We start from the raw sequence: 72,089 nt of genomic DNA, 5'->3' as shown, positions 1-72,089 counted from the left end.
TCTCTCACTAGTTGGAGGTTTTAGAGAGAGAAAGAGAGATTTTTCACATTTGTTTGGAAGCTATTGGAAGAGAATTCAACTACAAAGAAACCCTAAGGTGAGTAATAAACTAGGCTTGGTTTTAAGTTGTTGATAATGGCTAGTAATTGGGATTATGAGCTATTTTATTGTTGAGTTGTTTACTCATTTTTAGTGTGATTAGAGTAGTGCAAGGAATAGCCATTTGATATAGTTGGAAGCCAATTAGGAATGTCTAGTAGAATTTGAATTAAAAACTAGCTTTTGGAGTGATATTAATGTAAATTGGATTGGTTGTGATGTTGTGTGTGTATAGGTTCCAACAAGGCCTCACATGTCCATTTGGAGTATTAGTTGATGTTAGAGTCAAGCAAAAGAAACAATAAGACTAGTGAGTGAACTTGCATTTCAAAGTATTTTTGGGAATGTGAATGTGTTTGCACAAGACATTAAATGATTTTATCAAACTTTTCTTAAGAATGGGTGCTTTGGGAACAAGCCCTTGATAAATTATCTTTATGTTGTGATATGTGGCTATTATGGATTCATATACTGCTACACTATGTTGATATATATATACGTATGAATATATTGTTGTGTAATGATATTGACTCGGCTATGTGCGAGTAGGGAGTGCGCATAAGTCGATAATGACCCGGTTATGTGGGAGTAGGGAGTGCGCATAAACTGGTGATGACCCAGCCATGTGCGAGTAAGGAGTGCACATGAGTTGATGGTGATGGGATGGTGTGCATGATGATGATGGGTATATATATATATATACATATGTAAATATGTGTGTTATAGGAAGTTTATGAGTAATGGTATATAGTTGTAATGCATGTGAAATTTGGCATGATGAATCTTGAGAAATTCCCATTTTCTTGCAAATTGATCTTTATTAAAGCACCAAATGGATATTTTGTGCAAAGGAGGCCCCTTTTTCACTTAGGTGCCCTGCTTCTCACTGCAGCAAGAAACATTATGTTTTGGCAGCAGAAAACTCGTTGCAGTTAGAAATTCTCGGGTTCTAGTGCAGTATGTTCATTTCAATGAAGATTTTGACCCATCTTCATGTCCGAACGAGGAAAATTTGTAAACATAAAAGTTGTATCCCTGCCTCTTAGCTTTCTAATGGTCCAAAAATCAGGTCAATTGGACTTCTGTAATGAGAGATATTCTAGAAAAACTGAAACACATGCAAACTGGTACTGTTTCTCGCTGCAGCGAAAATGAACTTTGCTGCAGCGAGAAACATTCTGTCCTACATGCTACCCTATTCGGTTTTTGACATATTTTTCACCCATTTAACTTCATGGATTGATCATGGGTTGTTGCAACACTATGAGGTTTTTAATCAAAGTTTGAAATGAGGGGTTTTTAGTAAGAAATTAAATCAATTGCACTGTTTTTAAAACAAGTGCATCATGATTTCCAAATTCTTCCTATTGATTACTTGTTCCCTTCTTGTGTTCACTCACTAAGTTTTATACTCACGTTTTTAAAATTCATGTTTTCAGATTTGGAGGCAGTTGGGACTTAGATTGAGTTGCACACATATGCTCCCTTTCTTGGTAGGTACTATGCCATCTCAGTAGCCGCATCTTCATTGTGGTCACTCCACTGGAAGTCAAGAGTCATTTTGTTTTATGAGTACATTCATGTGATGTAAAATACTAAGATACGTGTCTTAGATGAAATATGTATATTTTAACTGTTAATGCCACCATGAGTTGAAATGTTCACATCATTTTGGATTTATATTAATGAAATTCTTGATTGCTATAGCCATTATTAAAGTGATTATAAGTTGGAATTATGAAAGGTGACTTGAGAATAGTTGATGGGATTTTAAGCAAGATTACATAATAAGCTTGCTTGGACTTGGTGGGCTATGCCCATTGGGCCCATGCGCCGATCATGGCTTGGAAATTTGGGCTGTGATAGTTAAAACTCTATTTATGCAATTATAAGTATCGCAAGGATAGTATAATGGCAAATAGAGTATCAATCCCACAAAGAATTATTCGAAAACTTTTACCAAGTATTAAAATTAATACAATTTAATTTTATCTAAATAATCAAAAAATAAATAATTATTTAAACAAAAATTAATAAAACTAATTATCAAGAATAAAAATCAAATTAGAAATAAAATCTGATAAAAATCAATAGAATAAAGCCGAGGATTACAATATCCCTCACACTTCATCTAAATTTTACCTCTCTTCCTTAACTTATTTTAATGGGTTGAATTGCTAACCTAAAGTCCTTAATTATATAAAAAGGTCTCCCGACTTGACTTATAAAAATCTCTATTTTAATTAAAACACTACATCCTATGTGAATTGAAATTAAAACAGATTCATTAAGTTCAAGCTCTAATTCTGGCTACACATGGCATGTAAGTATATCCCTATCCTATACACAAATCGATTAATATGATCATATGCTATTCCAGTTTTAATTTACACTAAACTCCATTTTCCAAGTTTGTTTAGGTTCCTAGATCAATTAAAAGCTTCAATAGCAAATAGAAATAAACAATCCAAATCCCATTGAAAGTAAGAAAGAAAGAAATTAAAAATTCAGATTACATGTGAGTTTAATTGCAATCCTAGAAAAATAAAATTAGCTAATCATAATTGCAAAGATAATTAAATATTTATGAAATTTAACTACTAAGAGTAACAAGAAAAATAAAAGCTAAGGAAGAAGACAAGACAAAATATTTGCGGCCTTGCTCTCTAAGCTTTAGCCTCAACTTCTGATTTCTTGAATCTATTGAAGTTGTATTTTTTTTTCTCTAACTTCTACCAAAACATTCTTTTAAATACTAAAAATTCTAACCTAAAATTCCCTAAGCTAAACATAGTGGAACCCAATGACTCAATTTGTGGGCTGAAAAGTGTTATGAGGCCTAAACATCAAATATCATCCTTAAAATTACCATTCTCATAGCATTATGCCTAGTCATCTTTTGAAGAATTTTGTAGCTCTACCTCTTAGCTTTCTAATGGTGCAAGAATCGCATCATTTGGACATCTGGAGTGCAAGTTATGATCAAAACATTGAAGCATGTACAAACAAAATTTTGGGTCCCTTAAACACTTTCTTTCTAAAATTAAGCCCTATTCCCTTAAATCCTACAAAAACATAAAACCTAATAAATAATAGCCAAATTAAAGTAAATAAAATTAAAATTAAAATAACTCAATAACAATGAACTATTTAAAAACAACTAAAATAAAATAACTAAATTCTAATTAAAAATTAACGACTTAGCTAACATGTAATAACAAATTGAGATGAAATAATTCTATGAAATAGAATTATCAAACCGCCAAACTTAAAATTTTGCTAGTCCTCGAGCAAAAGAAAAAAAAACAAAGAAAATTAAACATTTAAAAATAAAAATACTTTTATGAGAGATAAAAGTACCAAATCATGATTTCTCAATTGTTCCCTCAGAAATTATCCCCAATTTCCACTTAAGGTAAAACACAAATAATCTTTAAATTCATGCATCAATTCAAGTGAAAACTTATTTTTGGATAGACTTCCTATTTTTGTGAATAATCTCTTGCAAAGAATATCATGCAATTCAAATTAGTTTATGCCAAGTCTAAGCATAGATTAGTACTTGAATCTCATAGATTTGTTTTTCATTTTTCTCTCCACTAATGTAGACTAATACTTATTCAAGGATCAGTAGTTCTTTATCAAGCTTCTAATGTAAGGTTAGGGTCAAGGTATGGTAAAGGATATTTTTAGGCACAAATTCACCCTAAGCACTTAATTAATCCAAGACCTATAACGAGCTCTAAATTAATTTTTTTTGGCACCCCCAAACTTAGAGTAGGCCTTCCTTTGTACACACTTTTTTTCTTTTTTTCTTTTTTTTTTACAACCCCTAAACTTATTTTTGACAATTTTGATCAAAGGGTAGATTTCTAGCGCCTTTGACCTTTTTTTTTCAATCTTTTTTTTTATAATTCACCTTTCTCCCTTATTTCATCTTTAAGCTCAAAATATTTCCTAGAAAAATCAAAATACTTCAAGGTTAAAGGTTCAAAATTGGAAATAAATAAAAAAGGCTTACACTAATATGTGGTTACAAAGAAATGGAAAAATAGGCTCAAAAGGGGTTAATAGGGATAAATATAAATCAAGGTAGGCTTGAAAAGACTCAAACGGTCCAACAATGGTCTAAATCATCTCCTACCCTAAGTGTTATCTAAGATTTCGCTTCAAGAGAAAAGCAAACAAATTCTAGAATCCTTGACTTCACTATACTTTTATTAACATAAACATTCTCGAAATTACATAACAATTCTAGGTAAAAGAATATAGTACTCAAATTATTGGAAGTCACATTCTAAAATAAAGCTAACACAAGAATATCACATAAAATTAAATCATGACCATTATTTCCCAAAAGCTAAGAATCACAAGATAACCAAATTATCATCCTAGGATTGGGAAAATCATGTGTAAGGTGCAAACTATCTCAAAAATTTTTTAACACAAATAAAGCATGCAAAAATAACTTTAAAAACAAACATAAAAGCAAAAATAGCAAATAAAAATAAATAAACATAAACTTAAAGAAAGGCACAAACTAAGTAAATTCTAAAAGAACTTCCCCAAACTTGGAACAAAACATTGTCCTCAATGTGATAAAAAAAATAGTAAAGTAAAGAATACTCCCCTAATGCTGTAGCTGCAGTCTACTAGTCATCGTCATATTCTAAACCAAAATCATCATCAAAGTTTGAATCCGTAGGCAATAAAGGAAAAGTAGATATATCCATCCCAATATGTTCTGTATAAGCTCTCGTCATTTGTTCAATTGCTTAATTTTGTCTCTCGTGACTGTCCAGATGACGGTTAGTGCGTGCCCTCCATTAAACAACACTACATGTGGGAATAGATTATGAAGGTGGTGGAGCAGCTTGAAAGCAACTACCAACTACATATGCAAACTCTTCCAATCACATCATAATGTCCATGGTTACTAGGATTTTAGGTTATTCCAGCTCTTCTTTATCACTCCAATGCACACCAGCTTTTGCACACAATGTAGTTATTAAAGAAGGAAATCCAATATCATCTCGTTTAGTTCTGCTCGTATGTAAGATGGCATAAGAGATAACCTTACCAATGTCAATAGATTTATGCATCAAAATGGCATAAATAAGAACTATGCAATCCTTTGTTACATCGCTGATGCGAGTTGAAGGAAGCAATCTTGCTGCCATAAAATGTAACCAAACTTTCAGCTCTTTCTTCATTGCACAGAGTTAAAAGATACAGGCTCTTTAAGAAATGTTTTCCATTGGGCTCCCTCAACACAACACTTCGAGATGATTGTGTCAAAATCTTGATGGTCCCCCAAATATTGCACATATTCATCAATGTCATTATTTGGAGCCCCAAAAAAATTGTTGATGGCTCGATTGTGGAAAAGGACCTGTTTGCCATGTATAAAAGCAACACCATCAACATGCTTAAAAACATTTGCATAGAATTCCATTACCACAAGCACAATCATAGCTTCAGGTGGATCACAAAAGCATTGCCAATGTTGTTCTTCAATCATCTATTGTATCTCTTCATAATGAATTAGAGGAATATTTAATCCTTGTTCAGGAATAGGCACTTTGTTGATCAACAAAGTATGATATCATGCTGAGGCATCAGCTGAGATGAACTTTGATTGATCAAAAGCACCACTTGAGCTTGGTTTGGATCGCTTTAGTGCCATTCTTGCAAAAGAAACTCAATCAATCAAAAAAAAATCGAAAGGGCTAATGTGCAATCAGTGTAAGCTTACAAAATTCAACAAAAAATAGTAACAAAAATAGTAAAATTTCAAATGCACTAAGCCATTAATTTGTGTCCAATGCACTAACCACTATCATCAAGAATTTCTATATACCCAACTACAATCACCCAACATTCTATTCATGCACACCATACTTAGTAACAATCTCAATATACTCAACAGTAAACAAATAAAATTCTAGTAACCCACACAAAATTACACTTACCAAAATTATCATGAATGTCAACATGCATCAGCATACACTAAACATTTGTCCACTTAACCAACCAAAAGTGCAAAAAGGTTCACATACTCATCATCTGCCAAACTATAACTTTTTTTTACTTCAACCAACCATCGCACAATTTATAAATAGGCATCATCTTCGAGAGTTTCCACTATCCCATATCACCATTGGCAAAAATTGCTACAACAATTACACCACATACTTTGGACTCACACTATTTGCATTACAGATCTCACATATCCATCATTCATCAAATAAAGTTCTATTTATTCAAACAAAATAACTATTATCAAAAACACTAAAATTTCCAATAGTAGCAAACACATAAAATTTTATGAACCTAAACCATAATTACGAAGAATGTTGGCATACACATCATAATCAAAGAAAAACTACCCATTTATGCTAAAAATCCATAAAATAAAATTATTGATGGGTATTCTCAACAGAATCAAAATAAAAATCTAAGAAACTCTCAAAAACTAAGGAAGAATGACAAAAAAAATCCTTACTTGAGATAATATGTGGAGTGTATGGTGAATGATGAGTGCGAATACAACCTTTGAGGACCCAAGAGAATAAGTTTTGGAGTGGGGAGAGGTCAAAAAATATGAAAGAGGAAGATGAAGAGAGAGAAAGTTGGTTGGAGAATGGGGGAAGAGGGTAGAAAAAGAAAAATTTAAGTCCAAAAGTAAGGTAGGGCCCAACCAATGCCTTGACCCTCATTTAGAGGGTCATGGCTCTCACCTGCTTCTTTAGGTTTTAGCACCATGATGCTCAAAGTTTATGTTTTGAGATTTTATTTTCTTTTCTTCCAATGTCGTAACTCTCTCTTTAATGGCCGTAAAACTCAAACATTTTCTTTTTTGGTTTATTTGGTTCCTTCCAATGCTACAACTATCGTTTTGAGGGTTGTGGCACTCAAACATTCTATTTAAGTGTCTTGTTTTCTCAAACATTCAAGGCCGCAGCTTTGATTCATTTTTTAGAATTTTTTTTAATTTTTTGAGACCTGCAAAATGAAACATAAAAAATCAAATGACAGGCAAAAGAAATAAATTGTAAATAGAATTAACAAAAATAAATACTAAGAAAGTGAAGTTTAGAACCTTCATTTAAAGTCTCTCAATAAGCGCTTCATTTATAGTTTTGAGTTGGACTGACTTGGACTTTAGGCAGTATCAATCAAGTATACGGAGGACTTTTGGCAAACAATTTCACCTCCCCAATAATGCTTCAATCTTTGTCCATTAACTTTGAATTTTTGTCAATCTATCCCCTTAACTTCAATTGCTCCATGTCAAAATACCTCGATGAGAATGAAATGCCTAGACCATTTTGATTTAAGCTTCCCCGAAAATAATTTCAAGAAAGAATTATAAATCAACATTGATTGTCCCAGCTCAAAGTTAAGTTCCACTAGCTCCTTATCATAACATTGGTTTGTCTTCTCTTTGTAAAGGTTGGCATTCTTATAGGCTTGAAGGCGAAATTCATCAAGTTCATTTAATTACAATAGGCTCACCCGCTGCTTGTAGGTCAAAGTTAATATCTTCATAGCCTAATAAGTGTGATGCCCATGTTTGACTAATAGGTGACAAGCTTTGCCAAAGACTAACTTGTATGGAAACATGCCAATTAGGGTCTTGTAAGCAATCTGATATGCCTACAGTGCACCATCCAATCTTCTTGCTCGATCTTTACTTGTGGGGCAAACCATTTTCTCTAAAATCCTCTTGATTTCTCGATTGAACACTTCTATTTGGCCACTAGTTTGAGGGTGGTAAGTAGTTGCAACCTTGCATTTAACACCATATTTTGCAAGAAATGCATCAAAATATTTATTGCAAAAATGATTTCCCTTGTCGCTAATAATTACCCTTGAAGTACCAAATCGAGTGAAAATATTCTTCTTGATGAAATTCATTACGACCTTCGAGTCATTATAAGGAAAGGTTGTTGTTTCAACCTACTTAGAGACATAATCGACAACAAGAAAGATTTATTTATTATCGTATGAAGATATGAATTGAACCATGAAGTCAATAGCCCACACATAAAAAATTTCTATCTCAAGGATGTTGTTAAGAGGCATCTTATGTCACCTTGATACATTAACCACTCTTTGGCATCTATTATAATGCATAACAAAATTGTGAGCATCTTTAAGTAATGTAGGCCAATAAAAACCTGATTTGAGGACTTTAACGCCAGTTCTTGTTCCTCTTAAATGTCCTCCATAATTTAAAGAATGACAATGTTGAAGCACGCTTTGGATTTCTTCTTCTGGGACATATTTTCTAAATATCTGGTCTTTACAATGCTTAACAAGAAAGGGTCATCCCAAAAAAAATTTAACATCATGCAAAAATTTCTTTTTCTGATGGAAATTTAAATATAGGGGAATAATATTGCTTACCAAGTAATTCACATAATCAGCATACCAAGGAAGTGATTTCTTACCCACTTGAAGGATTTCTTCATCAACGAAAGTCTCCTTGATAAAGGTTGAATCTTCACTTTTGAGATCATTCTCTAATCTTGAAAAGTGGTCTACCACTTAGTTTCCTATTCCTTTTTTGTCATGAATCTGTAGATCCAATTCTTGCAGCAAAAGAATCCACTTTATCAATCTTGGCTTAGCAACCTTCTTGGCAATCAAATATTTGATAGCTGAATGTTCAATGTACACAATCACCTTTGTCCCAACAAGATAGAAGCTAAATTTGTCAAAAGCAAAAACCATAGCCAAAAGTTCCTTTTCTATTATGGTATAATTTTTCTATAACTCATTCAAAGTCTTGGTAGCATAATAGATGGAATGAAAGACTTTATCTTTCCTTTGTCCCAAAATAGCTTCCACCGCATAATCACTTGCATCACACAATAGTTCAAATGGGAAAGTCCAATCGAGACTAATTATGATAGGTGTAGAAATTAATTTTTTCTTCAATTCATCAAAAGTAACAAGACAATCATTATCAAATTTAAATGTCACATCTTTTTCCAATAAATTGCAAAGTGGTTTAGAAATTTTTGAGATGTCCTTAATAAATCTTTGATCAAAACCAACATGACTAAGAAACTTCTAATAGCATTGACATTTATTAAAGACGGTAGCTTCTCAATTGTTTCAATCTTCGCTTTGTCTACCTCAATGCCGTTACCAGAGATCTTGTGCCCAAGAACAATACTTTCTTGCACCACAAAGTGACATTTTTCCCAATTGAGCCCTAAATTTGTTTCTTCACATCTCTTGAGTACCCTAGCAAGATATATAAGACAATCATCAAAATTATTTCCAAAGACAAAAAAGTCATCCATAAATACATCCAAACATTGTTCCACCATGTTTGTGAATATGGCCATCATACATCTCTGAATAGTGACAAGTGCATTGCATAACACATTTGGCATTCTTCTAAAAGCAAAAGCGCCATAAGGACAAGTAAAGATAGTTTTTTCTTGATCTTCAGGGGCAATAACAATTTGGTTATAACCAGATTCACCGTCCAAAAAATAATAATATTCCTTACCAGCCAATCTGTCCAGCATTTGATCAATGAATGGAAGAAAGAAGTGATCTTTTCTTGTAACTTTGTTGAGCTCACGGTAATCCATGTAAACTCTCAATCCAGTCACAGTTTTTTCTTGGAAATAGCTTATTATTGTCATTAGAGACCACAATCATCCCCCCTTTCTTAGTAACACATTGGAGTGGACTTACCCATGAGCTATCAATAGTAGGATAAATTATTCTAGTATTCAACCACTTGATGATTTCTTTCTTGACCACTTCTTTCATGATGGGATTTAATCTTCTTTGCTATTCAATTGTGGCTTTGTGATTTTCCTCAAGAAAAATTTTGTGCAAGTAAATAGAAGGGCTAACTCCCTTAATATATACTATGGTCCACTCTATTACTTTCTTGAATTCTCTAAGTGTCCTTAATAACTTGTCCTCTTGCATGTTAGTAAGAGAAGTAGAAATAATAGCTATAAAAGTAGAGGATTTTCCAAGAAAAGGATACCTCAAGTGTGTGGACAAAAGTTTGAGTTCCCAAGTAGGTGGTTCTTTAATGGAAAGCTTCGAAGTTAGCATCAAAGAAATTGAAACATCTAAAGATTCAAATTGATGATTAGTTCTAAGTCTTGAGTGAGCATTTAACAAATTTGAGTATTCAATGAATTCAACATCATCCCTAACAAAATTAGCAACTAAACATGCTTCAAGAGGATCATTAGGATATTCTTCTAAGAAGACATCATTTGTTAGACTATTTATCACACTCACAAAAAAGCAGAATTCAGATTGCGTAGGTAATTTTAAAGCTTTGAAAATATTAAATGTTACTTGTTGGTCTTGAACTCTCAAAGTGAGCTCACCCTTTTCAACATCAATTAAGGCTCTAGAAGTGGCCAAGAATGGCCTTCCAAGGATGATTGGAATTTGCCTATCTTCTTCCATGTCAAGGATTATAAAATCAACTGAAAAATAAATTTATCTACCTTGACAAGAACATCTTCAATAATTGCCCTTAGGTAGACATAAAAGCAGTCAGCCAATTGAAAATAATAGAAGTAGGTTTGCATTCCCCTAAACTAAGTTTCTCAAAAATTGACAAAGGGATTAAATTTATACTTGCACCTAAATCACTTAAAGCTTTCGTAAAAATAAATTACGAATAGTGCAAGGGTTTGTGAAACTATCTGCATCTCTGAGTTTTGGTGGTAGTTTATTTGGAGAATTGCACTACATTCTTCTGCAAGGGAGATAGTTTCAAACTCACCTAATTTTCTCTTTTTGGAGAGGATTTCTTTCAAGAACTTGACATAGCTTGGCATTTGTTCCAAAGCTTCTGTAAAAGGAATATTTATGTGCAATTTCTTAAAGACATTAAGGAATTTCAAAAACTGCTTGTTAAGTTTTTGCATTTGGAGCCTTTGGGGAAAAGGTGTTAGAGGATGGTAGACTAGAAAAGTCCCTTGATTTTTAGCTTTTTCATCCTCTTTTTGTTCTACTTCAATTACTTTTTCTCACATTACTTCCTTCTGATCAACATGTTCTTTCAAAGGTTTAATTGCTTTTTCATTCACCATTTCAGTTTCTTTTCCGCTTCTTAAAGTAATTTCTTTACATTGTTCCTTACCTTTGGGATTGACTTATGTGTCACTTGGCAAAGCACCTTGGGGTCTACCATTAATGGAATTTGTAAGCTATCCCATTTGGGTCTCCAAAATTTCTCAAGGAGGCTCATTGGCTTTGAATTATAGCATCCATCTTTGATATGCGTTGCATGAGAAGCTCTTCCAATTGGGGCTTCTTTTCAAGAATTCGTGGTCTAGCTTGTTATTGAAAACCAAGGGGCATGATAGGTTTTGGATTTGAAGGCCCTGAGTTGTTAATCCAAGAAACACTTAGGTGGTTTCTCCAACCAAGATTATATGTATTAGAGTATGGATTTTTTTGTTGCCTGTTGAAGTTTCCCACCAATTGAACTAATTCAAAATTGTATGGACATTGATCACTTGAATGGCCATTTCGACACATGTCACAAAATGCAAATGAATTATGGATAGCGTGAACTCCCAACGTGTCAAACTTCTTGGATAGTGCAACCACTTATGCAATCAAGGCTCTAAGTCCATCAATCTCATAGGCTCTAATAGCTTTTCTAGGGCTAGACCTTTCTGAGGACCATTGGTAATTATTTAAGGCCATATCTTCCAACAAATTATAAGCATTTGCAACATTCCTCCCCATTAATGTCTCATTAGTAGTAACATCAATTATAGTTATTATTGAACCTACCAGCCCATTGTAGAATGTCTGAACTTGCAACGAATAAGGAATCCCATGATATGGACATTTTTTAAGTAGTTCCTTAAATCTCTCCCAAGCTTCATACAAGGATTCACCTTCAAATTGTGTGGATGAGGTTATATCGTTCCTCATATTTGTAGTCTTGGCAGGTAGAAAGCATTTTGCCAAAAATTTCTCCTCCCATGTAGTAATAGACCTATTGAGCATTGAATTGAGCCAGCTTTTGGCTTTATCCCTCAAAGAAATGAAAATAGTCTCAATACAATAGCTTCATCAATCACTCCATTATATTTGAAAGTATCATAAATTTCCAAGAAATTCACTAATTGAAAATTTGGATCATCACTAGGTAACCCACCAAACTGAACTGAAGATTGAATCATCTAAATGTAAACTAGTTTAATTTCAAAATTATTTGCATTGATGGAAGGTCTTCTAATGCTTTAGTGCAAACCTTGCGAAAAAGGAACAGCATAATCCCACAGTGCTCTATTTTCTACGAGAACTAGATTAATGGCATTATTGCCATTGTTGTTGTTATCTTCAACCATTGTTTGATTTAAAGTTACAACTTGCAAATTCTCCCTTCGACTTTTTCTAAATGTTCTTTCTATCTCAAGATCAGAAGGAACAAGATTCAAATTGCTTCGTCTTTGCATATAATGATCCAAGATATCTACAAACAAACAAAAATAATATTAAAACAAGAAAAGTGAAATTTGAAGTAAGACTAAGTTGCTTGGTATTAATATTAGTAAAACTTCTAGAAAAAAAATTCCCCAACAACGGCACCAAAAACTTGTTAGTTAAAATTCTGCTCACGTAAGTGTACGTATCACAAGGATAGTATAATCATAAATAGAGCATCGATCCCACAGAGAATTATTCTAAAACTTTTACCAAATAATTTTATCCAAATAATAAAAAGTAAATAATTATTTAAACTAAAATTAATAAAACTAATTATAAAGAATAAAAATCAAAGTAGAAATAAAATCTGATAAAAATCAATAGAACTAAGCCAGTATTATAATATCCCTCTCATTTCATCTAAATTTTACCTCTCATCCTTAACTTATTTTAATGGGTCAAATTGCTAACCTTGGTCCTTAATTATTTATAAAGGTCTCCTGACAAGTCTTATAAAAATATCTATTTTAATCAAAACATTATGTTCCTATGTGAATTGAAATTAAAACAGGTTCATTATGTTAAGGCTCTAATTCTAGCTACACATGGCATATAGGAATATCCCTATCCTATACACAAATCAGTTAATATGATCATATACTATTCTAATTTTAATTTATACTAAACTCCATTTCCCAAGTTAGTTTAAGTTCCTAGATTAATTTAATTGGTAATCAAGCAATTAAAAGCTTTAGAAGCAAATTGGAATAAACAATCTAAATCCCATTGAAAATAAGCAAGAAAGAAATTAAAAATTCATATTACATTTGAGTTCAATTACAATCCTAGAAAAATAAAATTAGCTACTCATAATTGTAAAGATAACTAAAAATATATGAAATTCAACCATCAAGAGTAACAAGAAAAAAAAAAGCTAAGGAAGAAGAAAAATCAAAATATTTGCAACCTTGCTCTCCAAGCCTCAGCCCTAACTTCTAGCTTCTTGAATCTCTTACGGTTGTTTTTTTTCTCTAACTTCTACCAAAACATTCCTTTAAATACTAAAAATTCTAACCTAAAATTCCCTAAACTAAACATAGTTTAGCCCAATGACTCAATTTGTGGGCTGAAAAGTTTTATGGGCCCAAACATCAAATATGATCCTTAAAATTGCCATTCAGCAGCATTATGCCTAGTCATCTTTAAATGCAATTTTCTCTATCTTCAAGGAAGAACTGGGCCAAATGGTCTGCATAAAAGTTGTAGCTCTTTCTCTTAACTCTCCAATGGAGCAAGAATCACATCATTTGGACTCTAAAGTATGATTTATGGCCAAAACACTGAAGCATATACAAGTAGAATTTTAAGTCCTTCAAACACTTTCTTTCCAAAATTAAGCCCTATTCCCTTCAATCCTACAAAAACATAAAAACTAATAAATAATAGCCAAATTAAAGTAAATAAACATAAAATTAAAATAACTCAATAAAAATAAACTAATTATAAGAACAACTAAAAGTAACTAAATTCTAATTAAAAAATAAAGACTTAACTAACATTTAATAACCAATTGAGACTAGAATAATTCTACAAAATAGAATTATCACATCACCCAGTCTACCAGGGTGTCTTTGTCCTTAATGCGGACCACACAGGACATATACACATATTCCACCATAAACACTTCTTCTAAAGGAGTAGTCACGATTAGTGGTTCCTTTATTTTACAATAGAATCTATCCAACTTCATCACAAAGTGTGAGGACACAAAGGAATGTGTCGATCTGGGATCAAACAAAACTAATGCTTCGGTAACACAAATAGAAAGTGTACTTGCAATTGCAACATTTGAAGTCTGAGCATCTTGCGGTGTCAAAGAAAACACCGTTGCTTGACCTCCACTTTCATTACCTAGTTATGCTGATCTACCTTGAAATGATGAGGCTACTCCCTTGCCTTTATCACCACTGACATTCCTTGCAGTTGGTGTCATTCTAAGCGAGGTAGTGGCAACTGATTACACATATCCATGGTCAACTTTTGATGACTGCCTTTTCCTCGAGTAATCTCTCATCAAATTTCTAAATTGGCCACATCCAAAACATAATGCAACTGTTCTATGGCACAGTCCACCATGTGTCTTCCCATAATAATTACATAAGACACCTTTCTACCTAAGCCCAAATCAAATGCTCTATTAGAGTACTCTTGTTTAGTAGGTGGGCTGAACAAATCACTATTCCTTAGTGGCCTACACGTCGGAGTGGCTCTTTTATGACTTTAACAACTTATAGATACTAGACTTCTGGTTGCATTAGTATATCTGTAGCCCTGTTGGCCTTGTGTCCAAGCTCTTCGACCCCTAAGCCTTTCCATTCTAGTTTCCATGCTCCTAGTCTCAATTAATCTAGTTGCATCCACCATTGTAGAGTAAGAGGTCAACCTTTGGGTGGCAATGGCTCTAAATAATGACTTTTTCAATCCTTTAACAAATTTCTTGATCCATTTCTCCTTAATTAAGACCAAGTTGGGAGCATAGCGGGATAGCTAAGTGAAATGAACATTATATTCCGTCATTGACATGTCTAGGGTCTGAATCAAAGTTTTGAACTCATGTGCCTTAGTGTCTCTCACATTTTTAGGAAAAAAGTGATCTAGGAAAGCTTGAACAAACACCTCTAATGTCATTAAGCCTAATCTAGATGGTCTACCTCTTTTGAATGATACAAACCATATTCAGGCCCATCTTTCAATTTGAAACCCACTAGTATCATAGATTGTTGGGTGGAACACCCTAGTGTAGAAAATATGCACTTCATATCTTTTAAAAATCTCTACGGATCTTCCTCTACATTCAGTAGATTAAACGATGAAGGCTTAAGCTTCATAAAATTTACCAAGGTAACCGCAACAGCCCCTCTCAGATACTCACATTAAGGTAGGTATTCTAGGTCTTGTGAACTAGAATCAACCCATTCTACGGAATGTGCCTCGTCTCTATTATGAAATTCGGCAAACTCATGCGCCAAACTTTGTAAGCCTACTATCAAATCCTCTAGGATGACACCTCTTCCTGTAGGATGGTCATCCCCAACTCCCTTAAAATCATCACCAGCATACATATCACTAGGATCCACATTTTGAGCTCATCTAGTAACTCTATTCCTTCCATGGCTCTGAGAAAAGGATGCTCGTGGTCTCATAGTAGGCTCGTTTGGGGCATCATGCTCTCCCACAACCCTTGAGGCTGCTCTTATCTTAAGTACTATCTTGTACAAAGATGATGCAACACCATGTTCAAAATTTCAAAATCCATGGTTCAAAAAGGGGTTAACTTACAACAGAACTTGAAAATTCATGCAGCTTCTCACACATGACCAATGTTGTAGTCACAACCCTTGAACAATACATTACACTAATTTTGACACTTCGTTGATAAACACAAAACAACCTAGGACACTCTAATAACCTAGGATCTGATACCAACTTCGTCACAATCTAAACTATGAAGTTGTGACCTGCACAAGAGTCTAGTAGGTAAAACTCGTAAGAGCCCATGAGGTTAGGAGCAATGTGAAACCTTGACCTCCATAGATGCATAACTAGAGGTAGACTGATGAGTGCATCAAATTCACATATTTAATGGGAGATTAAATACCTAATTAGTCTAAGTTAGACTAGATTTAGGATCGAATTTAGGTATTTTTATTTATTTTATTAGTTTAGTTTAATTTATGTTTAAATGTTTATTTTAAGTTAATGATGTTAGTTTTACATTATTTATAATTATTTTATGTTTTTATAGGAGTAGGATCAAAAATAATTTCAATTGGTGAAGAAAGGTGAATAATGGACTGTTGCTCTATTTGCATATGTTTTGGTTTTTCAAGAATATCTCCCACTAAATAAGTCCAAATGACAGGATTTTTGGACCATGAGGAAGATAAGAGACGGGTCTACAACTTTGATGTTTATTAATTTGCCTAGTTCTGATAAGAAAGTGATCAAAATCTTTGTCAAATTTGAAGCATTGCACTAGAAGAACAAAAATAGGCAATTTTGTAAATTACATGAAACTTTGATTGACTTTAGAGATAAATATCTAAAGTTCCAGCACTTTCTTCATCTTCCTCTCGTTTCTTCTCTCTTTCTTGTAGAACTTTTCATCCTCCATGGAAAGAAACTTTAAAACCTCCATAACCTTCTCATACTAACTCCAAAATTCATGTTTTTGCACACTTTTTCATAGGGTTTTTCATTCTCTTTCACTTTTTCACCTCAAAAACCCTTAAAAAAAGTTTTTCCTCTGCACTTTCTCTCACTAGTTGAACATTTTTAGAGAGGGAAACTCTTCAAATTAGCTTGAAAACTCTTGAAGGAGTTTTCCCCTTTTAATCCTCACTAAGAAAATTCAACTACAAGTCCATCCAGGTGAGAAATGAGTTAGGGTTGATTTTAAGTTGTTAAAGATGGCTAATAATTAGATTTATGGGCTGTTATATTTTTTATGGTTATATTGTGTGTGATAGGTTCCAACGAGGCCCCACATGTCCATTTAGAGCATTAGTTGAAGTTAGAGTCGATCAAAAGAATCAACAAGGACAAGTGAGTGAACTTGCATTTAAAAATGTTTTAGGATAAATGCACATGTGTTCGAATGAATCATTTGAAAACTTTATTTGCCTTTACTTTAAAATGTGCCTGGGAACAAGCTCTTAACGAAATGTCTTTATGTTGTGAAATTGTACAATGTGATTAACTCATGTGCTCCTATATTATGCGATATGTAGGTTATGCTTTGAATGATAATATTGTGTGATAATTGTAGCCGTGCATGTGTGGTGTGGGAGTGCACATGCCGATGATGACTGGTGATTCCAGCTATGTTCGATGTGGGAGTGCACATGAGCTGATGACTGATGGGTGATGATTCCAGCTATGTGCGATGTGGGAGTGCACATGAGCTGATGACCGGTGGATGATGATTCAAGCTATGTGCAGTGTGGGAGTGCACATGAGCTGATGAGCCGGTGGTTGTGTACATGTTTACACATACCATAGAAATGTTAGAGAAAATATTATGTGATTGCAATGAATGTTGAATGTTGAAATTGTTAATTGCTTCCAAATTGATTTTCAATGCAACGAGAAACTCTCTGTCTTACCTATCTTGCTTGGATATTTGTTGTAGTTTTCACTTTTTTAAACTTCATGTTTTCAGAGTCAGAGGTAGTTGGGACCTAGATTGAGGTGTCCACATATATTCGTCTTTTTGGTAGGTACCATGGCATCCAATAGTTGTACCTTCATCCAAAGTCACTCCGCTGGTAGTCAAGAGTCTTTTGCTTGTGTATGCATACGCGTGATGTAAATCACTAAGATTCATAGTATAAATAATTTATGTATATTTTTATTGATGATGCCACTATGAGTTGACAATAGGTGATATTATTTTGGATTATCTAAATGTAAGTATTTGATTGTCATAGTATATCATTGAATATTTTTATAGTTGAGAATTACGAAATATGACTTTAGGAATGATTGTTGAAAAGATGATGGGGATTACATAAAGAGCCTTGCTTGGGCTTAGTGGACTATGCCCATTAGGCCCATGCGACAGTCATGGCTCGAAAATTGAGTTGTGACAAGCAAGCCTCAAATATTTGAATCAAACTAGATATTCAAAAGTTCTACACATTAACATATTCGCATTATAACTAAAAATTCAAACACATAAATGGTGCCCTTTGGCACTTAGTTCATACTCAGTATTTAACATAACATACACAAGCCATATTTTAGCGAACAAGCAGGTTCATCCCATACAACCTTTAACGTAACAATATATGGCATGTTGTGCCTACACAATTCCCAAGTTAACATGGTTAGGAAACCAAAACCAGAAATAGAAGCTACCATAACTTGGACTCAACGGAATGGACCCATCAGATTGGAAACCTACTGAATGCCAAAATTTGTCTATTAAAGACTATGTTAGCCATGCAATCTTGTAGCTTCAATTATTTACAGCTGGTACACATAGAAGGGGAGTCATCTAATACTCAGTGAGTGGAAAGCTAGCATGGCATAATAAATCTCATATAAATACAAAACTATTTATAAGGCATACATGACTAATTATCAAACATCTCTAAGGATAAAGGTGCCAAGATCATTCTAATATCCTACGTGCACATCTCATCATGCTATGCCTTGCCATGATCTCATCTCAAACGGCATATCCACATTCATGACTCATTAAGTCTATGTCTCCATGATAAGCGTATCAAATCAAGGCTTATCTTTTAAAACCATCACTAAACTGGGCTCTATAAGTACACCATAGTTGTCGAGCACAATATCGAACTTAATACATAATTTGCTTACCTCAAAGCTTTCCATCAGATATCTACCATATTTCAATTACACCTTGATAACCACATGTTCGTATAGTATATCATGCCATTCGCAATGCATATAACCATGATCAAACTTTGTTAACGAGTGGTGTTCCCTAGACATAATCAAATCACGTATGGTGGTCAACTAATGGAGTTAAATCATGCATGATGTCGAAGCAAATTGGTAGAGAACAGATCATGCTTAATTCCAAATCAACTAGAAGAAAGCAGATCACACTCAGTGTTAAAATAACTGGTAGAGAACAGATCACGCTCAGTACTGAAGGAATTGGCAGAGAACAAATCACACTTAATGCCGAAACAACTGCTAGAGAATAGATCACCATTAGTGTCAAAGCAATTAATAGAGAACATAGTCATAGGAATAAGACTTCACTCAACCACAACAGATCAATGCTTGAAATTCACCCATTGGACAAAACACACATCCATAGTCAAGGCCATCATGCCTATGACGTAACCTATAAACCATCTCATATTTAAGATCATACTTAATACATTTCAAAAGCCTAGCTAGCTTAATCTTACTTTTATATGCCTTTGATAATCAAAGCATCAAACACTCAAATCCTCTAAAAAGCTATCGGTCTTGGGTAAGCTACTTTTAGACACGTATCATAATATCACATCATTCACCTAGCTAGACCTCATAACCTAGGTTCTGAACACATGCCACTATATGGCTTGGACTTAGCCACACATACACATTCACATATAATTTATTTACCAGCCTAGCCATATTCATCTAGGCATTTGAATGTCATTTAAGTACCATGGCAACGCATTAACAATGCATTAAGCATCACATGCTTTATTTCAAACAATAAACACACTCACAAACACAAACAATGGCCATTCCACAACCAAATCTAACTTTCTTGCCTTTAACGGCTTTTCAACTCACCAACATGCCAATAGCTTTATTTTCCCCTTGAACAAATCAAAATAATAATTATTTCTTAGCTTTCGAAAGTTTTACAGCTTTTCAAGCTAGGTTTAGTTCTAATTACTCTTAGATACAAAACCTAGGCTTCAAATCCTTAGTTTAAGAGGCTTAAATCCTTACCTTTAATACTGGGTTGCTTAATCTCAGCCCCAAATTTCTAGCAAACTCAAGGGAAAGTTACACTAAAGCTAGAACAGATAAATTTCAAAGTTATAAGCTGATTAAATTGAAAATCAATCAGTAAAGCAGTGTAATCTTACCTTGATAATGGTTTTTCACGCCTAGATCTACTCCAAACGAGCTCTAATTTCCATTTAGGGTTAGGGTTTTCAAAAGGTAAAGAGTGGGGAGGGTTTTCCTTTTGCCTTAATACGAGCGAACTGCCCTAGGCCCTTTTTATTTTGGCAAATAACTAGGGACGTATCGATACATTTTTCTTCAAATCTATCGATACATGAGGTAATGTATCAATATAAATCAAGTAGAATGCTCTCTGCCTTAAAGGTATTGATAGATTGGAAAATCTATCAATATAAATTCCATAAAATGTCCCCTTTGTTCAAATCTATCAATACATTTTAGAATGTATCGATAGAAAATTCACACAATGCCTTTTATTGTTTTTCTTCCCAAGAATGTATCGATACATTTTCTCTAGAATGGGCATTTTCAACACTTTAAACTTCCAAAATCTAATTTTCAAACTCCCAAATCACTTTTTGTTTAAGTCATACTTCAAAATAACTATTATAACTCATAATTCTTATACATATACACAAATGTAAGATCAAATTTCAATCTAGACTTCAAACTTTAAGATTCATCAATCATTTTCCAAGAATTTGGCTAAGTGTCATACTTAAGTGTCCAAGTGCCAAACATATGCACAAATCCATTAGGGTTCTTCAATTATGCCAATATTCATAGTCATCCACCTATGAGCATAATCATATTCACCAAAGTTTAAATTAGCTCATCAATTAGCTTAGTTATTTCAACATATCATCAAAAGTCCTCGAGCACATTTAAAAATTCAGAGTCATTCTGTTATATACACACAAGCCTATTCTTAAAGCATTCAAGTACATACACCAAAAACATAATTTGACTCCTCAAATAGTTTGGTTCACACATGGCGCATATCAAGGTTAGGGGTGTTACAATTTGCACTTAACTTTTCTTTTATGTTTTCTGGATTTTTCAAAAGTGATTTCAAATTTAAATCTAATTCTTTTTTAAAAAGCACAAATTTAGGGGGAGCTTTACTTGAGAAAAACATTTTTAAATCTTGAGCATATTTTTAGGGAGAGTTTTCTTCATTTAGCAAATTTAACTCTTAATTTTGTCATATCAAAATAGGTATATTGTTAGCTTTATTCTTGTTTTGACATAACAAAATTGATTGAATTTAATGAGTTTTGAAAATGAATGAAAGATGTTTTTGAATATGAAGAAAATCATCAAAGAAATGTTAAAGCTAAGTTTAAAGGAAAGATATATTGAAATGCTTTGATAGTTTGAACATCGTTTCTGTATGAATGATCATGCTCTTGAACTTAAAGAAATATTTCCTAATTTTCTCAAAGGTCTCTTGTTTTCAAAATTAATGTGCCAGCCTAAGAATCAAGTTTTCAAAGGAAATGACTTGATTCTTAAATGAAAAGAAAACCAAATCTTTTTTTGTTATTATAAAAGAATCAATTCTAGAGAAAAAGAAGTCGATTCTCAAGTAAAGATCAACACTGAAAAATTGATTCTAAGAAAGGAAAAAGTCGATTCTTGAAAGACAAAAGCTTCAGAATTTGTGAAAAATCGACACCTTAGTGACAAAGAATCGATTTGGAAAGATAAAATGTAGAAGGAGAAAAACAAAGAAGAAAGAATCGATTCTACATGGAAAAGAAGTCAATTCTTAAAGCAACAAAAGTACAACCCAAAAATTTGGTGACCAAGAAAGGCATGGCACAATTGGAAAAAAGTAGAGCAGCAAAAATCAAACTTGAATTCAAATTTTGGCGCTAGACCATAGTGAAAAACCAACACCTTAAGGCAAAAGAATTAATTCTCCAATATTGCAAAGGTGTCACATTTTAGCTTAATTGTAGAAAAATTGACACCTTAAAATAGAAGAATCGATTCTTCAAAGATAGAAAGCTATAGATTTTGTGAAAAACTAATAACTCAATAACAAAGAATCGATTTTACAAGTGCGACAAAATTTTGGAAACTCTTTGGAATGTACACAAAATGATTCAAAACTCAATCCAATTGGTAGAAAATCTCAAAGGCTATAAATATCCATCTTGAGGACCTTAAAGTAAGTAGATAAGAAGATTTTGAAAGATTTGAATCATCCTTGAAAAGGAAAAAAGTAGAAAAACAAAAGAAAAAGCTATGAGTAGAAAGTTCCCATCTTTAAGCAAGTGAAAAGCCTAAAGTTCATATCTTTATTCTTCTGTTGATCCTTCTTGAGCTTAAACCTTCCTTGATCATCCATATTTTTGTGAAAGCTCTCACCTTTTTTTATCCTAAACCCCTTTTATCAACCTTTCTAGAGGTTTTTAGTTGGTGATTCATTATAATCCACTATTGTATTGGTTATACCTCCAAGCAAAAGGTAAAAGGGTTTTGCTTGATCCTTTAAAAGGCTTCATCTTGTGTAAAGGTTGTGCTTTAATCTAAAAAGGGCAGTGTCTTGGTAAAGGTTACGCCTGATCCTATAAAAGGCAAGTTGTAAAGATTATGCTTGATTCTACAAAAGGCATGTTGTAAACATTACACCTGACCTTGTTGTAAAAGCAAGCTAATAATAGATTCAAATTGCTTATACTATTAAGGGAGGGGACGTAGGCATTAGATGGTCGAACCTCTATAAAAATCCTTTGAGTACTTTTTATTTTTTTTCTACTCTTTACTCATTTAGCTTATGCTCTAGTTTATTGTTTCATTCTTTTATATTTGAGTTGATTTTTGAAAAAAGGGGAATTTTCACTAAACATTTAATTTATACCCCTCTTCATAGTTCTACTTTAAGCTTATCGTTCTAACAATATGCATGATGTTTTCAAAATAAAAGTTTCAGCTTTGAATAGTACAAGAGCATTTCAATGTGCTCATAAATCTTCTCCCTCTTTTTGATATATCAAAAAGATTAAGAAATGTGCACTTTAAGTACTTAAACTCAAGATACAATGGTTAGTGAAAATCATTAAAAATATATAAGCATTAAGATCAAGGATATATAACCATCAATCCAACTCGTTATCAAGTCAAGATATACTTCCATTCAATATATTTTCAATTAAAACATAGAGAAATATATCTATTCATCTAAAGCAAAATGCAACAAAATCAAGATATATCTCCATGTAATATATTTCCAACTTAGGCTTGAAGGAGTATACAAACATGTAGAAAAATATCATTAATCAAGAATGCTACATTTAGATATATATATATATATATATATAAGCAAAATCATGTGAGCATTACATCCTTTAAGTTCGTGAAAGTATAAAACTTAAAACATCCAAAGTACCAAGCAACCAGGTGATAACTCTATGATATAGAGTTATTTGTACTTAATTTTGATAATAATTGAGCTAAGTTCTTGTAGTAATATATAAAAATTATTAGGTTTTATTTAATTATTTTAAGTTAGTTAATTAGGTAAGTCAATCTAATCTTACTTAATCTTGTGTTTAAATTGATGATTATGTGCCTAAGATAAGTTGTTATTGATTTATTTATGCCTTTGTAGGTGTTTATTGAATGACATTTAATGGAAGAAGGACAGAAATTTTGAGATGCATACTTCCACTACACATGTCTCGGTATTTCAATCATAACTCTCTCTAGAAAACTCCAAATGAGGTGATTTTTGGATCATTGGAAAGCTATAAGAAAATATACAACTTTAATGTTTACCACTTCACCTATTTCGGCCTGGAAAGTGGTCAAAAACCTTGTCGATGTTGAGGCATTGCAATAATCCTAGAGAGGAAAATTAAATCACAATTTTATGAGGAAATCCTAGTTATAATTGACTTTTTTGTTCACCCAACTTGGCCCAACTTCAAAGCCTTATAAAAGTAACCTTTCAAAGAACTTTTAGAGGCATGAAACACACAAGATTTAAAGCTAAAATTTAGACAAAAAATCGTTGAAGAAAAATCTCATTGGAGCTAAGAAGAAATTGAAGGATTTAAGAAGATTTGGAGATCAAGATTTCAACTCTTAGAGTTTCTTTATTTTTTATTTTTTGTTATTCTTTATTTTTCTTGGTTTGGTTTTAATGTTTAAACTTTTTTTGATGATGATGTGTGACATTATGGGAACTAATTTAGTTATCTAAGATTATGATTGAACTCAATACATAGTTTGAATTATTTATTTCTCTTTTGCTTATGTTTAATGATTTTAAGTTGTTTATTCTTTTCTATTCTTAATACTTCTAATTGTCTGGCCACCAATTAGATTGAATTGGAAACCTAAGTTAAACCTTGACAAAGGAGATTTAAAGTAGACCTTGAATAGAATAGCGTATGATCGAATGCACTTAGTTGATTTGGTGGTTCGATTTGCATATGGTCAAAATAGCCATCAAGTCCTTCTACTCATGTATTTTGTTCAATTTAGTCTCCGTACTCAAAATCGAAGCAGTTTAATCCCTAGATTTTGGGAATTGCTTCAATTTAGTCCCTCCCCCTAATGGCATCCAATTTTACTGTTAAAAGGGATGACTGTTGTCAATTTTGCAGACACAAATATGTGCAAGATGCATTACTTTCCAATTTCCCGTTAGAATTTTTAATTTTGGAAACTGGGGTGGTGCCGCAACCATGAATTCTTGGCCTCACGGTGCTATGACAAGCTTTAGTAATGCTACGACACCGTGCTCTCAGCCACTTTTACGATGCACCTATTTAGCCTAGCACCACGGCCACAAGCTTCAAGTGCTACAGTGATGGTCCCTTCAACGCCGCAGCCTCAATTGCGATGCTGCCTTGTGTGCAATCTGCATCTATCTATCATCTTTGAACATGATTTTCACCTCAATCTAATCTAAATTGGGCAAAGTCATAAATAAGAAAGTTATTGCCCATTCCCTTGACTTTCAATGAATTGAAAATCACATCAATTGGACTTTTGTAGCTTGAGTTATCATTAAATTACCACAGCATGCACAAGTGATACCTTCACCATACTTCACCTTGTGCATCACATATCCTGCACATAACCATGAGAGAAATTGCCAGTAACTCTTCATAAAGTTAATTAAAATAAAATAAAGTAAAATCAAACTAAAACAATTTAATTTAACTATTCAACATGTAATCTTACTTAACTTAGAAAAATAACTAAAATGCTCAAATTCAAACATAAAACTCAAAGGTCTAGCTACTAAAGTCTCCAAAATGTGTTAAAAATAACTCTATATAACAGAGTTATCACACACCCAAACTTAAGATTTTGCTAGTCCTCGAGGAAAACAAAGAACTAAATGCAATAATCTAAACATGAAAACATTTAACTAGAGTTTAATCACACTATTTCATTAATTACCTTTAATGTCCTCAAAAGTTTCTCCATATTCATAACTCTAATCCATATACATGTATTATTCAAGTTCATGTCTTAATTCGAATGCAAGCTTATCATTAAGTGAATTTTCTCTCTGTGTGTGTGTAATCTTCTCACCTATACATTGTGCAATCCAGATAAGTTTACATTCATGCAAAATTCAAATAAGTAATTAAATTTCATAAGTTTTCTTTTCATCTCTCTCTCTCCACTAATGTAGACTAATACTAAATTAAGGATCAATAGGACTTTAACTAGCTTGTAATGTATGGCTAGGGTCAACGTGGAATATGGGATAACGTATGGCTCAAATCACCCTAAGCACATAGTCACTCCAGAACCTATTAAGAGTTTTATCTTCCTTCACCTAGTATACCCCTTTTCATCAAGACTTTTCTTTTGTTCATCACTTCATCTTTTTTTTTTCTTCCTTTCCCTTTTTCTTTTTCTCAATTTCACACCCTCAATCTTATTTCTTTTATTGGGTAATGAGATGAATATAATCATATTTTTAACTTTTCTTCATTTTTTATCTTAACTACCTCTTTCACTATGTAGCTCATAATACTTCTTAAATTGACTTATGCATTTAGGAATAAGGGTTGCAATAATGGTTGAAAACATTAATATAAAAGTCTAGGTGAAAAATTAAGTATTCAAAAAAAAAAAGGTCTCATTAAGCTCAAAGGGGAAAACTAAAGATAATTTATGTAAAGGAAGGTTGCATAGGGCTCAATTGATCCAAAAATGGCCTAAATCATTGCCTTAACTAAATGTAGCTTAAAATTTCACCTCTACAGAGAATCAAACAAATTCTAGAACTTAATACATAATTCAAAATTTTCACATGCACATGAACCTTCTCAAAATTCATACAATGAATCTAAGAAATAGACATGGTGCTCAAAATGTAGAAATTTCATCTTAACAATAAAGCTTAGCATAAGAATTTACATAACACTTAAACAATATTCACACGTTTCAAAGAATCAAATGAGGAATGAAACTAAGTTCTCATCATTGGATAGGTAAATTTAATGAAACTGGCACAATTAAATCTAGCTCAAGTTTTTAAAACATGCATGAAAAAATTAAATGAAAATAACTTACCTAAAATAACATAAAAACTAAAAACAATAATACCCTTCCCCAAACTTAAATTGCACATTGTCCTCAATGTGAAAAGCTAAAAAAATAAGAAAAAGAAATTCCTCCATTAAAATGTGATAAGGTTCATTTATGACTAAGCTTTTGGAAAAATTTTAGCACTTTAACTTATGTTGAAAAGGTTTTAATCCAAACTTAAATGCCAAATCAACAAAAATTGGTAGATTCCAATAATCGATGTAATATGTATAATGGGAACTAGTTAGTACCAAATTAACACATATCCTTTATAACTCAAAAGGTATGATGAGTACTAATGAACAATATAGAACACATATTCTTTATAAGTTAAATGAGAAGAATAGGATTCAGAACAAATCTCAAACTTTAAAGACAAAGAAGAATATTAAGATAAGCCAATGGAACACTTAGCTAAAGGTTGAAGCCAACAAATCTTAAGTAACTCACTTAATTAGCCACTCACCCAAAAATCAAAATTCATATCTATCATAATCTCCAAAATTCAATTTCAGCATTAGAGTTTCAAAATTAACTCCAAAACGACAAACACATCTTTAAAACATCACATCAAGTTAGTTGAACTTTTCAATAGAAGGGAGAACAATTTCACTTTTGGTTCTATCTTATTAAAGGTGAAGGCAAGGGGTAGGGGGGAGAAAGAGAGCGGAGGTATTTCAAAGGGTTTGGATGCTTATTTAGACATTGTGGAAGCTTTCGAAAACACTTATACTCTTAAGTTTTTCAGATCTTTTATGTATTTCTTACCTTATCCTAATAAAAAGCTAGAACTCTTAGATTTTTCAATCTCACAATTAAGTAGTTCAATTTCTATAAGATTTAAGTAACTCAATTTTTGAAAGATGTATAAGCAACACAATTTCTATCACTACAAAAAATCATTATATTTCCAACAGATTTGCAACGGATTTCCAACGGATTTCTGTTGGAAATTTTCCAGCGAAAATTTTTGTTGGAAAATTTTCGTTTGAAATTTGACTTGTACAACACACACATATTACTATTTAATATTTTCAACGGATTTCCAACGGAATTTTCCATTCGAAATCCATTGGAACTTTAAACTTTAAAAAAAAAAAAGGTGTAATCTTGACAGTTTCCAACAAATTTCCAACGAAATTTTTCGTTGGAAATTTCATCTTGAGAACACACATTTTACTGTTAATTATTTCCAACAGATTTCCAACGAAATTTTTCGTTGGAACCCTAAACATTTCCTATGTAATCTTTAACTTTTCCAAAGGAATTTTTCGTTGGAAAAGTTAAAGAGTCAATGATACATTGAAAAAAGTAACTTTCCAACGTAATTTTTTGTTGAAAAGTAACTTTTTAATGCATTAAAGTGTTTATGACTTTTTAAACTTTCCAACGGAATTTTTTGTTGGAAAATTTCATTGGAAATAATCATAATTTTTCTAATTATAAAATTTAAAATTTTTATATATTTTATTAATTATTTTTAAAAAATTAGATATTACTAAAAGCAAATACATAGTTATTGAAGTAAAATTTTTTTAAAGTTTAAATATGTTTTCCTTTGATTAATTTTGAATAATTTTTTCAACTTGAATGAATCATACAATATTGATTAATAATACCAAATTAGGGTAATGTTATATTTTTCCAAAATTGAAAAAAATAACAATGTAAAATTTTATATTTTATAAAAAACCATGATAAGATATAAAAATCATTCAAAAAATATATATATTACTTTATTTACGTTTTAATTGTAATTAGCTAATATATGTAAATTAAGATTGAAGTTTTATATTAAACTTATTAATATTTGTGCTTAAAAAATATCATTTTATTATATCTATGTATTCATGCAAATTTGACCGAGAGCTATAGAAAATATATATAAATTTATATATATATATATATATATATATATATATATATATAGATAGATAGATAGATAGATAGATAAACAAGTATGATTTAAGAAAAAAATCAATATATAATTGCATTAAAATTAAAATACAAGTTATATTTTTTAATTGATATAACTTTATAACTGAATATATATATATATGAGATATATTAAATAAGGGTCTACATATATATATTAATATATAATTTATGTAAGATTATAATAAGTTTCATTTAGATGATTATAATTATTAATGTAATAGGATCCAAATCATACATATATATAGATATATACACACACTTTATAGTTACTATAACTTGTAATGTCTTTTAACACATACACTTTCTATTATATATTATGTTTATTTATAAAGAATATAATTACTTTTATATAAATGAATTACTAAATAATATATATACCTTTGTTTATATAAATTTACAATATATGAAGTAAATTATCTAAAAAGAAGTTGTGAGATTAGAATAGTTTTGAAATTTAGTTATTTTCTTAAAATTTCATGTAACTAAGGCAAATAATTATAATTAATTAAATTAATTAATAAAATTATGATTATTAATTAAATTGTAATGTCTTTTAATATCCATATTGTCTTTATATACATTGGGTTCATTTATAAAGAATATAATTACTATTTTGTATATACACTATAATACTTTTAATATACATACTTTAAATATAAATATATTTATATTTTATTTTGTGTTAATATTATAAATATTATAACTTATAAAATTATTAATTGCAATATATATATATATATACACTTTTATAGTATATAACTTGTAATGTCTTTTAACACATACACTTTATATTATATATTATGTTTATTTATAAAGAATATAATTATTATTGTATAAATTAATTACTAAATAATATATTAAGTTAATTATCTAAAAATAAGTTGTGAGATTAGAATAGTTTTGAAACTTAACTATTTTTTTAAAATTTCATGTAACTAAAGGCAAATTCATATAATTAATAAAATTATAATTATTAATTAAATTGTAATATCTTTTGATATCTATACTTTATATACATTGGGTTAATTTAAAAAATATATAATTACTATTTTGTATATACACTATAATACTTTTAATATATATACTTTATAATATAAAACTTGTAATGTCTTTTAACACATACACTTTATATTATATATTATGTTTGTTTATAAAAAATATAATTACTATTGTATAAATTAATTACTAAATAATATATATACTTTTGTTTATATAAATTTATAATATATAAACTTAATTATTTAAAAAGAAGTTATGAGATTAGAATAGTTTTGAAACTTAGCTATTTTTCTAAATTTCATGTAACTAAGGACAAATTCATATAATCAATAAAATTATGATTATTAATTAAATTATAAGGTCTTTTAATAACTATGTTTGATATAAATTTGATTTATTTAAAAAAATATAATTACTATTTTGTATATACACTATAATAATTTTAATATATATTTATTTTATATTTTATATTAATATTATAAAAATGATAATTTATAAACTTATAAAATTTATATAACAAAATGTGTTTTTTGCACATTAATCCAAATGTGAAATGTTTATGTAATAGTAATTGATGTTAAAAAAAAGAGAAAATGAATAAAAAATAAAAACCCTAGCAACCCCTTACCCCTCTTTTTTTCTTTCTTTCGTCTTTTCTAATCGGTAGCCGCTCCTTGCCTCCCTTAGTCAAGTCCTTCTTCTGTTGTTCTTCCTCTACCCTAGTTGTCGGCCTACCACGCCACGCTCATCAGTTGCCGACCTACCACGCCAAGCTTGGCTACTTCATCGGTTCAACTTTTTTTTCTCTCCAATTGCCCAGCCACAGCCACTCCTTGCCGGCTACCTCGGTGTCGCCCCAAGCCCCAAACCCTTGTTCTTCCCTAGCTGCTGGCCTACCACGTGAAATACCCCATACTTTGATATGGTGATAAATAAAATTGATCGAATGCATATTGAGGTCAATTAAAATGTTTAGAAGTGATAAAAGACGAAAGAAGTAGTTTAGGATAAAATGTTTCGCAAGTGAGAAAATAATAATAAAATAATAATAATTTTATCAGAGGAGAATTTGTGAGATAAAAGGCGATTTGGAAGTCAAGTGAGGCATAATAAGGTATTTTGGGTACCAAGGAGACAAGATAAAATTTTTAGAATAAAATAATATTTTATTAATAAAATATTATTAAAATATTAATATTTAGCCGGATGTCGAAGTCAATCAAGAAGAAAGATCATATGGTTGATCCAAATGGGGGAGAAGATGACAAGCTCGACTCTATAAAAATATTTATCATGACATACATGTGATGGATAGCATGTTTGCATGCTAGGAGAGTTCCGAAAAATTTACAAAAGTCGGTATTGTACCTAGAGGTACAATAAAGTTGATTTAAGCCTCGACTAGATCAAATAGAGAATTTACGATGAAATTAGGAATTTTAAAGTCTCATAATGGTTTAATATGGTGATTCGAAGTTCGAGGATCAATTTGGAGTCAAACCGGAATTTTTGCTATCTAGGGGCAAAATGGTCATTTGCCACTTGGGGACAAAATGAGAATTTTAGAAAAGACTTTTTTGGCCCCATTTGACTTATTGGAGTATAATTTGACTCATTGGAGTAAGATTTGAGGTTTAAAAGTGAAAAATTTTAATTACGGTATAATTTGGAGTAAAATGGTAAAACGGTAATTTTACCACCCTAGGGGCAAAATTGTAATTTTCCACCACCAGGACATTTTCCAGCACATGGTCTTCATTTATCCTCATTTTGACCATTGACTAATTGTGTGGTGCAGATAAAAAGGATTAAAATTTTAAAATTTTAAAAACGGGCCAATGACATGATGCCATGTGTCATACCTTTATTAATTTATTATTTTCCTTTTTAAAAGGCATAAAATCAGCCCATCTTCCACCCCATGGCCGGCCAAACCAGCAAGAAGAGAGAGGAAACAAAAACAAAACCCTAGAGAGAGAAAATCAAAGAAAAAGTGTGAATTTTCAAGGAAATTAAGTGAAAAAGGTGAGATTTTTTCTATTAAGCTTGAGTTTTCTTATTCCCAAGCATTTCTTTTTATTTTCCATGATTAAATTACATGTTTTCATGATGAATTCAATTCTGAAAAAATAGGTTAGGAGAGAGAAAGTTGTTGGATTTATTTGATTTTAATTTATGTTAGTGTTTTTAGTTAGTTTAGCATATTTAGAAACAAAACAACAAGAAAAGAATTTATTTTCTCCCCCAACCATTAATGCCTCAATTTACCATGTAGTGAGTGAGGATGAGTTTGATTTTATTCTAGGAGAATTGGTTAAGGAATAATGAATTATGAGCCTAGAAAAATAATGGGAATTTTCGGAGCAAAAATACGAATTTTTACCCACTAGGGGTATTTTCGTAATTTGCTATTGGGACTAATAATTTGCATCACACTGAGGGACATTAAGTTAATTTGGGTGCAATTGAGGTATAGAAACTGAAAAGAATTAAATTGGAGTTTAAACGAACCCGTTAGGAATTTAATCGGGTGATAAGACGAATTAGGCTAATACCGGATTTAGATAGTTACCAGTGCATTTTTGCATTCCATATCATGCATTGGTAGTCCAAATTAGTTTAATTTTGATTTAGTACCAACTTAGTGAAATTCTCGATTTTGTACTGTGTCAAGGTGGTGAGTCCTCCAATAAAGGCAAGGAAATTGCATCCGAGGACCAGTAGACAGAGTGCTTCGAAAGTCTGCATTCTAGACATTGTGAGTAAACTTATTATCATCTTAATTATCTAGAGTAGTTTTATACAACTATGTGATTTTATGAAAAATGGGTTTAAATGGTAAATTGTTATGTTTTAAGGGAAATTGTGATTTTATAAAATGATTTTATAAATTTTCTGAAAAATCGAATATTGGTTTTGAAAATAGAGTAATTGGAGACTGCTAGTTTGTGTTGCAAATTTATGGTTCTGAATTGAATGGCTTATGACAATAAATGAGCATGAATGGCTAAACTGATATTGGTGTTATAATTATTTATACTGTGTATTCAGCCTTGAGAGGCTAGGTTGCGATAAATTGCCATGACATGCTAGAATTAATTTTATTGATTGGTGGATTATATATTAATTATTTACTGCAGAGGGGGTTCCATGGACCAGCCTATTAGAGGGGCACGGTAAACTCCATTATATTATTACCTCGAACGGAGAGGCGCGTAGGGTATCTCCTGGGGTATAGCTTAGGGTTCACTTCACGCCAAACCACCACGTGAAGGGGAATTCAGCCAACGCCAAGGAACGGCTGTATTTTTTTCAAACAAAAATATATTTTAAGTGTACACAAAATTTTAACAGCCTTGGCGGGCTCGGTTAGATGCCCTGCGCAAGGTATCACCGAGTATGAGTTTTGGCACGAGCCAAAGTTTTAAGAAATTCATAAGCCAAGTTGATTACTCGATTTTTATGGATTGATTTTATTTGGTTGAAATGAGTTGAATGGTAATGAAATTACAGTATGATGATTTATTTTAATTGTCTCCATTTACTCGACTTTAGATAGTTTAGATGGTATCTGTTTACTCACTGGGATTTTATAATCTCACCACCCTTATTTCCTCACATTTCAGGCTCAGGGAATTTCGTAGTTAGCTGACTTGAACAAGGACCTTCATTTGGACTCGAATCGGTAAAAGCTGTAGGTTTCCAGCTTCCGATGCATTTTGGATAGATATGGGCCCACGTGTCACTGTAAAAGAAATTTTATGCTTTGGTTATTTGCTTTATAGTATATATGAATATAATTATCTTTTACGCTATAAGAATTATGTACCGATAGTTTTATGAAAATTATTTTACAAGAAAATAGTTTATTTTATTGAATATTTTTATCATATTCAAATGGTCAAATTTTCACTTCAAATGAATGTTTTAGATACTTAATTTTTTTTAATCATTAAATATATATTTTCGGCTTACCTACTACATTTTTAGCAAGTTTCGAGGTTTTCGATAAAAATGACGAAAATGCCCCTATGAGCAAAAAAAAGAAAGAAAACAATATGTTATGTTATGATTTGGAAATGATTTGTAATCCTTCGTATTTTCATTATTTGATAACTATTGCTCACCGGGGAAGTGCGAAAGCTGATACGAGAGCCTTGCGAGGTTTCGATCGACATTCGGGGTGAAGAATGTTTGTCGAGGCTTCGCGGCGGTTGTCACGGGCTCGATGGGGAGTTCCGGGTCGTGACAATTTAGATTGGTATCAGAGCATGGTTTTAAGATCAGATATTTTGATTTTAAAGCTTTGGATTTTAAAGTTTTTGATTTTAAGGTTGTTTTAAGAAATCTACACTGACACTGCTTGGCCCCAAGTCCAGTTAAGTTAAGATAAGTTAAGTTAAGTTAAGTTAGGTTAGATTGAATAGAATGTATGCATCTACATATAGAAATCTACCTATTTTTTAGATGCATAAATAATTAAACAATTACTATTTTATTGCATATAGGTTTTGAGGTGCGCTGGTGACACATACACCATGTCTAGGAGAGACGGTAGTCCCGACGCCTCTCATAGTATTAGAGAGGGATCGCTAGATTCTACTGCTAAGAGCCGATGGCAACCCGAACCGAGTAGTCCAAAAAGTGCAGATAGTAATAATATTAATGTAAGCATAAGAGGTTCCCTTTTGAGAAAATCTAAGGAACATGTTAAAGAAATGGGGAAATTAAGGATAGCCGAAGGAGGTATTTGTTCTAGGAAGAGCGTGATAGTAGTCCGACACTTTCCACCAGGTTGTGGGAGAAATGTAAGGGGACAACCAGAAAAGGATAAGGAGAAAGTAACAGTGGCAAGTAAACCTCTTAGAAAAGTGTCAGGTGTACGACATTTTCCTCCCGGTTGTGGAAGAAATGCTACACCGGTGAGTGATGAAGAATATAAGAGAATACAACAAGCCTGGATTGAAGAACAAAGGAGAAAATCTCAGGAGGAAGAGGATCCATTGATGTGCCCAGATCAGGACAATGAGGAACCTAAAGATGTTTAATACTTTAGTTGAAGTTGTATTGTCATAAATCTAGGCAAGTGTCGTTTAAGGGAAGATGTAGTAGTTACCTGTGTAAAGGAGTTAGGAGTGGCTTTTATTTTGTATGACTCGAACGGAATGTAAAATAACAGTTTAAATAATTGGATATGTATGGGAATCTTTTAGTATAACAGAGATAAATTGGTAATATAATTATTGAGGAAGGTTATAGAAGGAAGCAATAAGGTTATAAATGACATTCGGAATGGATAATGTGATTAAGTTAATGATTGTAATTTAAGCATGAAGGGGATTATTCAGTGATGTTATGACACTATGAGGTAATAGTTGGGCACAAATATAACCCAATGAAGTTAAATTATGGAATATGGGGAATATAAAATTTTGATTCAGTAAGGATTGTGAGAATAAAATAAGGAGGAAGCTGAGTTATTTTCGTAGTTAATTATACCGAAAGTCAATAAGATTATTGGAGTATAAGACAAAGAAGATAAATGGGATAAGAATGACAATAAATTTGAGGAAAGTTGTAGATAGTAAGCAACTTATGTGTGGAGTGGTATATTTATCATGAACTTATTACACTGTATCGAAAGGATGTTTTGAGGTGGAATTTTATGAATGTTGATAAACGTCAAAAGATGACATGAGATGAAAGTATTAATCTGGCTTAGTGTGTATGACAAGAAAATAGAAGGTACCTATACTTATGGAACTCATGATATATATCTAAAAGGGAAACCACTGGTTGAGAATGATTGATGTGGTGACTTTGAATGCAAACAAATAGCTTTGATGAGAAAATTTCTATAGCTACAATACTTCAGCATTGACTGTTCAACGCTATACTGCTTCAAATACCTCACGCTTATGATGCATGAGTAAGATGGGAGTGACACGATAATGAGCTTACAAATTGAATTTTGGTTGTTGGTCATTGTGTTTTGTTATTTGGGAGTCTTAAATATTCTGGAGAATGTTTACCCAAATGAATTGAAAAACTTATTTATTGCCTTGTATAGAGGCATATAATAAAAAAAAAATTTTGAAACATTCTTGAGATGACTATATTGAGATGAGATACCAAATAATGAAAGTGTGAAGGAAGAATTACGAGACTGGTATAGAAAATCAGTTTATATAGAATATCATTATGAGAATTTGTAATATCTGTTTTGATGCAGTAAAATGACAAGGGTTAGTAACAATATGAGGCTAATTGTGTGGCACCCTAGAAACTTATGAAGATGAGTTAGGAGTTGAATGGATGAGTATGTATTTATATATCTTTAAGAGTAAATGTTTTAGGAATACATAAACATCTTTGAGAAGAGATTCTAATCATACACAACAAGTATGAAACGTAAAATTTTTAAAACTTGCTGAGAAGCCTAACGGCAAAATCACAAGTTAAGGGATCACATGCTGTGAGACATAAGTTTAAGATAGATATTCCCAAGGAAATACTCAAGAGAAGTTTTGCTCTAGATCTCGTTAAAGCAAGCACTAAGTTATGTGATTATAAAAAGAAGTTGTAAGCTGAGAGTGATATTAGTATTAGTATTGAAAAATACTTGAGGAGAATCTAGTTTTAAGTTTTACAATTTCAAGTACAAATTATAAATTAGTTAAGGAAGAATGATGTTATGTTCATATGAAGGAGTGGAACAAAGGATGATAGAAGTTGACCTTGAAAATGAAGTCAGATAATGAAACTTTCCTAATATATTATGGAAATTGGAATTCGAAAATGCTTAAGGCATACATGATTCAAATGGGTTTGAGTCTTAAGTGACAAATCAATATCGTAATGCAAGAAAGATACAAGGTAATATAGAGGCATGAAAGATGATTAAGGACAAAAAGGATGACTCTTAGGAATTGTGGTATTGCATGAGATGCAATGATCAAGTTGAGATAAATCTTTGAGGCATCAATAGGATTATAAAGCATACACATCTAATAGATTATAATTCAATGGAGATGACATTGTGATGAATGATATATAGTATAAGGAAACTCAAACATATGGTTGGAAATGATATGAATGATATGAAGTTATACACAAGTACAATAAGAAGGTTGACATGCACTATAAGAATTATTATATTGAAACTAGGATTAGGATATGGATGAATAAAGGGGGAATGTAGTCCAAGGCATGTGAACACATGGATTCCTATATATAAAGAGAGATGTTGACATTTGAAAATGCATGTATCTATGTATATATGAAGTTGATAATTTTACTAACTAAAGTGAAGAATGGTTCTCAGTAATTGGGAGATTTTGAAATAGTGTCCAGAGAGGTCAGTGAGCTAAAGTGTTAACGGACATGCAATGAACGATTAAAGTTATGAGGGACTTTGAAGGTAAACCTTGGATTGTTTAAGTTCTTAATGGAACTCTATTAAAGGAAGTGTATAGACCAGTATAAGATGGATGAATCAAGGTTGAGAAATTTGGTACGTAGCGAATTAATAAAATGATGATTAGGTATACATAAGTAAGTATGATATGTGATCGAAATCGGTATAATTGAGATGAAGTTATGGTTCAAATGTAATAATGGAGATAAAGGCATGCTTAGTGTCTAGATATAAGAGATCATGGTTGTGAAAAGTATTACTGATCCGGTTCCAAAGGATGATAATTGCCTTAAATAAAGCATTTAATTGAACTAAAGGTGAACGAGGGAAATAAATTGAATGTCCCTATAGAAGGAACAAAGAGTAGGATCATAGAAGGAGATTGATAACGCAACATCGACAGGAATTCGAGGACGAATTCTATTTAAGTGGGGGAGATTGAAATACCCCATACTTTGATATGGTGATAAATAAAATTGATCGAATGCATATTGAGGTCAATTAAAATGTTTAGAAGTGATAAAAGACGAAAGGAGTAGTTTAGGATAAAATGTTTCGCAACTGAGAAAATAATAATAAAATAATAATAATTTTATCAGAGGAGAATTTGTGAGATAAAAGGCGATTTGGAAGTCAAGTGAGGCATAATAAGGTATTTTGGGTACCAAGGAGACAAGATAAAATTTTTAGAATAAAATAATATTTTATTAATAAAATATTATTAAAATATTAATATTTAGCCGGATGTCGAAGTCAATCAAGAAGAACGATCATATGGTTGATCCAAGTGGGGGAGAAGATGACAAGCTCGACTCTATAAAAATATTTATCATGACATACATGTGATGGATAGCATGTTTGCATGCTAGGAGAGTTCCGAAAAATTTACAAAAGTCGGTATTGTACCTAGAGGTACAATAAAGTTGATTTAAGCCTCGACTAGATCAAATAGAGAATTTACGATGAAATTAAGAATTTTAAAGTCTCAGAATGGTTTAATATGGTGATTCGGAGTTCGAGGATCAATTTAGAGTCAAACCGGAATTTTTGCTATCTAGGGGCAAAATGGTCATTTGCCACTTGGGTACAAAATGGGAATTTTAGAAAAGATTTTTTTGGCCCCATTTGACTTATTGGAGTAAGATTTGAGGTTTAAAAGTCAAAAATTTTAATTACGGTATAATTTAGAGTAAAAGGGTAAAATGGTAATTTTACCACCCCAGGGGCAAAATTGTAATTTTCCACCACCAGGACATTTTCCAGGACATGGTCTTCATTTATCCTCATTTTGACCATTGACTAATTGTGTGGTGGAGATAAAAAGGATTAAAATTTTAAAATTTTAAAAACGGGCCAATGACATGATGCCATGTGTCTTACCTTTATTAATTTATTATTTTCCTTTTTAAAAGGCATAAAATCAGCCCATCTTCCACCCCATGGCCGGCCAAACCAGCAAGAAGAGAGAGAAAAAAAAACAAAACCCTAGAGAGAGAAAATCAAAGAAAAAGTGTGAATTTTCAAGGAAATTAAGTGAAAAATGTGAGATTTTTTCTATTAAGCTTGAGTTTTCTTATTCCCAACCATTTCTCTTTATTTTCCATGATTAAATTACATGTTTTCATGATGAATTCAATTCTGAAAAAATGGGTTAGGAGAGAGAAAGTTGTTGGATTTATTTGATTTTAATTTATGTTAGTGTTTTTAGTTAGTTTAGCATATTTAGAAACAAAACAACAAGAAAAGAATTTATTTCTCCCCCAACCATTAATGGCTGAATTTACCATGTAGTGAGTGAGGATGAGTTTGATTTTATTCTAGGAGAATTGGTTAAGGAATAATGAATTATGAGCCTGGAAAAAAATTGGGAATTTTCGGAGCAAAAATACGAATTTTTACCCACTAGGGGTATTTTCGTAATTTGCTATTGGGACTGATAATTTGCATCACACTGAGGGACATTAAGTTAATTTGGGTGCAATTGAGGTATAGAAACTGAAAAGAATTAAATTGGAGTTTAAACGAACCCGTTAGGAATTTAATCGGGTGATAAGACGAATTAGGCTAATACCGGATTTAGATAGTTACCAGTGCATTTTTGCATTCCATATCATGCATTGGTAGTCCAAATTAGTTTACTTTTGATTTAGTACCAACTTAGTGAAATTCTCGATTTTGTACTGTGTCAAGGTGGTGAGTCCTCCAATAAAGGCAAGGAAATTGCATCCGAGGACCAGTAGACAGAGTGCTTCGAAAGTCTGCATTCTAGACATTGTGAGTAAACTTATTATCATCTTCATTATCTAGAATAGTTTTATACAACTATGTGATTTTATGAAAAATGGCTTTAAATGGTAAATTGTTATGTTTTAAGGGAAATTGTGATTTTATAAAATGATTTTATAAATTTTCTGAAAAATCGAATATTGGTTTTGAAAATAAAGTAATTGGAGACTGCTAGTTTGTGTTGCAAATTTATGGTTCTGAATTGAATGGCTTATGACAATAAATGAGCATGAATGGCTAAACTGATTTTGGTGTTATAATTATTTATACTGTGTATTCAGCCTTGAGAGGCTAGGTTGCGATAAATTGCCATGACATGCTAGAATGAATTTTATTGATTGGTGGATTATATATTAATTATTTGCTGCAGAGGGGGTTCCGTGGACCAGCCTATTAGAGGGGCACGGTAAACTCCATTATATTATTACCTCGAACGGAGAGGCGCGTAGGGTATCTCCTGGGGTATAGCTTAGGGTTCACTTCACGCCAAACCACCACGTGAAGGGGAACTCAGCCAACGCCAAGGAACGGCTGTATTTTTTTCGAACAAAAATATATTTTAAGTGTACACAAAATTTTAACAGCCTTGGCGGACTCAGTTAGATGCCCTGCGCAAGGTATCACCGAGTATGAGTTTTGGCACGAGCCAAAGTTTTAAGAAATTCATAAGCCAAGTTGATTACTCGATTTTTATGGATTGATTTTATTTGGTTGAAATGAGTTGAATGGTAATGAAATTACAGTATGATGATTTATTTTAATTGTCTCCATTTACTCGACTTTAGATAGTTTAGATGGTATCTGTTTACTCACTGGGATTTTATAATCTCACCACCCTCATTTCCTCACATTTCAGGCTCAGGGAATTTCATAGTTAGCTGACTTGAACAAGGACCTTCATTTGGACTCGAATCGGTAAAAGCTGTAGGTTTCCAGCTTCCGATGCATTTTAGATAGATATGGGCCCACGTGTCACTGTAAAAGAAATTTTATGCTTTGGTTATTTGCTTTATAATATATATGAATATAATTATCTTTTACGCTATAAGAATTATGTACCGATAGTTTTATGAAAATTATTTTACAAGAAAATAGTTTATTTTATTGAATATTTTTATCATATCCAAATGGTCAAATTTTCACTTCAAATGAACGTTTTAGATACTTAATTTTTTTTAATCATTACATATATATTTTCGGCTTACCTACTACATTTTTAGCAAGTTTCGAGGTTTTCGATAAAAATGACGAAAATGCCCCTGTGAGCAAAAAAAAAAAACAATATGTTATGTTATGATTTGGAAATGATTTGTAATCCTTCGTATTTTGATTATTTGATAACTATTGCTCACCGGGGAAGTGCGAAAGCTGATACGAGAGCCTTGCGAGGTTTCGATCGACATTCGGGGTGAAGAATGTTTGTCGAGGCTTCGCGACGGTTGTCACGGGCTCGATGGGGAGTTCCGGGTCGTGACACCACGCCACTCTCGGCTCCTTCATCGATTCAACCTTTTTTTCTCTCCAACTGCCCAACCACAACCACGCCCTGTCGGTTGCCTCAGTGTCTCCCCAAGCCCCACGCCCTTGTTCTTCCCTAGCTGTCGGCCTACCATGCCACGCTCAGCTCCTTCATCGATTCAGCTTTATTTTCTCTCCAACCACCCAGCCACAGCCACGCCCTACCGGCTGCCTCGGTGTCGCCCCACGCCCTTGTTCTTCCCTAGCTGTCGGCCTACCACGCCACGCTTAGCTCCTTCATCGGTTCAGCTTTCTTTTCTCTCCTACCGCCCAGCCACGGCCACGCTTTGTCGGCTACCTCGGTGTCGCCCCAAGCCCCACTCCCTTGTTCTTCCCAAGCTGAGATTTTGGTATAGGATTTTGTTAAACTAGGTTCATTCTTAATAATCGTTATGCAAACAAGATTTTCTGCTTCAATTAGTGCTGTTTGTTATTGAAAAATTATACTAGTTTATTGACTGCTTCAAATAGTTTTTTGGAGTTGATGTGTTGCTATTGTTGTCTGTTAATATCTTAATGATATTAGTATTGTCTGTTACTGAAAAATGATACCCTAAGAATTAATGGAACATGCCAATGTCGATGCTGTCATTAGTTTACTTGAGAGTTTTTCATTACTCCAGATTGCAATTAATACTTTCAAACTTGACTTTTGGTGAGAATGTTGTTTTCTGGTTCCCCAATATTTGTTTTTAATTATTTAAGTTTATGTTTAAGATTTTTGTTTTTGATTATTTAAATTTAAATTTTATTATTTTTATTTTTATTAATTTAATTAGTAGTTAATTTTATGAAATACGTAGACACATATTATTGTATATGTATACGGATTCGGGTATACGTTGAGAAATTTTATGAAGAAGATTTTAATAATTGTTTAATATAATCGGGTTTTTAAACGGGTTTGGGTAATTATAGGGTAGTCAAAATGTAATAGGGTTAGGGTTAGGGTAGTAATTAGGGTTATTATACGGGTAGTTAATAGGGTTAGGGTAGTTGATTTTTTATAGGGTTAAGGTTCAGGTACCTCGAAATTATAGGGTACTCGACCCGTTGACATCCCTAGCCCTAGGGGTTAATTTTGTATATCTTGTTTATTTGATTTTTATCAATATTTGTTTATCAATTGATGCGACCTAGGTATTTTTAATGATGTTATTGTGTTTTAATTATTTGATTTAGGGTTACAACATTAAACGTTTCATTGCTTTAACTTCAATCAAAGGCTAAGGTTAGCTCTGGAAGCATCAAAGTAGTGTTCGGTCTGCTTCAAAACAAGATTGGGTTTTGGTCTAATTTTGCAGGTGAGTAAGAGAAACACACAAGCAATTAAATGTTGGTATTTGAGAACTAACCACCCCTGTTTTTATTCAATTTTATAAATAATGATACTAGCCTTTCCAACGGATAATAGTACATATATTTTAACCCATCGACAATACTCATGCTGTTCAATCTGATTTTATCCTAATAAATATAAACCATCTTCCTAGGTTTTTTGATAATTCATGTATGCAATAAGTTATACTATAAGGGCTACTTTGCATCTTACAATGTAATTTTGAATATATATATATATATATATATAATACATATTGGAATGTAGGGTTTAACAAATTGTTTTGTTACCATCAATACAAATTAGTCTTGATAATGATATTCTATGACACTTAGGATTACAGATGTCGGGAGATCGCTCTTGGATGTACCGTCGATGACAGAATGGATTCATTACAGCTGAATTTGTAAATGGAGTTACTAAATTTATTAATTTCTCATGTTCGAAGACTACATTTATGTGAAAGAATAAAATTAGATGCCCTTACACATGATGTAGTAACAACAAGTTCTTAGATAAAGATAAAGTCACTAAACACATCCTAAATCGGGGTTTTACTAGGGCTTACACAATTTGGAGTTTACATGGGGAAGATCATGTTGGACAATCATCAAGAAATAGATCTAGAGTTCAACCATCCTTTAGATTTGAGGGAGATGCTGCTTTTCAAAAACCTACATATGAAGATGAAATAGAAAATCCATATACTAGAATGGTAAAGGATGCTATGCGTCCCAAAGTTGCTTTCAACCATGGTTCTGAAAATAAGTCGAACTTTGTGGAAGAAGATCCCAATCCAAATGCATCTACCTTTTACTCTTTGTTAAGCAATGCAGAGGAACCTTTGTGGGTAGGTTGCACAAAGCACACAACATTTTCAACTGTGTCGCAACTTTTAAATGTTAAGGCGAATACAATTTGAGTGAATTATGTTTTGATCGACTGTTGGAGATAATAAAGAATATGCTGCCATCTGATGAGAATTTACCTATCGACTTTTATAAGATGAAGAAAAAGGTAGCAAACCTTGGTTTGGGATATATCAAAATTGATGCTTGCAAGAACAATTGCATGTTATTTTATGAGCGATTTGCTACATTTGAGCATTGTCAGGTATGTGGACATCCTCGGTATAAACAGACGATTTCAAATGTGAGAAGGCAGAAGAAAATTCCTTACAAGATTTTGCGTTACTTGCCACTTATACCGAGGCTTCAAAGGCTTTATATGTCATGTAAAACTACTGAACATATGATGTGGCATGCGCAACACCACAGTGATGATGGACTCCTTAGACACCCTGTTGATGGTGAGCCTTGGCAACACTTCAACCGCACACATGAATTCTTTGCAATGGAACCTCGAAATGTAAGACTCGAGTTATGTGATGACTGTTTCAACCCTTTTGGATCGAATTCCAAGCCTTATTCTGTTTGGCCAGTAATGCTTTGTGTGTATAATTTACCCCCATAGATGTGTATGAAACAACAATATATATTTCTTAACATGGTTATTTCGAGTAAGAAAAGTCCAAGTCAAAATATAGATGTTTTCTTGAGGCCTTTGATAGATGAGTTGACTTTATTGTGGAGAGAAGATGTTATGACCTATGATGCATATAGGAAACAAAATTTTCATATGAGGGCAACAGTATTGTGGATAATTAATGATTTTCTTGCTTATGGTATGTTGTCAGGGTCGAGTACACATGGACGATTATCATGTCCATATTGCATGGAACATTGTAAATCTTTCATATTGGAACATGGTAGGAAACCTTGTTTCTTTGATTGTCATCGAAAATCTTTGCCAACTAATCATTCTTTTAGGAGGCAGAGAGACAAATTTATTAAAAAAAGAGTTGAACATGACTTACCATTTCCTCAATTATCAGGCGAAGAAATATTGACACGTTTGAATTCGCTTCCTCATCTCCCATTCGGAACAAAATGTGGTGAGAGAAAGAGTTCAGGATATGGTGTTTGTCATAATTGGGTGAAGAAGAGTATATTTTAGGCTCTGCTTTATTGGCATACGCTTCTTATTCGTCACAATTTAGATGTTATGCATATTGAACGTAATTTTTTTTAGAATATACTCAACACAGTTATGGATGTTAAAGGAAGGACAAAGGACAACATAAAGGCACGACAAGATTTGAAGGTGTATTGCAAGCGGCCAGAATTAGAATTGGTGGAAAATAATCAAAAACTGTACAAGCCTAAGGCTGCGTACACATAAAATAAGGAAGAAATAAGAAATGTCTGTGCTTGGGTTAAACAATTGAGATTACCAAATGGTTTTGCGTCAAACATTTCTCGATGTGTTAATGAGATTAATGAAAAATTTTATGGGATGAAAAGTCATGATTGTCATGTTTTTATGCAAAGATTGCTCCAAATTGTATTCTGTGATATGCTACCTCAAACAATTTGGGATGCAATTACTGAGATATCTCAATTTCTTAGAGATTTGTGCACAACTGAAATACCTATTGATCATATGGAAACGTTGCAAGGAAAAGTATATGAAACTATATGCAAACTAGAGAAGATATTTCCTCCGGGTTTCTATGACTCTATGGAGCATTTGCTGATTCATTTACCTTACAAGGCCAAGGTTGGTGGACCCGTCCAGTATTGATGGATGTATCCATTTAAGAGGTAAAATAATTGTTATTTGTTTTCATATATTTCTTTTGAAGAGTTTAAAGTACACCATAAGATTGATGAATATTGTGGTTGTTAGGTTTTTGTAACAGTTGAAGAAGAAAGTAAAAAATCGTACCTCTGTTGAAAGATCTACAGGTGAGGCTTATGTTATCGAGGAAGTTTCCTCATTCTGCTCATGGTATTTTGAACCTGCTATGAAATACCCCATACTTTGATATGGCGATAAATAAAGTTGAGCGAATGCAAATTGAACTCAATTAAAATGTTTAAAAGTGATAAAAGACGAAAGGAGTAGTTTAGGATAAAATATTCCGTAAGTGAGAAAATAACAATAAAATAATAATAATTTTATCAGAGGAGAATTTGTGAGATAAAAGGCAATTCAGAAGTCAAGTGAGGCATAATAAGGTATTTCAGGTACCAAGGAGACAAGATAAAATTTTTAAAATATTAATATTTAACCGGATGTCGAAATCAGTCAAGAAGAAAGATCATATGGTTGATTCAAGTGGGGGAGAAGATGACAAGCCCGACTCTATAAAAATATTTATCATGACATACATGTGATGGATAGCATGTTTGCATGCTAGGAAAGTCCCGAAAAAAATTTACAAAAGTCGGTATTGTACCTAGAGGTACAACAAAGTTGATTTAAACCTCGAACTAGATCAAATAGAGAATTTATGATGAAATTAAGAATTTTAAACTCACAGAATGGTTTAATATGGTAATTCGGAGTTTGAGGATCAATTTGGAGTCAAACCGGAATTTTCGATATCTAGGGGCAAAATGGTCATTTGCCACCTGGGGACAAAATGAGAATTTTAGAAAAGAGTTTTTTGGCCCCATTTGACTTATTGGAGTATAATTTGACTTATTGGAGTAAGATTTGAGGTTTAGAAGTGAAAAATTTTAATTTCGGTATAATTTGGAGTAAAAGGGTAAAATGGTAATTTTACCACCCAGAATCGAAAATTTAATTTTTGAAAAGATTTTGATAAAATTTAATTATTTGGAGTGTGAAATGAGTATGAGGAGTGCAAATTATGCATTATGGTAAATTTTCAATTTTTGGGGCAAAAATGAAATTTTTGAAAAGTTCGGGGGCAAAAGTGTAATTTTGAAGAATTTGCTCCACCAAAACTTTGGAAAAATCTGAAAATTTCACTTAAGACTTGGATAAGTCAAAGGGAATGCATGGTGGAAAAAGTAGGACAAGTGGATGGCTAGAAAAAAAAATGAATTAATAAAATATTCAAAATATGAATAAAATAATATTATTTCATTAAACAATAAAAAGGCATAAAGAAATCAGCCCACCCATTCTTCTTCTTCAACATTCGGCCAAGCAAGAAACAAGAGAGAGAAAGGAGAAAATAAAACCCTAGCCAAGAAATTTAAAGGGAAAATATGTGGAAATTGAAAAATCAAGTGAAAAAAGGTAACATTTCTTAAATTTGTCTTGTGCTTTACCTTTCTCATGCATTTCCCATCATTTTCCATGGTTGAATCATGTGATTTGAGGATGATTTCAATTCTGGTCATATGGGTTTAGAGAGAGAAAGTTGTTAGATAAATTTGATTTTCAGCTATGTTAGTGTTTAGTGTTAGTTTAGCATGTTTATGAGTAAAACAACAAGAAAAATATTTATCTTCTCCATGAATTTCTCTAGGCTGAATCTAGCCAATGGTATTTGAGGATGAGGTTGACTTTATTTTAAGAGAATTGGGTGGAAAAATGATGAATTATGAGGTTGGAAATTAAATGGGAATTTTCGGTGCAATAAATTAAAATTTTTACCCACTGGGGGTAAAAGTGTAATTTATAGTCTGGACTGATAAATTGGACCAAATTCACAATCATTGAGGTATTGTGGATATAATTGGATAATTGAAATTGAAATGGATGGAATTGGAGTCGAATTGGGGATTTTAAGACTTTACACCGTGTATAGGCGAGTTAGGTCGGACACCGTAATTAAGCGATTGTCTAGACATTTTAAATCCTATCTAGTGCATACGCATGGATAAGAGCCTGAAATAATTTATGATAAATTGACACAATTTACTGAATTTTGTGTCATGGATTATGGATAGGTGGTGAATCAATTGTTTCGGGTAAGAGACTGCACCCGAGGGCGGAAGATAGGAGTATTTCTACTTCTAATATTGTGAGTGAACTTATTATTGTCTTAATTATCTACAGTAGTTTTATACAATTGTGTGATTTTATAGAAAATGGGTTTAAATGGTAAATTGCTATGTTTTAAGAGAAATTGTTATTTTATAAAATGATTTTATAAATTTTTTGGAAAATCGAATATTGGTTTTGAAAATAGAGTAATTGGAGACTGCCTGCTTGTGTTTTAAATTTATGGTTTTAAATTGAATGGCTTATGACAATATATGAGCATGAATGGCTAAACTGATTTTGGTGTTAGAATTATTTGTATTGTGTATTCAGCCTTGAGAGGCTAGATTGCGATAAATTGCCATGCCATGCTAGAATGAATTTTATTGAATTGGTGGAGTATATATTAATTATTTACTGCAGAGGGGGTTCCGTGGACCAGCCTATTAGAGGGGCATGGTAAACTCCATTATATTATTACCTCAAACGGAGAGGCGCGTAGGGTATCTTTTAGGGTAAAGCTTAGGGTTCACTTCACGCCAAACCACCACGTGAAAGGGAACTCAGCCAACGCCAAGGAACGGCTGTATTTTTCTCAAACTAAAAATATATTTTAAGTGTATACAAAATTTTAACAGCCTTGGCGGACTCGGTTGGATGCCTTGCGCAAGGTATCACCAAGTATGAGTTTTGGCACGAGCCAAAGTTTTAAGAAATTCATAAGCCAAGTTGATTACTCGATTTATATGGATTGATTTTATTTGGTTGAAATGAACTGAAAGGTAATGAAATTATAGTATGATGACTTATTTTAATTGTCTCCATTTACTCGGCATTAGATACTTTAGATAGTATCTGTTTACTCACTGGGATTATAAAATCTCACATCTTCTTCCTATACATTTTTCAGGCTCAGGCCAGTTTGTAGATAGTCGAGTAAGACGAAAACTAAGCTCGAAACTGCATTATAGAAAGTAAGAGTTCACAATCTTACATCCTCTTGGTCAATTGGTGCCCACGTGTCATTGTATATCAAAACTTATATTTTGGTTATCTGTATTTCTATTCATACAATTTTTACTTTACTTTCATGTGCGAAAAATTATTTACGAATATTTCTATAAAAATTTATTTTATGAGAAAATAGAATATTTTATTTATTATTTTTGAATAGTACTAGTTGTCAACAATTTGCTTTCAAATGAACGTTTTAGATACTTAATTGTTTTTAAATCATTAAATATATATTTTCTGCTTACCTACTACATTTTTAGCAAGTTTTGAGGTTTTCGACAAAAAATTACGAAAATACCCCTGTGAGCCAGAAAATAATATTTTATTGTTCTTATTTGAAAATGACTTATGATTTTTTTGAAATGCGAGATTTAATAACTGTTGCTCACCGGGGAGATGAGGAAGTTGATGCTAAGCCTTGCGGGGTTTCAATCGGCATTCGGGGTGAAGAATGTCTGTCGAGGCCTCGCGGCGGTTGTCACGGGCCCGATGGGGAGTTCCGGGTCGTGACAATTTTATTGGTATCAGAGCATGGTTTAGAGATCAGATATTTTGATTTTAAAGCTTTGGATTTTAAAGTTTTTTGTTTTAAAGTTGTTTTAAGGAATCTACACTGACACTGCGTGGCCCCAAGTCCAGTTAAGCTAAGTTAAGTTAAGTTAGGTTAGATTAAATAAAATGTATGCATCTACATATAGAAATCTACCTACTTTTGAGATGCATAAATAGTTAAGCAATTACTATTTGATTGCATATAGGTTTTGAGGTGCACTGGTGACATACACACCATGTCTAGAAGAGGTGGTAGTCTCGATACCTCTCATAGTGATAGCGAGCGATTGCTAGATTCTACTGCTTGGAGCCGATGGCAGTCCAAATCGAGTAGTCCAAAAAGTGCAGATAGTGATAATATTAATGTTAGCATGAGAGGTTCCCTTTTGAGAGAATCTAAGGAACATGTTAAAGAAATGGGGAAATTAAGGATAGCCGAAGGAGGTATTCGTTCTAGGAAGAGCGTGATAGTAGTTCAACACTTTCCACCAGGCTGTGGGAGAAATGTAAGGGGACAACCAGAAAAAGATAAGGAGAAAGTAACAGTGGCAAGTAAACCCCTTAGAAAAGTGTCAAGTGTACGACATTTTCCTCCTGGTTGTGGAAGAAATGCTGCACCGGTGAGTGATGAAGAATATAGGAGAATACAACAAGCCTGAATTGAGGAGCAAAGGAAAAAAAAATCTCAGGATGAGGAAAACCCGAAAGAGAATCTTCAGGAGGACTCGGAGTAGAATCTTCCGATAAGATCAGATTAAGATGATGATCCCAAGGACATGTAATATTTTCGTAGGATTTTACACTACCTTAACTCTAAGTAGATGTTGTGTAAAAGAGATAATAATTATCTATACAAAGAAGTAAAAATAGTTTAGCTTTTAAAGTATAGGACTAGAATGTATTATAAAATGGCTGTTTAAGTAACTGAAGGTATATGGGAATCTTTAGTATGATAGAGATAAATTGATAATATAATTATTGAGGAAGGTTATAGAAAGAAGCAATAAGGTTATAAATGACATTCGGAATGAATAATGTGATTACGTTAATGATTGTAATTTAAGCATGAAGGGGATTATTCAGTGATGTTATGACATTATGAGGTAATAGTTGGGCACAAATATAACCAAATGAAGTTAAATTATGGAATATGGGGAATATAAAATTTTGATTCAGTAAGGATTGCGAGAATAAAGTGAGGAAGAAGCTGGGCTGTTTTCGTAGTTAATTATACCGAAAGTCAATAAGATTACTGGAGTATAAGACAAAGAAGATAATTGGATAGGGATGACAATAAATTTGAGGAAAGTTGTAGATAGCAAGCAACTTATGTGTGGAGTGGTATATGTATCATGAATTTATTACACTGTATGGAAAGGATGTTTTGAGGTGGAATTTTATGAATGTTGATAAAAGTTAAAAGATGACATGAGATAAAAGTATTAATCTGGCTTAGTGTGTATGACAAGAAAATAGAAGGTACCTATACTTATGGAACTCATGATATATATCTAAAAAGGAAACCACTGGTTGAGAATGATTGATGTGGTGACTTTGAATATAGACAAATAGCTTTGATGAGAAAATTTCTAATAGCTACAGTGCTTCAACATTGACTATTCAACGCTGTAATGCTCCGAATACCTCACGCCTATGATGCATGAGTAAGATGGGAGTGACACGATAATGAGCTTACAAATTGAATTTTGCTTGTTGGTCATTGTGTTTTGTTATCTGGGAGTCTTAAATATTCTGGAGAATGTTTACCCAAATGAATTGAAAAACTTCTTTATTGCCTTGCATATGGGCATATAATTAAAAGAAAAAAATTGAAAGATTCTTGAGATGACTATATTGAGATGAGATACCAAGTAATGAAAGTGCGAAGGAAGAATTACGAGACTGGTATAGAAAATCAGTTTATATAGAATATCATTACGAGAATTTGTAATATCTGTTTTGATACAGTAAAATGACAAGGGTTAGTAACAACATGAGGCTAATTGTGTGGCACTCTAGAAACCTATGAAGATAAGTTAGGGATTGAATGGATGAGTACGTATTTATATATCTTTAAGATTAAGTGTTTTAGGAATACATAAACATCTTTGAGAAGAGATTGTAATCATACACAACAAGTATGAAACGTAAAATTTTTAAAACTTGCTGAGAAGCCTAACGGCTAATCACAAGTTAAGGGATCACATGCTGTGAGACATAAGTTTAAGATAGATATTCCTAAGGAAATACTCAAGAGAAGTTCTACTCTGGATCTCATTAAAGCAAGCACTAAGTTATGTGATTATAAAAAGGAAGCTGTAAGTTGAGAGTGATATTAGTATTAATATTGAAAAATACTTGAGCAGAATCTAGTTTTAAGTTTTACAATTTCAAGTACAATTTATAAATTGGTTAAGGAAGAATGATGTTATGTTCATATGAAAGAGTGGAACAAAGGATGATAGAAGTTGACCTTGAAAATGAAGTCAGATAATGAAACTTTCCTAATATATTATGGAAATTGGAATTCGAAAATGCTTAAGGCATACATGATTCAAATGGGTTCGAGTCTTAAGTGACAAATCAATATCGTAATGCAAGAAAGATACAAGGCAATATAGAGGCATGAAAGATGATTAAGGACAAAAGGATGACTCTTAAGAATTGTGGTATTGCATGAGATGCAATGATCAAGATAAGATAAATCTTTGAGGCATCAATAGGATTATAAAGCATACACGCATAATAGATTATAATTCAATGGAGATGACATTGTGATGAATGATATATAGTATAAGGAAACTCAAACATATGGTTGGAAATGATATGAATGATATGAAGTTATACACAAGTATAATAAGAAAGTTGACATGCACTATAAGAATTATTATATTGAAACTAGGATTGGGATACGGATGAATAAAGGGGGAATGTAGTCCAAGGCATGTGAACACATGGATTCCTATATATAAAGAGAGATGTTGACATTTGAAAATGCATGTATATATGTATATATGAAATTGATAATTTTACTAACTAAAGTGAAGAATGGTTCTCAGTAATTGGTAGATTTTGAAATAGTGTCCAGAGAGGTCAGTGAGCTAAAGTGTTAACGAACATGCAATGAACGATTAAAGTTATGAGTGACTTTGAAGGTAAACCTTGGATTGTTTAAGTTCTTAATGGAACTCTATTAAAGGAAGTGTATAGACCAGTATAAGATGGATGAATCAAGGTTGAGAAATTTGGTACGGAGCGAATTAATAAAATGATGATTAGGTATACATAAGTAAGTATGATATGTGATCGAAATCAGTATAATTGAGGTGAAGTTATGGTTCAAATTTAATAATGGTGATAAAGGCATGCTTAGTGTCTCGATATAAGAGATCATGGTTATGAAAAGTATTACTGATCCAGTTTCAAAGGATGATAATTGTCATAAATAAAGCATTTAATTGAACTGAAGGTGAACGAGGTGAATAAATTGAATGTCTTTATAGAAGGAACAAGGAGTAGGATCATAGAAGGAGATTGATAACGCAACATCGACGGGAATTCGAGGACGAATTCTATTTAAGTGGGGGAGATTGAAATACCCCATACTTTGATATGGTGATAAATAAAGTTGAGCGAATGCAAATTGAAGTCAATTAAAATGTTTAAAAGTGATAAAAGACGAAAGGAGTAGTTTAGGATAAAATATTCCGTAAGTGAGAAAATAATAATAATTTTATCAGAGGAGAATTTGTGAGATAAAAGGCAATTCAGAAGTCAAGTGAGGCATAATAAGGTATTTCAGGTACCAAGGAGACAAGATACAATTTTTAAAATATTAATATTTAGCCGGATGTCGAAATCAGTCAAGAAGAAAGATCATATGGTTGATTCAAGTGGGGGAGAAGATGACAAGCCCGACTCTATAAAAATATTTATCATGACATACACATGATGGATAGCATGTTTGCATGCTAGGAGAGTCCCGAAAAAAATTTACAAAAGTCGGTATTGTACCTAGAGGTACAACAAAGTTGATTTAAACCTCGAACTAGATCAAATAGAGAATTTATGATGAAATTAAGAATTTTAAACTCACAGAATGGTTTAATATGGTAATTCGGAGTTTGAGGATCAATTTGGAGTCAAACCGGAATTTTCGCTATCTAGGGGCAAAATGGTCATTTGCCACCTGGGGACAAAATAAGAATTTTAGAAAAGATTTTTTTGGCCCCATTTGACTTATTGGAGTATAATTTGACTTATTGGAGTAAGATTTGAGGTTTAGAAGTGAAAAATTTTAATTTCGGTATAATTTAGAGTAAAAGGGTAAAATGGTAATTTTACCACCCAGAATCGAAAATTTAATTTTTGAAAAGATTTTGATAAAATTTAATTATTTGGAGTGTGAAATGAGTATGAGGAGTGCAAATTATGCATTATGGTAAATTTTCAATTTTTGGGGCAAAAATGAAATTTTTGAAAAGTTCGGGGGCAAAAGTGTAATTTTGAAGAATTTGCTCCACCAAAACTTTGGAAAAATCTGAAAATTTCACTTAAGACTTGGATAAGTCAAAGGGAATGCATGGTGGAAAAAGTAGGACAAGTGGATGGCTAGAAAAAAAAATGAATTAATAAAATATTCAAAATATGAATAAAATAATATTATTTCATTAAACAATAAAAAGGCATAAAGAAATCAGCCCACCCATTCTACTTCTTCAACATTCGGCCAAGCAAGAAACAAGAGAGAGAAAGGAGAAAATAAAACCCTAGCCAAGAAATTTAAAGGGAAAATAGGTGGAAATTGAAAAATCAAGTGAAAAAAGGTAACATTTCTTAAATTTGTCTTGTCCTTTACCTTTCCCATGCATTTCCCATCATTTTCCATGGTTGAATCATGTGATTTGACGATGATTTCAATTCTGGTCATATGGGTTTAGAGAGAGAAAGTTGTTAGATAAATTTGATTTTGAGCTATGTTAGTGTTTAGTGTTAGTTTAGCATGTTTATGAGTAAAACAACAAGAAAAATATTTATCTTCTCCATGAATTTCTCTAGGCCGAATCTAGCCAATGGTATTTGAGGATGAGGTTGACTTTATTTTAAGAGAATTGGGTGGAAAAATGATGAATTATGAGGTTGGAAATTAAATGAGAATTTTCGGTGCAATAAATCAAAATTTTTACCCACTGGGGGTAAAAGTGTAATTTATAGTCTGGACTGATAAATTTGACCAAATTCACAATCATTGAGGTATTGTGGATATAATTGGATAATTGAAATTGAAATGGATGGAATTGGAGTCGAATAGGGGATTTTAAGACTTTACACCGTGTATAGGAAAGTTAGGTCAGACACCGTAATTAAGCGATTGTCTAGACATTTTAAATCCTATCTAGTGCATACGCATGGATAAGAGCCTGAAATAATTTATGATAAATTGACACAATTTACTGAATTTTGTGTCATGGATTATGGATAGGTGGTGAATTAATTGTTTCGGGTAAGAGACTGCACCCGAGGGCGGAAGATAGGAGTATTTCTACTTCTAATATTGTGAGTGAACTTATTATTGTCGTAATTATCTACAGTAGTTTTATACAATTGTGTGATTTTATAGAAAATGGGTTTAAATGGTAAATTGCTATGTTTTAAGAGAAATTGTTATTTTATAAAATGATTTTATAAATTTTCTGAAAAATCGAATATTGGTTTTGAAAATAGAGTAATTGGAGACTGCCTGCTTGTGTTTTAAATTTATGGTTTTAAATTGAATGGCTTATGACAATATATGAGCATGAATGGCTAAACTGATTTTGGTGTTAGAATTATTTGTATTGTGTATTCAGCCTTGAGCGGCTAGATTGCGATAAATTGCCATGCCATGCTAGAATGAATTTTATTGAATTGGTGGAGTATATATTAATTATTTACTGCAGAGGGGGTTCCGTGGACCAGCCTATTAGAGGGGCATGGTAAACTCCATTATATTATTACCTCGAACGGAGAGGCGCGTAGGGTATCTCCTAGGGTAAAGCTTAGGGTTCACTTCACGCCAAACCACCACGTGAAAGGGAACTCAGCCAACGCCAAGGAACGGCTGTATTTTTCTCAAACTAAAAATATATTTTAAGTGTATACAAAATTTTAACAGCCTTGGCGGACTCGGTTGGATGCCCTGCGCAAGGTATCAAGGAGAATGAGTTTTGGCACGAGCCAAAGTTTTAAGAAATTCATAAGCCAAGTTGATTACTCGATTTATATGGATTGATTTTATTTGGTTGAAATGAACTGAAAGGTAATGAAATTATAGTATGATGACTTATTTTAGTTGTCTCCATTTACTCGGCTTTAGATACTTTAGATGGTATCTGTTTACTCACTGGGATTATAAAATCTCACCTCTTCTTCCTATACATTTTTCAGGCTCAGGATAGTTTGTAGATAGTCGAGTAAGACGAAAACTAAGCTCGAAACTGCATTATAGAAAGTAAGAGTTCACAGTCTTACATCCTCTTGGTCAATTGGAGCCCACGTGTCATTGTATATCAAAACTTATATTTTGGTTATCTGTATTTCTATTCATACAATTTTTACTTTACTTTCATGTGCGAAAAATTATTTACGAATATTTCTATAAAAATTTATTTTATGAGAAAATAGAATATTTTATTTATTATTTTTGAATAGTACTAGTTGTCAACAATTTGCTTTCAAATGAACGTTTTAGATACTTAATTGTTTTTAAATCATTAAATATATATTTTCTGCTTACCTACTACATTTTTAGCAAGTTTTGAGGTTTTCGACGAAAAATTACGAAAATACCCCTGTGAGCCAGAAAATAATATTTTATTGTTCTTATTTGAAAATGATTTATGATTTTTTTGAAATGCGAGATTTAATAACTGTTGCTCACCGGGGAGATGAGGAAGTTGATGCTAAGCCTTGCGGGGTTTCAATCGGCATTCGGGGTGAAGAATGTCTGTCGAGGCCTCGCGGTAGTTGTCACGGGCCCGATGGGGAGTTCCGGGTCATGACATGCTATGCGAACAAGAGTAAATAGAGTGCCACATCATGATGATGGGGGAGAGGTGGACTCTATGGGTCGTCTTTCAATTTTCACTCACCTGGGGCGAGCTTTTGGTCCATGTGATAAATCTCGATTTTTATATGAGGCTGAGTTTTATGCTGCTAAGTTATATGTTTTAATGAATTTTGAAGAGATGCTCCCATATATAAAGTTAGTACCATTACTTTTTTAACTTATTAATACCCTATAATAAGATTAAAGTTAATCACGTAGTCGTAGATATTATGATAGGATATTTGATGAAATTGTTAAGGGAGATGAAATACCCCATACTTTGATATGGTGATAAATAAAGTTGATCGAATGCAAATTGAGGTCAATTAAAATGTTTAGAAGTGATAAAAGACGAAAGGAGTAGTTTAGGATAAAATATTTCGCAATTGAGAAAATAACAATAAAATAATAATAATTTTATCGGAGGAGAAATTGTGAGATAAAAGGAGATTTGGAAGTCAAGTGAGGCATAATAAGGTATTTTTGGTACCAAGGAGACAAGATAAAATTTTTAGAATAAAATAATATTTTATTAATAAAATAATATTAAAATATTAATATTTAGTCGGATGTCGAAATCAGTCATGAAGAAGGATCATATGGTTGATCCAAGTGGGGGAGAAGTTGACAAGCCCGACTCTATAAAAATATTTGTCATGACATACATGTGATGGATAGTATGTTTGCATGCTAGTAGAGTCTCGACAAATTTACAAAAGTCGATATTGTACCTAGAGGTACAACAAAGTTTATTCAAGCCTCGAACTAGATCAAATAGAGAATTTATGATGAAATTAAGAATTTTAAAGTCCCAGAATGGTTTGATATGGTGATTCGGAGTTCGAGGATCAATTTGGAGTCAAACCGGAATTTTCGCTATCTAAGGGTAAAATGGTCATTTGCAACCTAAGGACAAAATGGGAATTTTTAGAAAAGATTTTTGGCCCCATGTGACTTATTGGAGTATGATTTGAGGTTTAGAAGTGAAAAATTTTAATATTGGTATAATTTGGAGTATAGGGGTAAAATGGTAATTTTACAGCCCCATGGGCAAAACAGTAAATTTTCATCACCAGGACATTTTTCCAGCACATGGTCATCCCTTATCCTCATTTTGACCATTAACTAATTGTGTGGTGGAGATAAAAAGGATTAAAATCTTTAAAGTTTTAAAAACGGGCCAATGACATGATGCCATGTGTCATACCTTTATTATTTTATTGTTTCTTTATAAAAAGGCATAAACTCAGCCCATTTTCTTCATATGGCCGGCCAAGCAAGGAAGAGAGAGAAAGAGAGGAAGAACAAAGGGAAAAATAAGAAAACTTAGGTGAAAATTCAAAGAAAAAGTGAAGAAATCAATGAAACAAGCGAGGTAAGTTAGAATTTCTTTAGTTCTCCTTGATACCTAGCTTATCCATGCCTTTGTTCTTGATTTTCATGGTTGAATATTGAGTTATTATGATGAATTCAATTCTGAAAAATGGGTTAGGAGAGAGAAAGTTGTTAGATTAATTTGATTTTAAGTTATGTTAGTGTTTTAAGTTAGTTTAGCATATTTAGAAACAAAACAAACAAGAAAAGAATTTATTTTCTCCCACAACCCTTAATGGCCGAATTTACCATGTGTTGAGTGAGGATGGATTTGATTTTCATTCTAGGAGAATTGGTTAAGAAATGATGAATTATGAGCCTAGAAAAATAATGAGAATTTTTAGAGCAAAAATACGAATTTTTACCCACTATGGGTATTTTTATAATTTGCTACCGAGACTGATAAATTGAATCTCATTCACAGTAACTAAGGTAATTTAAGTATAATTGGGGTGTAGAAAGTGAGAAGAATTGATTTGGAGTTAAATTGGAGATAATAGGCCGAATTAGGTCAGCACCGCATTTAAGCGGTAGTCGGATAAGTTGTATCTCATATCATGCATATATACCGAGCCTAAATCGATTTTATAATGGTCATGCATTAATGTGATGAATTATGTATTGTACATTGTGGATAGGTGGTGAGCAAAGTATACTGGTAAAAGTACAGAGATTGTGCTTGGAGACTGGGATTAGGAGTACATCGACTCCTAGAACAGTGAGTGAACTTATTATCGTCTTAATTATCTAGAGTAGTTTTATACAATTGTGTGATTTTATGGAAAATGGGTTTAAATGGTAAATTGCTATGTTTTAAGAGAAATTGTAATTTTATAAAATGATTTTATAAATTTTCTGAAAAATCGAATATTGGTTTTGAAAATAGAGTATTTGGAGACTACTAGTTTGTGTTGCAAATTTATGGTTTTAAATTGAATGGCTTATGACAATAAATGAGCATGAATGGCTAAACTGATTTTGGTGTTAGAATTATTTATACTGTGTATTCAGCCTTGAGAGGCTAGGTTGCGATAAATTGCCATGTCATGCTAGAATGAATTTTATTGATTGGTGGATTATATATTAATTATTTACTGTAGAGGGGGTTCCGTGAACCAGCCTATTAGAGGGGCACGGTAAACTCCATTATATTATTACCTTGAACGGAGATGCGCGTAGGGTATCTCCTGGGGTAAAGCTTAGGGTTCACTTTACGTCAAACCACCACGTGAAGGGAAACTCAGCCAACGCCAAGGAACGACTGTATTTTTCTCAAACTAAAATATATTTTAAGTGTATACAAAATTTTAACAGCCTTGGCAGACTCGGTTAGATGCCCTGCGCAAGGTATCACCGAGTATGAGTTTTGGCACGAGCCAAAGTTTTAAGAAATTCATAAGCCAAGTTGATTACTCAATTTATATGGATTCATTTTATTTGGTTGAAATGAGTTGAAAGGTAATGAAATTACAGTATGATGACTTATTTCAATTGTCTCCATTTACTCGACTTTAGATAGTTTAGATGGTATCTATTTACTCACTGGGATTTTATAATCTCACCACCCTCATTTCCTCACATTTCAGGCTCGGGGAATTCCATAGTTAGCTGACTTTGACAACGACCTTCATTTGGACTCGAATCGGTAAAAGCTATAGGTTTCCAGCTTCCGATGCATTTTGGTTAGCTATGGGCCCACGTGTCACTGTAAAGAACTTTTATGCTTTGGTTATTTGCTTTATAGTATATATGACTATAATTAACTTTTACGCTATAAGAATTATGTACCGATAGTTTTACGAAAATTATTTTACAAGAAAATAGTTATTTTATTGAATATTTTTATTATATTCAAATGGTCAAATTTTCATTTCAAATGAACGTTTTAGATACTTAATTTGTTTTTAAATCATTAAATATATATTTTCTGCTTACCTACTACATTTTTAGCAAATTTCGAGATTTAAAAAAAATGAAATGACGAAAATGCCCCTGTGAGCCAGAAAACAAAATATTATGTTATGATTTGAAAATAATTTGTAATCCTTTGAATTTTGATATTTGATAACTATTGCTCACCAAGGAAGTGCAAAAGCTGATACGAGAGCCTTGCGGGATTTCGATCGGCATTCGGGGTGAAGAATGTCTGGCGAGGCCTCGCGGCGGTTGTCACGGGCTCGATGGGGAGTTTCGGGTCGTGCCAGGAGATGTTATGAAAATTTCGAAAGAGGAATTGGAGAAAGTATGTGATGCGAGATTCGTTAAATGGTTTAAAAATTATGTAAGTTTCCTTAACATACAAGTGAACTTTTAATTTATCATTGACGAATAAATTATGTAATTTATTATTTTATTCTCTTGTATCTCATGTTTATAGGTTGCAAAGCGTGGAGATGAAATAGACCAACGTATAATTGAAATCTCTTATGGTCCCGGACGTATGATAAGGTGTTACAATGGATATTTTGTAAATGGTTTCTAGTTTCACACCTTAGATTATGGCCAAAATCGTAAGACAATGAATAGTGGGGTTTACATAAAAGGGAGTTTTTACAATGATCATGAGCGTGACTTTTATGGCATCTTAGTGGATATAATCGAGTTGGAGTATTTTGGTATAGGAAATAGAGTTGTTCTATTCAAGTGTCCTTGGTTTGATATTGAAAAAAGGAATAAAGGTAGATCGATTGCATGGCCTTGTTGATGTGAATTACAACTCAATACTGGCCAGTAATGAATCATTTGTTTTAGCTGCCCAAGCTCACCAAGTTTATTATAGTAGTTATCCATCAAGAAGAAGAGATCGACGTGATTGGTGGGCAGTATTTAAAACAAAAGCTAGGAGTAGATTTCAAATTCCTATTAGTGGTGATAAAGAAAATGAAAGTGATTTGAATGAAGGAGTATACCAAGAAGATGTGTCCAATTCAATTACTAGTACTCAATCAGAAGAAGTTGATTTAACAGAGTTAGCGAGTGGTGATTATGAAGAGGTTAATATATCGATTGAGGATGAAGAAAATGATATCGATAAAGATGAAGAAGATGACATGGAAGGAGAAGATAATGAACATGAAGATCATGTGGAGCACGATGATTGTGAAACTTATAATGATGATAGTGATAATAATGCAAAACATGAGTTTGATTATTCAGGAAGTGAATGATTACGGTAAGCACATACGATATTGGTTTCATATTTTCTTTTTACGATATTGTTTAACTTTAATTTTATAATATTAAAGTATTTTGAAATGATGTAAAATTATAACATTTGAGTTAAAATCAACATATAAATGTTGAAATTAGTTAATATATAATTGCTGCTTTGCTTCTAATAATTAAGAATTATATGTGTCATTGCTGTGAATTCATGTTTTTTATTCTGTTATAATAATAATCATATTAATAATAATTGCTAAAGGGATTTTAACAATACAATATTGCAGGAACGATGGTTAAAGGGAAGCAATCAAAACCGAGACCTAGGTCTTCATATGCATCAGCAAGTATGGCTGTGCCTACAAGTTCCCAAGCGTGTGTTGATATATCCATTCCACAGCAAGTGCAGCACGTCAAACCCTGTTCTATCAAATAATTACGACGTCATTTACATGCTGAATAGAATGGTTGCATATTTAGGAAGTTTGAGAAATCGTTAAAAGACGATATTCCCCCTAATGGTATCATTAAGTCAATTAAGCCTTGAACTAGTTCAAATAGGAATTTTAAGGTGAAATTGAGAGTTTCACGGTTCAGAGATGACTCAAAATGGTAATTCGGAGTTCGAGGATCAATTTGGAGTCAAACCAAAATTTTCACTATCTAGGGGCAAAATGGTCATTTGCCACCTGAGGACAAAATAAAAATCTTAAAAAAGATTTTTTGGCCCCATTTGACTTATTGGAGTATGATTTGAGTAATGGAGTATGATTTGAGGTTGAGAAGTGAAAAATTATAATCTCGGCATTTTTCGGAGCATATGGGTAAAATGGTAATTTTGCCACCTTAGGGGTAAAATGGAAATTTTGCCACCCTAGGGGCAAAATTGTAATTTTTCACCACCAGGACATTTGTCCAGCACATGGTCTTCCCTTATCCTCATTTTGACCTTTGACTAATCATGTGGTGGAGGTAAAAGGTTTAAAAAATTTTTAAGTTTTAAAAATGGACCAATGGAAACATGCCATGTGTCAAGCTTAGGATATTTTATTATTTAACTTAAAAATCAGCATAAATCAGCCCATTATCTCTCCAAATATTAGGCCAAGCAAGGAAGAGAGGGCAAGAAAGGAAGAACAAACCCTAGGTGAAGAATTTCAAGAGAAAAAGTGTGGAAAATCAAGGAAAACAAGTGAAAAATGTAGGATTTTTCAACTTAAGCTTGAAATCTATTTTCCTTACGCATTTCTCCTTATTTTCCACGCGTAACTTACATGTTTTCATGATGAATTCATGGCTGGTCAAAATGGGTAAGGAGAGAGAAAGATGTTAGATTGATTTGATTTTATGATATGTTAGTGTTTTTAGTTACTTTAGCATATTTAAAAGCAAAACAACAAAAAAAGAATCCATTTTCTCCATGAATCTTCATTGATTGAATCTTCCTTGATGTGTGTGGGTGATGGATTGTTATTATCTCAAGAAAAATGGCCTAGAAAATGATGAATAATGGTGAGAAAAATTAAGTAGGAAAAATCACGGTGTTAGTGCACTGTAATGGCCAAATTTTTTAATGAAGAAATGGGAGGGTTTTGATGTTGCAATTAGTGTTATTTGAATAATGTTTGGTGCATTGAGGTATTAAAAATGAAATGAAGTAATTTGAAGCCAAATCAGACACAATTGTCATTTAATCGGGTAATAGCCCGAATTAGGTCAACACTGCATTTAAGCTGGTAGTCGGATAAGTTGCATATCATATCATGCATATACACCAAGCCTGAATTGATTTTATAATGGTCAAGCATTAATGTGGTGAATTATGTATTGTACATTATGGATAGGTGGTGAGCAAATTACACTGGTAAAAGTACAGAGATTATGCTTGAAGACTGGGATTAGGAGTACATAGACTCCTAGAACTGTGAGTAAACTTATTATCATCTTAATTATTTAGAGTAGTTTTATACAATTGTGTGACTTTATAGAAAATGGGTTTAAATGGTAAATTTCTATGTTTTAGGAGAAATTGTGATTTTATAAAATGATTTTATAAATTTTCTAGAAAATTGAATACTAGTTTTGAAAATAGAGTAATTGGAGACTACCTGCTTGTGTTATAAATTGTGTTTTAAATTATATGGCTTATAGCAATATGTGAGCATGAATGGCAAAGTCGCTATTTGTATCAAAATTATATATACTATGTATTCAGCCTTAAGAGGCTAGATTGCGATAAATTGTCATGTCATGCAGATAAAGATTTTATAAATTAGGTGGTAGATAAAAAAATCCATAGTCACTACAGTGGTGGGGGTTTCTGTGGACTGCCTATGAGAGGGGCACGGTAACCTAATTATATATTTACCTCCGAGGGGAGATGTTGGATGAAGTATCTCTTGAGGTAAAGATTTGAGTGCACTTCACGTGGACCACCTCGTGAGAGTGAGACTCAGCCAACGCCAAGGCATGGCTAGAATTTCGGATGTAAAGACATTTAACAGCCTTGGTGGTCTCGTTCAGATGCCTAGGCCTAGGCATCCTCAGGAATGATTTTTGGCAAGAGCCAAGTTTTGTGAGATCTATAAGCCATGTTGATTAATTGAGTAAACTGAATATTCATGTTATGAAACATATATTGGAAAATAATATTTTAATTCATCTCTATTTACTCACCTTTAGATAGTTTAGATGGTGTCTGTTTACTCACTGGGATTTTATAATCTCACCACCCTTAATTCCCCACATTTTAGGCTCAAGATAGCAGGTAGATAGCCGATTGCACCAAAGACTTCAGTTAGCCTTGCATCGACAAAATTGTAGGTTCACAGATTCGCACCTTATTGGTTAGTTGGGGGCCCACATGTCACTATAAAAGTAATTTTATGCTTTGGTTATTTGTTTATTAGTATATTGAATATAATTAACTTTTATGCTATAAGAATTCTTTGCCGATAGCTTTATAAAAATTATTTTACAAGAAAATAGTTTATTTTATTGAATATCTTTATTATATTCAAATGGTCAAATTTTCACTTCAAATGAACGTTTTAGATACTTAATTTGTTTTTAAATCACTAAACATATATTTTCTGCTTACCTACTACATTTTTAGCAAGTTTTGAGATTTTCGACAAAAAATGACGAAAATGCCCTTGTGAGCCAGAAAACAAAATGTTATGTTCTAATTTGGAAATGACTCGTAATCCTTCGAATTATGATATTTGATAACTATTGTTCACTGGGGAAGTGCAAAAGTTGATGTGAGAGCCTTGCGAGGTTTCGATCGGTATTCGGGACGAAGAATGTCTGTCGAGGCTTCGCGACGGTTGTCACGGGCTTGATGAGAGTTTCGGGTCGTGACACAGCAAGAGCATAATGATGCGCCATTTGAGACACAGTCTTTGTACGATGCATTGGCAAAGCAAGTAGAAAATGAGACATCTACACATGATATTACAAGATCCCTATCTATTGATTTAGATGGAAATGCAAATGAGGAATCGTCGAGATCAAAAGGTAGAAGACCTAGTGTAGGATTACAAACTCTTGTAGATCTATCGGACAGATTGCGTATAACTCATATTGGGGATAGGTATGTTATCTTGTTAAACTTGTTATATTTTTCAACGAAATTTTTAATTTTTTAAATTTAATATATACAATTATTTGAAATATTTTACAAGCACTTTTTTCGAGAGAGGGGTCACATCTACAATAACAAGGATCATAAAAAATGTCAAGCCCAGCTCTACAATATGTTTATTATGCCATCCTACATAAGAATGCATGTTTGCTTACTTGAGTACCTCGAAAATCGTTAAAAGACGGTATTGTACCAAATGGTACAATTAAGTTGAAGTAAGCCTCAAACTAGTCCAAATAGAGATTTTAAGATGAAATTGAGAATTTTAAACCTCCAGAATGACTTAAAATGGTGATTTGAAGTTCGAGGACCGATTTGGAGTCAAATTAGAATTTTCATGACTTAGGGGCAAAATGGTCATTTTGCCACCCGAGGTTAAGATGTGAGTGTTGGATGACATTTTTTACTAAGATTGATCATTTGGAGTATAATTTGAGTTCAACAAGTGAAGAATTTTAATTCTGGCATTTTTTTTAGCATAAGGGTAAAATAGTCATTTTACCACTCTAGGGGCAAAATTATAATTTTACATCACCCAACACTTGTCCAGCACATGGATTTTACCTAATATTATGATGCATAATTGAGGAAATTTAAGTGGTGGAAAGAGATTGCTTAATGAGTAAGTATGACACATGGACCAGTGGAATGGTGACATGTGTCAAATTCTCATCTATTTATTATTTGGCTTAAAATCAGCACAAAATCAGCCTATTTCTCTTCATATGGCCAGCCAAAGCAAGAACAAAGGAAGAAAAGAAAGAACAAGAACCCTGGGATAAAATTCAAGAGAAAATTGGTTGATTACAAGTAATCAAGCAATCAAAAGTAAAATTTCTTGATTTTGACTTGTGATCTACCTTTCCCATACATTCTTTTGCATTTTCCATGGTTGAATCACATGATTTCATGATCGGTGTTAGTTAAAATCCTACTACGCAAGTATACGTAACGAATAGATAGTATATTAGCAAGTAGGGTATCAATCCCACAGGGAATTAATCTAAAACTTTACTAAGTACTAAAATTAAAACAATTTAATCTTATCCAAATAATCAAAATTAAATAATTGATTAAAACTAAAATTAAAACCAATAAGAAAAATCAAAATAATAAATTGAGAAAATATCAAATCAAACAAGCCTAGGATCACAATATCCTTCACACTTCATCTAAATCTTACCTCTCTTACTTAACTTATTTCAATGGGTTGAATTGTTAACCTAGAGTTCTAAATTATTTATAAGGGTCTCCCGACTCAACCTATAAAAATATCTATTTTAACCAAAACACTATATCCCTATGTGATTTGAAATTAAAACAGACTCATTAAGTTCAGGCTTTAATCTGGCTACATACGGCCTATAGGTATATCCCTATCCTATACGCAAATCAATTAATTTGATCATATGTTATCTCAATTTTAGTCTACTCTAAACTCCTTTTCCCAAGTTTGTTTAGGTTCCTAAATCAATTTAATTGGTGATCAGGCAATTAAAAGTATTAAGAACAAATTGGAATAAACAATTCAAATCCCATTAAAAATAAGTAAGAAAGAGATTAAAAATCTAGACTACATGTGAGTTCAATTGCAATCCTAGAAAAAGAAATTTAGCTACTCATAATTGCAAAATAAAATAACATTGTATAAAATTCAACCATTGAAAGTATCAAGAAAGATAAAAGTTAAGGAAGAAAACAAAATAATATTTTTCGACTTGATCTGCAAGCTTCAGCCTCAACTTGTAACTTCTTGAATCTCTCAAAAGTTGTCTTCTTTCTAATGTTGTCAAACATATCCTATTTATACTAATAAGCTTAACCTAAGTTCCTTCTGCTGACCTAGGGTTTAATTGGGCTTAAAAGTGTAATGAAAGGCCCAAAAATTAATTATCAGTCTTTACAAAATTCCATTCCCGACACAGTTCGTCCAGCCATTTTCCGACGCGATTTTCTCTATCTTCGAGGCAGAACTTGTCACGACCCGAAACCTCCCTCGGGCCCATGACAACAGCCGCGACGTCCCGACTGACACTCATTACCTGAAATGCCAACCGGAACCCCGCAAGGCTTACATATCAGTTTCTTTCCTTTCCTGTGAGCAATCGTTGTTAAACATTCCGTTTAAAACAATTACCGATCGTTTCCGGCTCAAATAAATCCAAAGAATTTTTTTTTTAAAAAAAGATTTATAGATAAATATCACTATTCAAAATATTGATTAAAATATAGCATTTTCATATAAAACAATATTTATAGAAACACGTGTAAGAAATCTTTTGTAATGTGTAAGTAAAATAAATTCATACATACAAAAATTTACTAAGTTATAATGTACAATAATGGTTACAATGAAAAGTGGCCTAAAATACACCCAATGTTGGTGCTAGAAACCTACTGTCTATGTGGTAGAGATGTCAACTAGAGTCCTCGACAAAATAAGGTATCTACAAGCTACCACAGACCTAAAATGTTTGGAAAGGAGGTGGGTGAGATTTTGCAATCCCAATGAGTAAACAGACATTATCATAAATATCTAAAGGCGAGTAAAATGGAGGCAAGTTTAAACAACAAATTACGAACCATTTCATAATGTTTTCAATTTATTTCTTAAACCATAAAATATTTGTAATTTACCAAAACAGTTGTTAAGGCTTAAGTCTTTTATTAAAAACAAGGCTCAAGCCAAAACTAATCCTCGGGGATACCTTGGCCGAGGCATCTAACCGAGTCCACCAAGGTTGTTATAACATTTACATGTGAAACACATTTTTATTTTTAAAACAAGCCGTTCCTTAGCGTTGGCCGAGTTACACATTCACGTGGGGGTTCGACGTGAAGTGAGCTCTAATACTACCCTAAGAGTTACCCTCATCACCTCTACAATCGGAGTAACTATATAACCGGGTTTACCGTGCCCTTCTAATAGGCAATCCATGGAAACCCGTCACTGCAGTGACCAAACCACCAATTTTAATAAAATTTCGACAGTATAACGTGGCTTTTATTTATTTATCCAATCTGCATAGTAAAAACAGCTTACTTAAATTTCCCAATACACTTACAAAATATAGCGACATATACTCATATCTCATAAGCCATTCATAGGAAAATATATAATTTTCAAGACAGTTAACAACCTCCAATTACTCAATTTCATAATCAACCCAATATACCTTTATTTGTCACATTTATTTGTAAAACATCAAAAATCCCGTTTTAATCTCGTTTTCATTTCATAAAATACATAAAGAGCATTTAAAAATAAACTCTAGATAATTTACAATAATAATAAGTTTACTCACCGTTTGTACAAACTAAAAGCTTTTTAGGTGCCCCGATAACTACTCGTCGGGTACGATTTCCTTACCTTTACCGGAAGGCTCTCCTCCTAGACACATTGCAAAAATTTACTCAATTCATCACATTAATGCTAAATAACTATATATTTGACTTAAAGCCTATACTAATGCATGGTATGAAATGCAATAGCCAAAAACGGCTTAAATGCGGTATTAACCTATTTTTGGCACTTTACCCGATAAATTGCTAATGCATTTTAGCTCTAAATTGTCCCATTCTCTCTCCAACATTTCTAACCATTAATTATCAGCCAATATTCCTCTAAAATCACCAAAATCAGCTCACTCTCTTCCTTGAAAAATTCGGCCAAAAATGGGACATTAACTCGGTTAATTTTCCACTTTATTTTTCTATCACATTTAACCATTTTTCATCATTTTCTCTTCATTTCTCTTAGAATAAAAATCAGATTATCATCATTGTACCTCATTGCAGATTCGGCCAAGGGTGGGTATTGTGAAAATTTAATGCTTTCTTGCCCAATTTAATTTCTAAACACATTTAACTAACTAAAACTATCAATTTAACTAAAAATCAAAACCTAAAAATTTCAATTTCTCCCCCCTTGAAATTCATCCAGCCCTTGATGTCACTTTTAGATCTCTCTCCTCAAGCATGCTAAATGGAAACAAAGGCATAGGAAAGGTAGAAATCAAGCTAAAGTCGAAAAATCTTACCGTTAGACGCGCAAACGGGCGAAAAACGCGAATTCCCCTTTGAATTTTTCTAGTTTCCCTTTGCTTTCTTTCTTTTCTTCCTTTCCTATCTATTTCCTCTCTGGTTCTTCCTTACGGCCGGCCAGCACTTAAAATGGGGTTTATATGGGCTGACTTTTCATTAAAATAATATTAAATCATTAAAAAGTGCCATGTGTCACTTTCCCATTGGCCCATTTTTAAAATTTCATCCATTTGTTTCCAAATTTTCACCATACACTTGTCCCACATATCCATAGCTTAGATAAAATTCTCAGACTTATCCAAAGTCTCGGTGGTGTAATTTTTGAAATTTACACTTTTGCCTCTGTAAAAGTGAAAAATTACACTTTTGCCTAAAAAACTAAAAAATTTCCCATAGACATACTTTTCATCCCTTATACTCATACCATTCCCCAATTTGTCAAATTTGATCTAAATTCTCTCAAAATCTCAAATTTTGTCAACGGGTGGAAAAATTACGATTTTGCCCCTGAACATCAAAATTTTCAATTTTTCCCCAAATGAACCCTTGAACTCCGAACAATCATTTTTAGTCATTCCTTGGCTATAAAATGTTAAATTTCATCCTACGATTCCTATTTGAACTAGTTCGAGGTTAAATCAATTCAAGTGTACCGTTAGGTACAATACCGGGTTTCGTCTATTCTTAAGGACTTTCCTAGCATAACAACATGCTACTCAGTGCATGTATGTTATGACATGTATTTATAGGGTCGAGTTTTACGATTCTACCCGCCTTAAAATAAAATTTTGACCTCAAAATTTCACTTACTAGATTCGATAAATAGATGCGGGTATTGGCTCCTCATCTGATGCTCTACTTCCCATGTCATTTCTTCCATTCAAGCATTCTTCCATAATACTTTCACCATTGGAATGCTCTTGTTCCTCAGCACTCAATCCTTCCAATCTAGAATACATACTGGCTGCACCTTAAACTTTAAATCTTCATGCAGTTCAATAGGTGGTGTCTCTAGAATGTGGGAAGGATCGGGAACATACTTTTTCAACATCGAGACGTGGAAGACATTATGGATTCGATCTAACTCTGGGGGTAATTCAAGTCTGTAAGCCACTGGCCCAATCCTTTCAATGATATGAAAGGGTCCACTATATCTCGGATTGAGCTTTCCCCTCTTCGCAAATCGAATCACACTTTTCATTATCGAATAAAACACCATAATTTATCATGATTGTATAATCAATAAGATTTAATACTTCAAAGTATTCAAATTATTACCTTTCCAAGGAGAAACCTTAAGAAAAACTTTATCATCGATCTCAAACTCCAAGTCTTTTCTCCGTTTATCTGCATAGCTCTTCTACCTATCCTAGGCTACCTTTAGCCTCTCTCGTATAACCTTGATTTTGTCATTAGTTAAATCGATCAATTCCACACTAACTAACTTTCTTTCACCCACTTCATCCTAACAAAGTGGAGTACGACATTTCCTTCCATATAAAGCTTTGTATGGTGCCATACCAATGCTAGACTAGAAGCTGTTATTGTACGCAAACTCCACTAACGGCAAGTGTCTATCCCAACTCCCAGTAAAGTTAATGACACAAGCCCATAGCATATCCTCCAAAGTCTGAATAGTCCTTTCAGATTGACCATCCATTTGTGGGTGAAAAGCAGTACTAAATCTCAACTTAGTTCCGAGAGTTTCTTGGAATTTTGGCCAAAATCGAGAAGTGAATCGAGGATCTCGGTCTGACACTATAGAAACGGGAACTCCATGTAGCTTCACAATCTCATCTATATAGAGCTGAGCCAGCTTCTCAATAGAGTATGTACTATGGACAGCTAAAAAGTGAGCGGACTTAGTCAACCGATCTACGATCACCCAGATCGCATCCTTTCCCCTCTATGTCTGCGACAGTCCCAAAACAAAATCCATAGTTACATGCTCCCATTTCCACTCAGGAATAGGTAAAGACTGAAGTGTACCTGCTGGCCTTTGATGCTCCGCCTTAATTTGCTGACATACGAGACACTTTGCTACAAATTCTGCTACGTCTCGCTTCATACCTCGCCACCAATAATTCTCCCTGATAGTCCTACACATCTTGGTGCTTTCAGGATGTAATGCATAGGCAGATGAATAGGCTTTTTCCATGATCGCTTGTCTTAGTTGGTTTCCCTCATGAACACAAACTCGGTCTCTAAACATCAATACGTTATCCTCTCCGAATTTGAACTCACTGACTCCCTCATCGGTCAGTTTTTAAATTTCTTTTCTTAACTCATCATCAGACCTCTTAATATCCTGGATCTGATCAAGTAACAAAGGTCGCACTATGAAGCTTGCCAATAAGGATCCATCCTCACCATTTCTCAACTGGACCCCAAGAGATTTCATCTCTATTAATGCTGAAAAATAAAAACTCTGAAGTGCTGCTAAAGACGATGAAGACTTACGACTTAAGGCATCAGCTACAACGTTTGCCTTTCCCGGATGATAGTCTATCACCAAGTCATAATCTTTTATCAACTCCAACCATCGCCTTTGCCTCAAATTAAGCTCCTTTTGGGTGAGCAAATATTTTAAATTCTTGTGATCCGTAAATATCCGACAATGCTCACCATACAAGTAATGCCTCCAGATTTTTAAAGCAAACACCACTGCTGCTAACTCTAAATCATCTGTAGGGTAATTTGCTTCATGCTTCTTTAACTGCCGGGAAGCATAAGCTATTACTTTCTCATCCTGCATCAACACACACCCTAACCCCAACTTAGATGCATCACTATACACCACAAATCCCTTACCACTCACAAGAAGTGTTAAAATGGGAGCGGAGGTTAACCGGTTCTTTAGCTCCTGAAATCGATTCTCACAAACATCATCCCACACAAACTTAACTCCCTTACGAGTTAGACGGGTCAAAAGAGCTACTTAAGGAAAACCCCTGAACAAACCTCCGATAATAACCGGCTAATCCGAGGAAACTACGAATCTCCGTCATTGTCTTAGGTTGCTCTCATTGTAAAATTGCCTCTATCTTCTTGGGATCAACATATATTCCAGCTCTTGATACTACGTGCCCCAAGAATACCACTTCCTGTAACCAAAACTCACACTTCGAAAACTTTGCATACAACTATCTTTCTCACAAAGTTTGTAATACTATACGCAAGTGGGCAACGTGCTCATCATTATGTCTCGAGTAAACCAGTATGTCATCAATGAACACAATAACAAACTTGTCCAAGTAAGGGTGGAACACCCTATTCATGAGATCCATAAAAGCTGCCGGTGCATTAGTTAACCCGAAAGGCATGACCAAGAACTCATAATGACCGTACCAAGTCCTGAACGCTGCCTTGGGTACATCCTATTCTTTAATCCTCAACTGATGATACCCAAACCTTAGATCAACCTTAGAAAACACTGTAGCTCCCTGTAATTAATCGAAAAGATCATCAATCCTCGGTAATGAATACTTGTTCTTAATGGTCATTCTGTTAAGCTATCGGTAATCGATACATAACCGAAGTGTACCGTCTTTCTTTTTCACAAATAAAACCGGTGCTCCCCATGGAGATGTACTAGAGCATATAAAACCCTTGTCCACTAACTCTTTCAACTGCACTTTCAACTCCTTCAACTCTGTCGGAGCCATTCTATATGGAGGAATAGAGATAGGGGCAGTACCCGAAAAAAAATCAATGGTGAATTCTAACTCACGATCGGGTGGAAGTCCCGATAATTCATCAGGAAATACATCAGAGAACTCACTTACTATGGGGACATTCTCTAACTTAGGTTCCTCCCTTGATATATCAATCACGTGAGCCAAGTATGTCGGATATCCCTTTCGCACCAATTTTAAAGCTTTGAGGGTCGAGACTACACAAAACGGTAATACTCGACGCTCCCCTGTAAATACAACTTCTGCTCCCTCTAAACTCTGGAGAATCACTTCTTTCTTAAAACAATCCACCTTTGCTCGATGAGTGGATAACCAATCCATACCCAAGATCAAATCAAAGTCCTAAATCTCCAAACGGATTAAATCACCCATGAATTCTTCTTCCCTAACTTTAATACCACAGTCTCTATAATACGTATTTCTTACTAATCGCTTGCCTAGAGGAGTATGCACTACAATCTCTTCCTCTAATGATGACAGGTTCCTATCTGAGAATGATGCAAATGATATGCTCACGTATGATCTATCGGAACCTGAATCTATCAAAACATGTGCATCTCTATCAAACACAATCATAGTACCTGTCACGA

The 72,089-nt window shown here is 32.9% G+C and overlaps 1 long non-coding RNA gene, 1 other non-coding gene and 1 pseudogene across 2 annotated transcripts; all 3 read left to right on the top strand.

Moving 5' to 3' along the window:
* Positions 1 to 11,944: 11,944 nt before the first annotated feature.
* On the top strand, positions 11,945 to 12,051 carry LOC148763570 (small nucleolar RNA R71). The gene has a single exon (XR_016025656.1). It is a non-coding gene; the product is annotated as a small nucleolar RNA R71 (small nucleolar RNA).
* A 19,467-nt stretch (positions 12,052 to 31,518) lies between these two features.
* Positions 31,519 to 33,426, top strand: LOC148763569 (uncharacterized). The gene is made up of 3 exons (XR_016025534.1): positions 31,519 to 31,587; positions 32,237 to 32,320; positions 33,189 to 33,426. It is a non-coding gene; the product is annotated as an uncharacterized LOC148763569 (long non-coding RNA).
* Positions 33,427 to 42,834: 9,408 nt separating this feature from the next.
* LOC148763568 (uncharacterized) lies at positions 42,835 to 60,119 on the top strand (annotated as a pseudogene).
* Positions 60,120 to 72,089: the final 11,970 nt, after the last annotated feature.

Source organism: Theobroma cacao, chromosome 3 (genome assembly GCF_053813885.1).
Source record: "Theobroma cacao isolate CCN51 chromosome 3, ASM5381388v1, whole genome shotgun sequence".
Classification (NCBI taxonomy): domain Eukaryota; kingdom Viridiplantae; phylum Streptophyta; class Magnoliopsida; order Malvales; family Malvaceae; genus Theobroma; species Theobroma cacao.
This window is presented reverse-complemented; position numbering and strand designations above follow the sequence as displayed.